This window comes from Vombatus ursinus, unplaced genomic scaffold (assembly GCF_900497805.2).
Source record: "Vombatus ursinus unplaced genomic scaffold, bare-nosed wombat genome assembly UNPS02014786.1, whole genome shotgun sequence".
In the NCBI taxonomy this organism is placed as follows: Eukaryota; Metazoa; Chordata; class Mammalia; order Diprotodontia; family Vombatidae; genus Vombatus; species Vombatus ursinus.
The window spans coordinates 34,226,507-34,297,403 of NW_020954564.1; the positions used below are offsets into that span (position 1 = coordinate 34,226,507).

The window sequence follows — 70,897 nt, forward strand, 5'->3', positions numbered from 1 at the left end:
GGTGCTGTCAAACTCAAGTCGAAGCAGAACCCTTCAGTATGTCTATTGACTTAGGAAACCACAAGTGACATTATCTGTGTTGTGTTGTACTTTGTTTTGTTAAACATTTCCCAATTACATTTTAAGATGGTAATTGGCAAAAAGGGAGTTTTGCTGGCACTTGTGGCCTGTGGGCCTGGAGTTTGACACCTCCCTAAATGACCTCCCTTCCAGTTCTTATCCCTCTTCTTTCTCCTTAGGCCAGATGGATTCCTTTCCCTTTCTTTTCAAAAGTCACAGATTTCCCCACTGCCAATTTTAGCTAACAAGACTCTCCTCTACTTTACCCCTCCACCCCAAGCTTTCTTCCCTGTTTTCCTTATTCCCCAAGCAGATAAGCATTCTCCATTTTCAGTATCCTTTCCTTTAAAGGGCTCTTCACCCCCTGAAAGGCTGGGGTGGGCCTAGCTTTTTATTGAAGCACTATGCTCAGAGAAGAGACTAGTGGCATGTGACAAGAGGCAGGAGGATTATGGGAAATAGGGTGGGAAGAGACTCCTGTCGCCATTACTGCCACCAAGGAAAGTAGGGCTGAGCAAGAGGAGGCCCTGAAGAATCAGGGTGTGGATCAGAGTTCTGATCCTGCCTTTGCTGCCTGGGAGGCCTGGGAAGGGTTGGGGAGTATTAGGTCAGTCCAGGAAGGAAACTTGTAGAGATGTCTGTGATATGTGGTCCTGTTCCATGTTTGCGTCCCTTCTTTTGGGATGAGTGGTCTCTGGCTACTGTCCTCCTGGGATTCTATACCTCAATACATCCTTCTGTCCTGTCCCGTCTTTTAACCAAAGTCCCAACCTGGCTTGCCCATGGCCCTGGCACTGTTGGCACGGCATGGTTACATGTATCTGCATGTGTGTCTGCATTTGTGTTCTTACATGCATGTCCACAACAATACATACATAATATCAATACCAAATGCCATGTGTTCCCATTGATACCTACATGTATGTTCATGTCATGTGTTTATCTGTAGAAACTGTCATATTGTATGCCTATCCAAGCCATGAGTTCACCTCCATGATGTTTTGTGTCCATATATATATCTACATTTGTGTGTTAGTATTGTTGGTCTGTCTTGTTTCCCCTTTAGACGGAAAGCACAGTGCCTTGTGCCACCGGGCTCTCAGTGGATATGGCTGATGTGACGGTTGGTGAGATTAGCCTCTTGTAAATGGGGGCAGGGAGCCCAATCTTGGTGCTAGCTCCTGCTTCAGTGAATCCTTCCTTAAGGAAGCAGAAGCTGGGACAGCTAGGGGAGCATCCAGGGTGTGGCGCAAGGGGCTGCTGGAGCTGTCAGGGCTCAGGGACTTAGTCTGAGCAAAACCAAGGGAGGCAGCCTTGGGGGAGGACTGGAAAGAGTTCTGGTGTGGGAATCAGGAGTCCCCGTTCTACTCACATATCTGGCACTAACTCAATGTGTGCGTGATGTATCTGACAAATTACTTCTCACTGGGCTTCAGTTTTCTTATCTGTAAAATGTCTCTGTGTGTGTGTGTGTGTGTGTGTGTGTGTGTGTGTGTGTGTATGTGCATTGGTGCGGGGGAAGGAATTGGACAAAGTGATCTCTAAGATGCCTTCTGATTTGAAAATTTTTCCTTAGGAGTCAAAAGTCCTGGGCTCTAGTCCTTGTTCTACTATTGACTCATTGTATTGTATCATTTAATCTAAGCCTTAGTTTCCCCCATCTATAAAATCGGGAGAGTTGGATTAGATCGGGGGAAAGGGAACAGTCCCAAAGGAGGATTGTCTTTAAATACGTTTCCCAGGCTGAGGCAGCAGGGGCCTCCTCCGCCCAGGGCACACTCAGCCCGAGGGTAAGCCAGGGGCCCTGTCCAAGGCCTGAAGGGGTGAGAGGAGGTGAGGCAGCCATGCCAGGCGGTGGCCCCAGCGAGAGGATGACCTGGCCAGGGCCGGCCCTGCCCCCGGCCGTCCCAACCCGCCCTTTCTCCTCAGCCGCGGCACCCATCCCGCCCCTCACCAGGACCCGCAGCCTCATGGCCATGTCCCTGCCTGGGAGCAGAAGGCCCTCCACTGGATCTCGCAGGTAAGTTACCCCTTCCTCCCTATGCCCTGCAGACTTGGGAGCTGAGAGGGAGGGCCTTGTATGAATCTTTACTAGTGCTGGCCTCTGGTCCCCATCCCCACCCCCAGGCTGAATGGGGCCGTTCTACTATGGACTTGTTACGTGACCTTGGTGATGTCCCCATCTGTCAGATTAAGGGATTACATTAGGTGATCTTCATGGCCCCTTCCGGTTCTAAAATATTAGGGTCTCATTTCAGCTGACTCCAGTCCTAGCTCTGTCTCTTTTGTCTTTTTCTGTCTCTGTCTCTTTTGTCCCCTGTTTCTAACTCTCCAACCTCTCTCTGTATCTCCCCATCTCTGTCTCTCTACCGTTTCTGCCTTCTGTCTCCTTCCTTCATTCTCCGCCCCTCTGTTTCCCTTCCTCCCTTTCCCTCCTCTGTCTCTCCTGTTTGTTTTCTACCTCTTGGTCTCTCCTTCCTCATCTCTCCCTCACTGACTCTGTTTGTTTCTCTCTCTGTCTCTCTCCTTCTATCTCCCCCCCATTTCTCCCTCTCTACCTCCCCTCCCTCCCTTTCTCTTCCCTGCCCCACTCTCTCTGTATTTGTTCTCTTCTCTCTGTCTCCTGCTTCCATCTTTTTCTATATCTCTTTCTTCTCTGTCTCCTTCCCCTCCTTCTCTCCTACTGCTCCCCCTCTTTGTCTTTCTCCCTTTCTGTTTCTCTCCCTCTCTTTTTCTCTTTCTGTTCCACCCTCCCCAACTAAAGCTAGAGTGAATGTTGGCCTGGTGATCACGTGTAAATTCACATCTGGTTCCTCTGGATTACAAAACATAGAGCACCTAGAAGGGGCCTTAGAGATCCCCAGGCTGAAAGAAAGCAGGCCTGACTAAATAAGGTGACCTGAGTTTGAGTCCTAGCTCTGCACTGGATTCACTGTGTGACCTTGGATGGCACATCCTCTCTCTGGGTCTTAATTTTCCCCATCTGTGAAATGGAGGAGTTGGATTAAATGTTGATGATAATAATAGTAATAACTGCTATTTATATGACACTGAAGGGTTGACAGAATGCCTTACATACATTATTTCAATCGATCCTCACAATTCTGTTGGGTTGATAGTATGAGTATCATTAATATTCCCATCTTACAGATGGGGAACCAGAGGCCCCGAAAGAAGCAGACCCTTAACTAATGTCATGTGGCTAAATGAAATATTGGATGTGAAAATGCTTTGAAATGACTAAAGTAGCACATAGCTGTGAGGGCTGCATTGTCACTGGAGGGTAGTCCTGTCTTTGGCTTATAATAACTAGGTCTCCATAGACATATTATCTTCTTGTCTCCTTTCCCACACCACACACACACAGACACACACACACACACACACACACACAGCCTTGTTTATGTTTTCTTCTTCCTCTTTTTCTGCTTCCCTTATCATAGGAATCTCTTACTGGGCTCTTGGCCTTGTTAGGGAGCTCTTTTCTCACCTCTGAGGGGACATTGGATGTTGGGAACCATTCTTATCAGTGACTTCGAGCAGAATACCACTCAATTACTCTGGAGACATGTTTTCTTGCTCTGCCATTTATTGGCTGTGTGACCTTGGGCATGTCACTTCTCTCCGAGCCACAGTTTCCCCATTGGAAAAATGAGAGGGTTGGATTAGATGATCCCTAAAGCTCTTCTAAGTGCTGACATACCACAGCCTCTCTATGTTTCTGTGATGGGAACAAGATAGGGCTGGCTTTGCGTAAGGAGGAATAGTCTTGGGGGAACTATGAGGCCTGCCCTCTGCTTTGTCTTCCACCTTGACTTCGATTTCCACTGTCTGTTCTGTTGCCCCTGTCTATATATCCTCCATGATCGCCCCACAGCCGGGGGCTATATGGACGAAATGGGCTGGCCGTGTTCTCTCAATGTTCACCATCCTCTGACACCCAGCTTGGGCCTCCACCTCTTCTTCCTGCCTCCAGGCGTACCTCACCCCCTGTCAGCATGCGGGATACCTATGGTACCTCCTCACTCAGCAGCAGCAGCAACTCTGGCTCCTATAAGGGCAGTGACAGCAGCCCCACGCCAAGGTAACTGCCCCCTCCTCATTGTCCCTTCCTCATCCTGGGCCTTGACACCCTGGGTGTGGGTAGCCTAGCCTTCTCTTCATTCATCTACCACTATGCAGCTATGTGACCCTGGGCACGTCCTTTCCTCTCTCTGAGCCTTTATTTCTCTTTCTGTAAAATGGGGATAATAGTGCCCTCTCTAGAGGGCTATGGAAGCTCAAATTAAATAATTGTTACACAGTAGAGAAGATTGGTTTCTTAAGAAAAGCAGAGCCAAGAAAACTTAGAGCCAGGTGACATGAGGTCCTGGGTTGAGGGGATCATTTGGGGGTGAGTATTGGGTAACTTGGAGAGGCTCATTCTCTTGTGCATCATACACATGGGCCCCTGCCCCTTCCCCTGGTGGGGTTGGAACCCTGAGCCAGGCATGAGAACATGTTATCCATGGACTGTTGGGCACAAGCTTATTGGCATCCACATACCTACCCTCCCCCATCACCTTGATTGGCATTGAGGTGTTGGGGCCAGGTGTCCAGAGCCAGCTGATTCATGTGTACATGTACCTGTAAACTGTGTGTATATGTGCATCTCAGTATACATGCATACATGTGTGTGAATGGGTAGGTGTGTGTGAGCTATGTGTACATCTCTTTATACGTGTTTATTTGTGCATGTTTGTGCATGTGTCTGTATGCATGTGAATAGGTATGTGTATGTGGAGGTATAATCAGGTGAGTTTGTGCACATGCGTATGTTATGAGAGGGGCATAGGCAAAGAATTATGACGAAGGTGGCAATGAAGTGGAAGGAGTCTGATACCATACACACTCAGTTCCCTCTTCGGGTTCCACCTCCCCTGAGGTGCTTACACGGTAGCCAAGTATCACTGTCCCCATTTACACAAGAGGAAACTAAAGCTCTGAGAGAAATTATTTTCCCAAGGTCACACAGTTCGTAGGTAGTGAGTTATGTCCTCTATAGTGGTGATGGAGGAAGAGGTAATTACGATGGAGAACTGTGCTTGGCCCCTGGGCATAATGGCAGACCTTCCAGGACATCCATCAGCTCTGGAGATAGGGTTGACAAAATGGAGAAGCAGCCAGTGACCAACCACCCCATCTTCCAGGCGTTCGATGAAGTACACCCTGTGTAGCGATAATCATGGCATCAAGCCTCCCACTCCAGAGCAGTACCTGACGCCCCTGCAGCAAAAGGAGGTCTGCATCCGTCACCTGAGGGCTCGGCTCAAAGACACACAGGATCGACTTCAGGACAGGTAAGCGGGTGCCATGAGGCGGCACCTTTGCCCACTCTCTTCTGGGTGCTAGAAGCAGTAGTGGCCCTTGGGACCAATAGAAGTATGTACGGACCCTCTAGGCTTTCACCTCCATTCTTCCATTCATTCATTCATTACTACAAGTAAGCGCCTACTCTATGGAGGGCCAGGGCAGAGGAGAGATTAAAAAGATTATTAAAACAAGGTCCCTGCCCTTATGGAGATGGACGCAGTGTATTAGGGGAGAGAAAACATGGACATAGGTGAGTGTAATGCAGATTAGATTTGATAACACACATTATATGCAGGGTGACGAAGGGGATGTTTAGTCCAGGAACATGATAGCAGCTGCTTCAGCTCTCTGGTGGGCTATCACGGGATAAAGACTGAATCTGCTTGTCCTCAGAGGACAGAATAGGAGCAATGAGTGGATTTAGAAAGAGAAAGCTTTTTTCTTTGCTCAATATGAGAAAAACCATTCTAATCATTAGAGCCATCCAAAGCAATTGCCTTGGGAGGTTAGGGATTCTCCAGCATTGGAGGTCTTCAAAATTGGGGGAGGGAAGAATTTGAGGCAGGGGAGGGGGGATATTTTAGACTTTAACTCCAGGGATCAGGAAGGACTTCTTTAGGGAGAAGAAGGGAAATGATTCTGAACATGGGAATCATTGTGAGCAAAATCAGGAAGCTGAGAAAGTGCTTTCGAAGGAGGATGTAAGTCTGGTTTGAATGAAGCTTCCATTCTTCCTCTTCTCTCCAATACTAGGAAGGAGGTCAAGAGCCAAGTTACCCGGGCTAGGCAGTGGCCAGAGCCTCGTTCCCTCCCCTACAATCCTCTAGTCCCTTTCACTCAGCTCCTCTGGGCACCTAAGCCCCAGTCCCATTTCCCCCTTTTTAAGCTGGACACTGTTATTCTCCTTCCCTTGTGTGATGCCTCTGACTGCCTCTTTTGTCCCCAACCCTCTCTCCACCCCTCTATCATTTCTTCAAATCACCAAGCATTTCTCTCTGTGTAGGGGCCTGTGAGTGGAACCAGAGAGTCAGGTGTAGGATTGGGCAGACATAACGATGGTCAGGATATGGTGCTGGGGTTTCCTCCCTGGGCGCCTCTGCTTCAGTGGGGAACTTGGGAGGTTTCCACTAACTACCCTTGGATCTTATTCTGTGTCTGTGCTGTCTCCTCAGTCCTCACAAGAGCCAGCTTATCTTTACCCCTTATTTCTTTAAAACTCAGTTATGTGATCAGGTTCCAGAGCCATCTTTGACTGAAGGGAACTCCCTAATTATTTTAAGTTTTCTTCTCTGAAGCTTCATGGCTCCATCTGGGGAGTTTGGTGACTTATTTCTGGGTCCCCTAATGGGGCACTGGAAAGAGCATAACCTCCTGAGTCAAAAGACGTGGGTTCAAATCCCAGTTCTGTTCCATACTACCCACATAACATTGAGCAAGGCACTTAACCTTTGAGCTTTGGTTTCCTCATCTGTAAAAATGAGACAACTGGATTAAATAATAATAATAATGATGTCACATTTCTATAGCACCCACTATGTGCCAGGAACTTTACAAATATTACCTAATTTATCCTCCCAACAATCCTAGGAGGTAGCTTCTGTTATTATTACCATTTTATAGTTGAAGAAACTGAGGCAAACAGAGGTAAAGTGACTTGCTTAGGGTCACCCCGCTAATAAGTGTCTGTGGCTGGATTTGAACTCAGGTCTTCCTGACTACAAACCTAGCACTCTGTACCACCTAGCTACCACATGATTAGGTGACCTTAGAGGTTCCTTTCAAGTCTAAATCTGTATTTCTGCAATTCTTCTATTAGTACCAGCAGCTCATATGGCAATGGTACTTTATAGTTTATAATCCTCATTGTCATCATAGCCAACATTTATATAATATGTAGTATGTGCCAGACACTTTCCTAAGTGCTTTATAATTATTATTTCATTTGATCCTCACAACAACCCTGGGGAGTAGATGCTATTATTATCCCCATTTTACATTTGAATAAACTGAGGCAAATAGAGGTTGAATGACTTGTCTGGGATCACACAGCTAATAAATGCCTGTGATTGGATTTGAACTCAAGTCTTCCTGACTCCTGGCACCACCTAGCTACCATCTGACTAGGTGACCTTGGAGGTCCTCTTGGGTCTAAATCTGTATTCCTATGGTTCTTCCAATAGCAGCAGCAGCAGCGGCTCATTTGGAAATGGTACTTTATAGCTTATTATAGGAGTTAAAGCTGGGAAGAACTTTAGAAAATATCTAGTTCAATCCCCTTATTTTACAAATGAGAAAACTGAGGCCCAGAGCAGGGAAATGACTCATCCAAGGTCACACAGCTAATAAGGGGCAGGGTTACCAATTGACCTCAGGCTTTCCGACTCCCAAGTCCAATGGTCCTTCCATTGCCAAACAATAAATATCGACCTATAGGCATCTGGTGCCATGCCCCCAAAATGATGGCATCCCAGAGTTTGAATAAACTCAGAGATAGGTAGTGCACAGGTTATTATCCCCATTTGCAGATAAGGTAACTGAGGCTTATGGTGGGGAAGCAGCTTGTATCAAGCCAAGGCAGCCTTCACCTCAGGTCCAAGGTTCCTTCCATTCTTTTTATGGATGTATCCTGTTCCCTCTTAAACTCTTCTAGTCTCTTCCCTTCTCAAGTACTATTTTTAAAAAAAAGAAGGAAAAAAAAGAACTGCCATGGCTAAAGAGGAAAACATAGACTTTGCCTGTCACTTTCTTCTTTATTCTTTTCTCTTATCATGAAGAAATATGCCTAGGCTTTTAGGAAGTAATACCAATACCTGATATTTACATAAAGCTTTGCAAAGTGCCATACATATCTCATTTAAGCCTCACAGCAACCCTGTGATGCAGGAGTTACAAACATTATTATCCCCATTTTACTGATGAGGAAACTGAGGCTCAGAAGTGAAGTGATTTGCCCAAGATCACACAGCTAGTAAGTGTTGGAGGCAAGATCTGAACCCAGGTCTCCCTGACTCCAAGTCCAGTACTCTATCCACTATGCCACGCTAATTCGAAGCAAATAACTTCCACTCTATCTTTAAGAATTCAATTCAGCAGGCATTATTAAGTGCTTACCATATACAGGGAACCAACTAATTACTGGGAATGCTGAAACAAAAACAAAAGTCTTTACCCCCAGGGAGCTTGAACCTACTGGAGGAATGCAACGTGGGCATGCTACGAAGTAAGTTAAGAAATAATTTCAGGATAGGGAGAGCCGTCAGTGGTGGGGGCACTCAGCAGAGGCCTTGTGTGGAAGACAGCACCTGAGCTGAGCCTTAAGAGATGCTAAGTATTCTAAGGAGTAACTTTGATGATGGAATAGGGATAGCCTGGGGAAAAACCATGGCAATAGGGGATGGATGGCTCTGTTAGGGGAGCCACGAATATGCCAGAGAAGAGAGAGACCTTCCCCCTGCCAACAGGTAGGGGTATTGTCCTCTGCCAGTCATGAATTTAAGCATGACTCTCCCTTAGTTGTTCTTTGTACCTCTGCCTATATGCATCGAGGTGACAATAAGGGCTTGAAGGGTGTGCCCATGGAACTCAAACTCTCGGAAGGTCCTCCTGCCTGGAAAAGTTTTGAGTCCAGGCGTGGTAATGACAGGATGTCAGTCATATAAGGCCTAGCCTTGCTAAGTTCAGAGACTCTCACTCCTACAACTAGCCACTAAGGGCTGACCGCTGTGACCACAGCAGCTCATGACACTGGCCCGTGGGGCATGGAGGGATTGTGATCTGTGTATCAGGCACCATGGGAGTGGAAATTATAAACCTTTGGAAGTATGTTCCTATGAAAAGAATTCTTTTAAAGTCTGCCTCAGTTAAAAGGCCCATATCCCTTTCCTCCAAACATAGCTTTTTAAAAATCATTTTTAAACAGAAACATGTTAAGGTTTTAACCCAGACATGTAAAAGTACCTTGAACACAGTGGGAGTTTACAAAGTGTTTGTTCAATTGAGAAACAATTGTATGATGTCATTTCTAAAGGGACTGGAGGGGGAGCATGTTCTTTATGTCCTCAGTTCCCTTGGTCATCTATGGCAGAAACTGGGTCTCTTAGGAGATTATCTTCACCTTTCCATTTAGACAAGTGCCCATTTACCCTGACTTTTTGTTTCCTGTCTCTAAGACAGATTCCTGGGTATGATAACAAAGTACCTGTTCCCAATCCCATGAGAATGTTGCGCTTTTTTTTTTTAAATGGCTTTTGTTACTGTTGAGTTTTTGATGACCTGAGTGGTTGCTTGGATCATGGGATCCCAGAAAAAAAAGTGTAGATATGGGGTAGGAACACAGCAAATATAAATGTATTGTTAACCCTTCTCCTCAATCCTATTGTTTAATTTGGCACATGTAATATGCCCTGTGTTCCTATTGCCTATATCCAGACTCATCTATCACATCATCTCCATGTTCTAGTCTGAGAACTTCCCTGATGGATGTAGGTCAGTCTGCTAGATCAACATTTCCCAAACCATTTCCCATAGAGCCCTCATGGTGGTGTGTGCCATTTGAATAAGGATTCTCTAAGATACTTTTGATGACAGCAAAGGCTGGTGGGAGTTAGGAATAGGACCCACTCAGGCATGAAAAGTTAGCAGCATCAACCACAGGGCAGCATATCTGGTTTCAGGCTTCCCTTGTTTGACCCAATGAGCAAGAGATGCCTTTCAGTGTACCTCAGTTACATCTCCCCCAACCTTGTACCTCAGCCCCATCCTTTCCCTCTTGACACTGGCTCCTAGTCTCCATGCCCATTACACATAACTTCCAGTGTCCTCTTCACCCTCCATTTCTGACACACATCATGGACTCCAACATCCTATGTCTGGCAAACAAGTATCACCAACTTCTTCTAAACAGTGCCCTCTACTCTTTCTCTTATACTCCCTATTTTTCCCAATCCCTCTTTACTCCAGGAGCATTCCGATCCTCAGGCTGCCCAGCCCAGCATTTTTCAATCTCTCAATATATTAGACTCCAAAATATCCTTTGGACCAATAAGGTTGGGAAATACTAGAATAGGGAATTTCTGAGCAAATTCATGAACAAAGGCGTGGGGGTAGTAAGATGCAGGCCATGTTCAAGTAGCAAAGAGTGAGTAATACAGTTTGAAAGGAATATAGAGTGTGTGGAGCAGAATGATGTGAAATTAGGCTAGACAAGTAGGTTGAAGTCAGATTATAGGGGGTCACTGAACATCAGGCAAAGAAATCCAAAGTTTACTCAGTTGGCAGTAATGAGCCATTGATGATTTTTGAGCAGAGGAGTGATGTGACTAGATCAGTATAGAAGACTATTCTGACAGTGCTGTGAAGGATAGATTGAAGGGGGTCGAGAGAGTGGAAGCAGGAAGATCTGCCTCCTTAGGAAATAGGTGTCAGTGAGGAGCCACACCAGGTTGGTAACTATGGTAATAGTCATGGAGACTTGGCTCCAAGACTTGAGGATGGCTTGGAGAAGTCTTCTGGAAGTAGAATTGATAGGAAGAGAAGGGTAGTAGAGCAGGCGATGGGAATGGGTTAGATAAGAGACAGAAAGAGAAGGGAAAAGTCAAAAGATAAAAGGGAAAGTTAAGAACATGAGAGTTTAAGTAAACGATGGGGCCATAGACAGAAGTTGATCCAGAAGGTCAAACGTTTTTCAGGGGAAAGATAATAAATAAAAGTTCTGTCTTTAAGTAGGGAGGATTTCTGCAGCCTGAACACTGTTCTTGGCCTGGAAAAGATAAGTAGGAACTAGAAAGATTTCCTCGATTCTGTCCAAGTCATTAGCAACCAAAAAAGCTACTGTACCCCTACCCCCAACCTTTAATCAGTCAAGAGCCCTGCTTGGACCTTTATTACTTTTTCTGGATCTAGATCCTGGGGACCCATGGCCAAGTTCAGGTGGGGTGAGTATGTCACCCTTCTCCTTCCCCCACCCCCCAATCTGCCTACAGGGATTCAGAGATCGATGACCTGAAGACTCAGCTGTCTCGTATGCAAGAGGATTGGATTGAGGAAGAATGCCACCGGGTGGAGGCCCAGCTGGCTCTCAAGGAGGCCCGCAAGGAGATCCGGCAGCTCAAGCAGGTGATTGACACAGTCAAGAACAACCTCATAGACAAAGACAAGGGGCTGCAGAAATACTTTGTTGACATTAACATCCAGAACAAGAAGTTGGAAACCTTGTTGCATAGCATGGAGGTGGCCCAGAATGGGACCGTCAAAGAGGACGGAGCTGGGGGCTCCTCAGGGGGCTCTCCTGCCCGATCCCTAACCCGAAGCTCCACCTACACCAAGCTGAGTGATCAGGCCCCTGGAGATCGCAATGCTGACCTTCAGAGTGCATCCACAGAAGAGGTGGGGGACAGTGGCTTTGCAGCTGCCGATGACACTTTGAGCCGGACGGAACTGTTGGAGGCGAGCAGCCTGCTCTCTTCTGGGGTGGACTGTGGCCCGGATGAAGGCTCCCTGCAGAGTTCCTTCACCTTGGGCTCCCGACTTCCAAACAGCTCCACCTATGAGAAGCTGCTGGGAGGCAGCGGCGGGGGTGTGGAGGCTGGTGTACAGGCCAGCTGCATGCAAGAACGGGCCATCCAGACAGACTTTGTGCATTACCAGCCTGACCTAGACACTATCCTGGAGAAAGTGATGAAGTCACAGGCCTGTGGGCTGGCCAGCCCTGGCCCTAGCCCAGCCTGGACCCCAGCCCCAGATGTGGAGGACGGAGGGGTTGGCATAGAAATGCCCTCAGGCTTCCCAGGGCCAATGGACCTGATACCAGCTGACCCTAATTCAGCAGTGGTGGTGACAGTAGGAGAGGAGCCCGCAATGGCTCCAGTGACCCAAGGCCCTTCCCCACACGTGCCCAACCTCAACCCGTCGGTGAGCATCTCCTGCCCCGTGGATGAAGAGGCTGGCGAGGTAGCGCCCGAGCCTAAAAGCTACTGGAGCCGCCACTTCATTGTGGATCTCCTGGCAGTGGTGGTGCCCGCGGTGCCAACAGTGGCCTGGCTGTGCCGGTCCCAGCGGCGCCAAGGCCAGCCCATATACAATATCAGCTCCCTGCTTCGGGGATGCTGCACAGTGGCCTTGCACTCCATCCGCAAGATTAGTTGCCGTTCCGTGAGCACTTCGGGGCCTGTGGGCACCGGAGGCAGCTCCCAGCTGTGACTGGCCACCCACCCCTGGGAACCAGGCACAGCCTGGTCTGACCACTGATTGTAGGTCTTTCTCTTTCCCTCTCTCTCTCTCGCACACACACACTCACACTCACATGTGCACGGAGTGTCATCATCTTAATTTATTTAGCTTTTCCAAAATAGGGAGGCCATAGTCTGGGTAGGCCAGGATAGCCTGGGGATGTCTGAAGTTCTGCAGGTGGCTGCTCCTCTGGCCTCTTGGGGCAGGAAGGGAGGGTTCTATGGCATAGAATGAGAGGGGGACGGGATAGATCTGATTGAAGCTGGGATACTGCCAACTTCTATCATTGGAAAGAAGATTCCCATTGAAGGAAGACAGCAAAGGACTTCAGCTTCCATTTTCCTCTCCACAATGCCTGTCTCCCTCTGCTACCCCAACTCCTCCTATCCAGTTGACATTCTCCCTAGGCAGTTCTGTATTTGTTTTTTGAGTAAGCTGGCTGGTCCTCAGTGTTCGTGGGACTACCTTCTTAGTCCTTTCTCCCTTGACTGTTAGGTCAGTATTATTGCTTCCAGTGGAGGAAATGACTCGCCCAAGGTCACATGGCATAGGGATTGGAATTGCTGGGAAATGGGAACACATGGCTTTCTTCTCTTTGCCTTCATAGGCAACCCAGGTTGGTTCTGGAAATGAATGGTGGGGGAAAAGGGAAGTAATGACTGAAACTGCCCTGACATTTCTGGTCACTGGGCGGGGGGGGGGGGGGGGGGGAAGAGCCAGGAAGGGAGGAAGGAAAAAAATGAATGGGGGAGGGTCAGCAGAAGGCGATATGGGGCCTGGCTGGCTTTCCCTGCCGCGCCCCCCCCTCGGCCCTGCGCTGATTGGTAGGATGGCTTACTGAGCCCATTCTCAGCCTTGAGGATGGGAGGTGGCTCCCCCAGGGCCCAGGTCACCATGGGAACAAATTACCACACCATCTAACTAATGTCCTGAACCCCTTTCTACCTTACCCTAATGCTTCTGTAAATTAGAACAGGCAACGTTGAGATTGTCCTTCTGAGTATGCAGCTGCTCTTGGGAGATCTAGGGGACGCTCTCCATCTCACCAGCTGTATTGAAAGGTGCTGAGGGGTCCCCATAGGAATTGAGAAGAAGCCAGTGGCACCCCCAAGCCATTTTGAAATCATTTTGCACTATGTCCCCTTTGTAATAACAATATTTTCTCAGGGGAGGTGGGTGGATAAAGCTCCACCAGGATGCCAGGGTCATGGAGAGAGGGAGAGAGGAACTTGCCATTAGCTGGCACTCCTCCTTCTGGAGGTTGGGGGTGGGTGGGGGCGAGGTGAAAGCTTGTATCTTTGGATGGCCAAACCCCAGTGTGTCTGGCTATAAGGGAGAGGAGAGGTGGAAGAGAAGGGCCCCAACCCATGCCTTTATGCCTCTGGCTGAAAATTCCTCAGTGCAATAAGCCAGGGGTTAGGATAAAGAAGCCATGTTTTACCAGCCAGCCCTGCACGGAGCATGTGGATGGAGAACGTGCCGAGGGGCAGGGTGGAGTGAGGGCAGACCTGCTCACTAGCCAAGATCCTGCTGCATCTCCCTCACACTCATACATGTGTACACACATACACATGCATATGTGCACATACACATGCTCCAGGCAGGGCAGAGTCACCAACACCTCCCTGTTTCTGAGCACCAGCTCCTTCAGTGAAGTAGCTGACACTGTTTTTCTTTTAAAAACAACCCACTCGTGTTAAGTCTCATAATTGATTTTGTCTCCCAGCCCAGAATGCTTGGAACACCTCTAGGGTGTTAGAAGGGTCCCCTTGATGCTCCGTTCTATAGGCCTGTAATTTTCTTTTTTAAGATCTGAAGCCTAGTCTTTGAGGACAAGGTCCCCGCACACAGCTTGGGCTGTTTGGCAGCTTGGATCTGTTCACCGCCTTTGCTTGAGCTGGCTCCTCTCGTGCCCGTCTGTGCTCTGTCTCCTCAGACTGGGGAGCTTCCTTCCGCATGTGCAGGGGGATCGGTCCCATTCTCCCCCAGCTTAGCTGTGTGTCTCCCCAATCCACAGAGGTAGGCAGGCATTTCTACTCATCGATCCTTTCTAGTGGACCCCCTCTGCAGAGGCCCAAACCCGAGGGTTAGCAATCTGGAAAGATTACCTGGGAAGTGGGGGGAGGGAGACCTCCCTTTGGACACTGGAATGGGATATGTCTGCAATCTGGTGATGAGGGGACTGTTGAAACCTGATCTAAAGTGAAAAGGCCACTTGTTCTAGGATCTAAGCCTCATGTGCAATGTATTTGTGGATCTGTGTAAGCATCTCATTAGATTATCCAAAGCTTTGCTGAGAAAATAAATGTATGATTATATTTGAAAAGAGAAAATCGATATATTTTTCAAAACCAGAACTTCACTGAGCTATAAGGGCTCAGCTGCTGTCTCTTGCTTTCCTATAAGTCCCTGATCCCATCCACAGGCTGTAGTAAATGATAGGGATCCAACCAGATCTTTTGCTGCCAAATCAACCCCATTCCTTCCTCGCTATAGGACTCCGACCTAGGAAGGCCCCAGCCTCTGGTGTTACCTTTGCATGGATGTGCCCTGGGCCTGGGAATGTACTTGCTCTTAGCCACCAGAGAGAGAGCCCTATGGATGTAACTCAGCCCAGCTTAGGCAAATTCAGGTTTGTGGGAACTATATGAAAGCCCATGGAGATTCCCATCACCTGAGGTGTGTCTTTTCAGTGGAGATTCCACAGGAAAGCTTCAATGGTCTTGGTCTAAGAAGTTTTTTTAGGGGAATCTCCCTGATCCTGAGGGATCTATGTGCCATGTGCTGGTGACCAAGGCTGGTGTCACCATGTGCATTGCAGGCAGGTTGCAAGGTGATAAAGAAGGTGGGTAGCTCCTTTACAATCAGCATTTGTGTTGGGCATCAGAATGGGACTGAATTTTATGCCTATAAAACCAGAAGCTGCCGACTCAATCTCCCTGTCCCCAGTCTGGGATCATCTCAGCTCTCCAGAGAGGTAACTGGGGGACCCATGCACTTCCCACAGAACTAAGGGATGATAATTGACTGAATCTGTCAGTGTCGGTGGGACCCTTTGGTAGCTCAGCAGGAGGTAGGGACCCCCCATCCACCAAAACGCACACACTTGCTTGTTTGCTATGTGCCTATGTGTTTGTGAAGTGTAACCTAAGACTATGCAATGAGTTCAGTGCTGTCTGCCCTGGGGTGGGAATAGGGCAAAGAGAGCTTCCTCATCCATGCAGTCCCTGCTCAGGGCTCAAGGCAGGTGGATCAGTGATTGTTGCAGGCCCCAGACATCATCTGGAGCCTTCTGTTTTTACTATGCAAGGGGCACTGAGGGGCCTGGAAGGTGGTGCTCCACTTTTCAGGGGGATGGGAAGATTGGGGCTCAAATGGCTCCATGCCCTGCCCCCACCCCAGAAACTGTTGGTTTGTATTAAGCTCCCTTCCTACCCTTTTATTTCCCATGCCATAAACTTTTAAATGTCGTTCCATGTTGAGCCCTGGAAGTTTGAGAGGCTCCAGGCCTGCTGAGAGACTTAAAAGAAGGCTCACCCCAGCTTAGACAGAGAGCAGAGTAATACCCCTCACCCTTACCCTACTCCATAACTCAGGATCTTCTCTCCCACCCCTAGCCCCCAAACCTCTTCTAGGGGCCCTTGGCTTCTCAGTTAATTGCCTACAGTGGGCAATCTGTCTCAGGAGCTGAGCTTGGCTGTAGCAGGAGCAACCACAGCTCCCCCATGATCATAATCCAGCTCTAGGCTGCTGTCCTGGGTCTCATCTTTGCCATTACCCAAACCCCGTAAGTTAGAGCCTCCTGCCATCTTGATCTGCATCTGTGGTTAGTTGTTTTGCTTGCAAAAATCTTGGGGCCTCAAGAATGAAATTTAAGACAATGTCTCCTAAGGGGATAACTTAGCTCTTCACTAGAATGCTCTTGCCTCCTACTGCATACCCTGGCATCTCATCATATTGGTCAGAGAGTGTGGATTGGCTTTCTCAGCAACAACTCCCTGGCTCCCTTTTCATCTGCCTGCCCAGGGAAGGAAATCAGAACTGTGGGAGACAAGAATTCCTGGAAGGTAAGCCAAGGACACATCTAAGTACAAGGGCTATACTAGTTTCCAGGGAAAAAAAGTGGGAAATTTTTTTTGGAGGGGAAGATGGTCAGTGATAGGAAGCAAGGTGGTCAGTATGAGGCCTCTCCTGTCTCATCTCCTTTCACTCTGGTCTTTCGTTCACATGGTTGGAACTGCAGCTGAACCAAGCAGTTCTGTATTAAAGCATGAAAGCCACACCCCCAGTGTCCTGCTCTCTATATTGCGCCTCTGAAGGTGGGAGGGAGGGAGGGAGCAAGGAAGGGAGATGCTAGACCTACTTTAGTGTACTAAAAGAGGGGATCAATGATGGGTGGACTAGAAGGAGCACTGAATTTGGAGTCAGAAGGACTGAGGCCAGAATCTGAATGATGCTGCTTGTGACCTGTGTAATTTTGAACAAATTAGTTCCTTTCATATAGGCCTCAGTTTCCTCATCTGAAATACAAGGGGCTTGGTACCTTGGTATAAAGTATATTCCATGTCTAAGCCCTGTGAAGATTAAATACCTTTTTAAAAAATCTGATCCAGAGACACAGGATGGAAGCCTTCCCCGTGGAGAGCACAGTTTTCTGCAAACTCTAGCACCATTCAAACACAAACACGTGGCCATGGCTACTCTCTGACAAAGTTAACGGCAGTGGAGAGGATGCATTGGAGAAAAAAATATTAGTTTAAAAAAGTGGCTATTTTCATGAATTAATGCATGAATAATCATTTATTCAACACTTACTATGCACCAGATATTATGCCAAGAAATGAGGGCTCAAATTAAAAAAGCATGGCAGTCCCTTATATTCTAATGGGGAAAGAAGACATATTTGGGGAAGTTGTGGCTAGGGAGGGCTCTTGGTCTGGGAAGTTATAGGGATGAAGAATGGAGCCATAGAGAAAGACTGACTTGTCCTTTCTGGTATTGTTCCCAGAGCTGGAGATGGAAAGCTAAGGGAATGGAGTATGAGAAAGAGCAGGATAGTGGATCTAGGCTGATATTGGAAAACCCTCACCCACCAGGAGCCCCTCAGAACAGCTGTTTCATCATCTGTTCTCTGGGAGCAAGATTCATCATGGAAGTTATAAATTTGACTGCTTTTTTTTAGTGTTGTTTTTATCAACCATGTTGGAATCTGCTTAGTATTCTCCTTGCTCATCATAATGGGGTGCACTTGATTTCCAAATCATTTTCAATCGATCAATAAACCTAGCAGGTAGTAGGTGCTTAATAAACGCTTATTGATTGATTGATTGATTGTTCATCATGGAGCTCACTTTATTTAAAATTTTTTTTAAGTTCTTTTGCAAAGATGGCAAAGAGCTAAGAGAGAAACCTGAGCTCTGTCCGATTCATTCCCTTTTGAGGGTCAACTCTTCAAACTGACCTAGGAGCTATTTCAATAATGACAACCAACTATTTATCCCTAGGTCCTCTGCCCAGCATTGAGGCCTACCCCCTGCATCAACCTCTTTGAATATATTAAAATCAACTGCCACAAAATCCTGAAATGATGAGTGAAGGGGGGTGGGGGTTGGGCAGCAGAATTGAGTGCCCTGTGGCATTAACTTCCTTAAGCTCTAATTTGCTTGATTGTATCACAGTATTTATAAATTTGGTGCTAAATAATGAGGGCTTGGAGTAGAGGGCCTCTGAGACCCCTTTTAGCTCTCCCTCTGCTTTGATCTTAAGCCCTCCTGTAATGCTACTTCACCAAGCTTTTTGCGAAGAAATGTGAAATGGGTTATGTCCATACCCATTTCTTCTCTGCTTGATGCCTGAAGCCCCAGGAAACTATATGAGTGTTAGTATTTGCCAGAATTCATTCTTCCAGGCATATAGACATGAAGACTTTACTATGGGCTTGTTCCAGGTTCTGTTTTCTTCCCTAACCCCTTGGCATGCATAGGTCCTTCCAGGATCCTGTCTGCAGCAGGATTAAAGAGCTCCTCTCAGCCAGCTAGAAGAAAAAGAAATCATAACATGGAATGCTGCTCATTCCCACGCCCTCCCCTGAAGTGACAGAAATGGTCCCCTGAAAGGATTGAGAGGGCCCCTAGAGGCATGTGAACTGTGCTCCCATCCCATCCTTTGAAATGTTAGAGGGTCCCCCTGTGGAAGGACAGGAAGGAGGGCCTGGAGCTGCAGGCTGTCCAGGTCCTTGGCTTCAGATATCAGGAATAGAACGATCCATGGAATTATGCAGCAGGGTCGAAGAAAGCCTGGGAACAATGAAAGACAGCTGGGATTGGCAAAAAGCTTTTCTCAGAGAACCTCTCATGACATGAATACGACTCTGCATTTGCTTTACATACTTCTGAAGCTTTCGTATCTCCTGGCATTTCCTCCCAGCCCCTTCTGGGGGTTGTACAGGCAAGGGATAGAATCACCCCCACCCCTTGGGCTTACAGATTAGACACAGGTGTTCCCCAACTATGAGTCCTTACAGGAGTCCTACGTTTTCTTTTTCTGATAACAAACAGCCATGGAATGTCTAAGTTGGAAGGGACCTTAGAGATCATTGACTTTAACCTCTTTATCTTACAGATGTGAAAACCGAGGCTAAAATAAACAACTAGTAAGTGGCACATCTGGAACTTAACCCCACGTCTCCTCCCTCCCAAACCAGGGAACTCTTCCTACTCTATCAGGTTGCCTCTCATCTTTACCTAGCCCTTCTTCATCATCAATAAAGACAGCCTGCACTCTGTTACCTTACCACCTTGCTTTAACCTAAGAGGCAATTTGTTGAGTAAAAACAAGCCCTGTCATAGGAATTAGGAGACTTGGGTTCATGTCCTGTCTCTGCCTCCAACATTGTGGATGGTCTTCAAGAAGTTACTCCCTAAAGTTCTATATTCTGAAGATTCCTCCCAACACTGACATTTGATTGGATGCTGAAGGATTCTCCATAGCTGTTAGGCAAGGTGAAGAAAGGGGTGGAGGGAAGAAAAGGTCTCCTTACTTTTTAATCATGTGCTCATAAATCACTGTGGGGATGATGGTGAGAGTGATTACATTTCCAGCTGTGGCCAGGATATCCATAATCTCCTTGTTCTAGAGCCAAGGGGGAGGGAAGAAGAAAATGAAAAGTGAAAAATGATGACATTAGGATACTGGTAGGGGCAGCTAGGTGGTACAGTGGATAGAGTGCTGGGCTTGGAATCTGGAAGACTCACCTTCATGAGTTCAAATGTGACCTCAGGCACTTACTGCCTGTGTGACCCTGGGCAAGTCATTTAACCCTGGTTGCTTTAATTTCCTCATCTGTTAAAATGAGCTGGAGAAGTAAATGGCAAACCACTCCAGCATCTCTGCCAAGAAAACTCCAAAGGGGTCACAGAGTCAGATACAACTGAAATGACTGAACAACAATAGATGCTTCTAACCATGCTGCCAATTCCACTGCTAGAGTAATACAAAGATACACAAGATACTGGAGGGGCATACAAAACAGGACGGCATTGGTTGTAACTGACCTCAGATCATACAGTACATTAGAAATCAGTGGTGGGGGCAGCTAGATGGCACGGTGGATAGAGCTCCAGCCCATGATTCAGGAAGATCTGAGTTCAAATCTGGCCTCAGACACTTGACACTTACTAGATATGACCCTAGGCAAGTTACTTCACCCCATTGCCTCACCAAAAAAAAAAGAAATCAGTGGCCACTACTTCCAGAATGCTAGCCTCAGGGTCTCATCCCCAAATCCCAGGCCTCCTACAGGGCCTGAGAAGTTTTGCAAGGACAATATTTCCTTGTCTTTCTGTCTCTCTCCACCATTCTAACCCCCAAATGTAGAGAATAAACTGAAGTAAATGAAGACTTTACACTGTCTGGATCTCATACACAACCAACCAGAGTAACTAGGGCTCATGCAAGCTTATCTCAACTCTATCCAACTGACTAGGACCAAGTCAAGGTGGAGAGTGGGGACAGTGTGGACAGAGAAGAAGGCACACTAAGAAAATGAGTGCATCTTAGCTCCTGCAATTCAATGAGCAATTATGACATTGCTGTGTGGGAAACACTGGGGTAAAGGCTAGGGGAGGTACAAAGTTTAGAATACACATAGTCCTGAAACTCATCATTTGTTGGCTGGACAGGTAAAGGAGACAAGAACCACAAATAAAAATCAGATCTGTCCCAAGGATCTTGGCCTACCCTAAACAAATCCACCCAACCTTGCTTGCTAAATCTCATGGGTTTTATTCACAGGAAAGTCCCCCCAGGCCCTGACTCAGAACTTACTAATTTTTGTTTTATACACAATTTTAACAAACTTGGGTATCTGGTTTCCCAGACTACAATACATAACGTACAGCCAATAAAAAATTATAACAGGGGGTGGAAAAAATGTTGTTTGCTATAGGCAAACACATACTGTCTGCAAGAAGTGACAGCCTGATAGTGAAGGAGACAGAGAAAAATATGAAAATACGGTCTCAAGAAGTCTGGTAGCTGGAGGCAAGTGAGTGCAGAGGCAAAGAAGTCCCCGTATCTCAGTAATCCCCTAGGACTCCTGAATCACCTTAAGAGGCTAGATAAAAGTGAGATAAAAACAATCATAATAATCATAAAACAGAGGAGTTAAACCAACGTGACTTGACAAACCTCCCTAGCCCTGGTTCTAATATGTCAAGATTCTAAGATGTTTTGAGTTCCAACCATACACTCAGCCTCACACCTAGCTCTGTGTCATTTACAATCCAGTCTGAGCCTGGATTTCTAGGCCAGCAGCCTCACATGGACATTCTGTTACCCTGCTGAAGGTCCTGGAAGGGGTGAAGGGATGTTTTCCCAAAAGTTGGGCGGGATCAAGATGATGACACTCCTGGTTACAAGCAGCCCTGGTCAGTCATTGGGCTAGGCCTACCAGGAACAAAGAGCCTATTTCAGAGCCCCTGGAATTTGAATCTGATTTTACTTTTCACTATTGTCTGTGGAACTATTTTTTTAAAGAAATATTAACAGGAAGGAAGGAAAAGGGGAAGGAAGGAAGGAAGGAGGGAGGGAGGGTAGAAGAAAAGAAGAATAGAGAGGGAAAGAAGGAAGGAAAGAAGGCAGAGAAAGGAGAGGAGGAGGAAGAAGAGGAAGAGGAGAAAGAAGAAGAGGAAGAAGAAGAAGAGGAAGAAGAAGCAGCAGAAGAAGAAATTTGCTGTATTCCAAAGTGATTCAGGAACACCATTCTCTCCGATTATAACAGTGACAGCAAAATAGAATCTCTCACATTCCAAAAGCACTTTCTGGTTAGAGAGGGCTTTCACATCCATTCTCTCATCTGAACCTCACCACAGCCCTGGGGAGGAGGTGGGGGAAGAGTTACTAACATTCCCACCTCCCCTCCACCCTTCACTTTATTTATGTGGTTTGTTTTTACATGACATACATATATAGATTACTCCTATTGCCTCTTGTTACAAGGTATCTCTTGTGACAAAGTAAACTAGTAGCCTCATTTGAAAGGGCAAGAAACATCTGACATCTGTAGAACTGCCCCTCCATATGTTTTTAATGAACAGAAATCTGTTTTCTCTCCTTCCCATCTCTCACCCTATCAGAAAAAAAGAAAAGAAAAAAAGCAAATTTCTTGTAGAAAAAAAACAAATTTCTTTTAACAAATATGCAGTTAAGCAAAACAAATTTTCTTACTTTCTGCACACACACACACATACACACTTCATCATTTCTCTCTAATGGATAAACATGTTTCATCACGGATCCTCTGGAATCGTGGATGGTCATTGTATTGATTGATCATAGTTCCTAAAGCTTTCAAAGTTGTTTTGAGAGTGCTTTGTCACCATATAATGGCTGTCCTGGTCCTGCCCAATTCATTCTTCATTAGTTTATAAAAGTCCTCAAAACTGTTCATATCTATAATATTGATGTTACACAGTATAAACTGTTCCTCTGGTTCTACTCACTTCATCTTTTATCACCCCATTCATACAAGTCTTTCCATTTCTTTTGGAAATTTCCTCATCTATTTCCTCATTTCTCATAGCACAATAGTATTCTGTCACATTCACAGGCCACAACTTTTTCAGCCATTTCTGATTTATTGGACATCCTCTTAGTTTCCAGGTTTTTTATTCTTTTGCTAGTACAAAAACTGCTCCTATAAATACCCAGAAGAAAGCAAAGAGCTTTATGTACATTCTCATTTTACAAATGAGGAAACTGAGGTTTAGAAAAAGAAATGACTTGATCAAGTTCACACAACCTATCAATGGCAGATATAGACCTCGAATCCAGGTCTCGTGAGTACCTAGCCAGAGGTATTTTTTCTTGATACCTCAAGGGAGAAGCTCCCTGACTTACCTTCAGTCCAATGACATTCTGCCCATTCACTTCACAGATACAGTGATTGGTGAGGAGCCCATTTTGAGCTGCAGAACTGCCTTGGACAATAGAAATAATTTTCCCCTTCTTCAACATAAAGCCCACAAAGCCGTTGCTGTCTTTGTGCAGGGTGACAGTCCGCTGGAAAGGCCTAGAATGGAGACAGCAGTGAGACAGGGGATGTCTGGCACCAGAGAGAGCACCTATTGTGTAGTCTGTGGCTCTGGCCGGCTTACCTGTCCCTCACGATCATGACAATCTTCTCAGCTGAGGCTTTCTTCACCACTTTGTGGGCCTTGACCGCACTCCACCCCACACAGTCTTTCCCATTAATTTGCAAGATCTGGTCCCCGAAGCGAAGGCCTACGAGGGAGGCTGGAGTATTGGCCTGAACCAATTGGACAAACAGGCCCTACGGGAAGAAGACCCACTTGACAGTCAGGACTGGCGTTCCATCCAGCCCAAAACATCTCTTGAAACTGGCTCAAGGGTCAGGGCTTGTAGGCTCATAGATTGAGAGATGGAAGGGACCTTGGATCACCTAGTCCAACCTCCTTCTCATTTTATGGATGAGAAAACTAAGGCCCAGCACATGTGAAGGCTTGCCCCAAGGTCACAAAGTTTCTGAGTACAGAGAAGGAATTTGAACCTAAATTGTTTGATTCTGTATCCATCATTCTTTCTATTTCAAGATGAGGCAAAAGGCAGAATACCTGGGATGTCTTTTGGGTCAGATGGGATAGAGAGCTGGCAGGAAGTGGCAGGGCCTTATCACCTCCACATATGCCCTAGCCCCTCCCTCACCACACACCCATATTGCCCCCTTTGGGTCTTTCTCTGCTTTGATCACATGGTCAAGATGTCTACAGCTGCAAATGTAATGCTGTCCTAGGATGGTCAATTATGGAGTGGGAGAAATGTCAGCATGGCCCGGGACATAGAAGACTTCAGTTCAAAGCACCGCCACTTAACTGATTCCAGGACAACCAGCCAGTCACTTTCCTTTCTTTGAGGCCTCAATTTTTCCATATGTAAAATGGGAGTAAAAAATCTCCATCCTGTCTTCCACACAGAAGTATTACAAACCTTTGTAGCCACAAAATAATGTGTGTGTGTGTGTGTGTGTGTGTGTGTGTGTGTGTGTATTGGCTAACATTTATCTAGCACCTACTATGTGCTAGGCACTGTGCCTTTAAGCACTTTACAAATATTATCTTATTTGATCCTCACAACCACCCTGGGAGTTAGGTGCTATTATTATTCTCATTTTACAGATGAGGAAAGTGAGGCAGACAAAGGTTAAGTGACTTGCCCAGAGTCACACAGCTGGTAAGTGTCTGAGGCTGAATTTGGACCCAGGTCGTCCTGACTGTAGGCCTAGCCCTCTATGCACTACACCATCTAGCTTCCCCAAACATCTGTACATGTCACCCCCACACACATCAAATTAAACTCCAAAAATTAGAACTCACATATGTGTGTATGTATTACAATCTTGAACATGAGCCGATTATAATTTTGAACAAGAATCAAAGTTCCTGAATTCCTATGACCAGCAGCAAAGTAATACCCAGAAATTTCCAGTTCTGGCCCTATTCATTAAGAGTGGGACACAAATGATGCTAGAGTCTGATATTTGGAGTCAAAAGGAACTAGTTTTGAATCCCATTGCTACTTATTGCCTGTATTGAGCAAAATATTCCACCACATCTTTAAAGTGTGTGTGTGCACATGTGCATGTGTGCATGTGTGTGTGTGTTTGTATTTGTGTGTGTGTGTGTACTAGATGACCTCTGAGGACCTTCCAAATTGATTTCTCTGATCCTAGGAAAATGAAGAAAGCTCAGTGATAACCTAGGGAGAAGGGGCAGAAATCTCTGGGGACTCCTATACCCACCTTAGCAGGAGACCCTGTCATCCTTTCCCCTTTCTCAAAATCTCCCACAGTGATGGCCCAAGCTGGCAGGGAGATACATGAGCCCCCCTTCCCAATACCTTGTCAATGGCTTGCAGACGCAGCCCAGTCTTCCCCTTCTCATCCTTGCACAGGTGGATCTCTCGTACGCCTGGCTTGATCTCAGCTCTTCGGATGCCCAAGTTATTTCCAGTCACTGGGGCTACCATCCGACCTTGTGCAGTGGGAGTGGCCACTTGCTGTAAGGATTGGTCAAATAATCAGTGTCAGTGTGGGTACCTAGAAGAGACTATTTTCTTCTATTTGCTAACTGTGATGTGGCAGAGATGGGGAGTGGAGAGTGAAGTGATTGCCTTTCTGGGTAAGATAGGGAAATGAAGCCTCTGGGGTCCATCACACTTGGTGGCCCCACTCAAAAGCAAAACATGGGAGATGGCAGCAGAAAGTGTAAATTTCTCTGAATGGCCACTAGAGGGCAAAACAGCCCCACATTCCGGAGAAGCTGCATGCAGGGGTGTGTGTGTGCTACATAGCAGGATGGAAGGATGTGACAGAATTATGGGTTTGGAGCTGGAAAGGGCCTTAAAGGCCATAATTTTGTAGGTGAGGAAACCAAGGCATCGAGAGGGTAGGTGGTCTGCCCAAGGTCCCATGGTTAGTGTCTAAGATGGATCAAGTTCAGCCCTAGGGGCTGACGAACTTAATAGAGAAATTTGCAGAGGAAACATCTCCCCCTGCACCACACACTAGCCTATGTATGGAGTGCACTGAAGTCTGGCCCAACGTCTCCATAGTCTAGTGGTGACTCCCTTGGAGGTAAGGTCAATTCCAGGCCTTTCTCAAGGCTAAACCGAAACCTCAAGGTCCCAAGAACCAATGAACCTTTGAGTCTGGCTAGCATCCAGGACCATAAAGGATGCTATTCTTTGAGTCTTCGTCCAGTCTAGGGCCCCGAATCTTAGAAGGAACAAGTCAAAGTGTATTCGTAAGATGGAGACCAAGGAGCGAAGGGATTCAAAGTCATGTCAAGTGAGGAAATGTCAAAGGAACTAGAAATGTTTTAATTCTAAAGAAGAAAAGACCTAGGAGGACCAATGACAATTATCTTTAACTCTCTGAAGGGCCATCTTGGGGAAAAAGAATGAGGACTTGTTCAGAGTGGCCCCAAAATCTAGAACTAGGATCAACTGGGAAATATTACAGGGAAACAGATTTCGACTCAATATGACATGAGAAATTGCCTATTGACAGAGCTATCCTAAAATGGAATGGGCTACTACAGGAGACAGTGAACTCCTTCCCCATCACTAGAGGTTTTCCAACAGAAGCTGGACAACCACCCCTTCTCGAGGTTGTTGCAGAAGAGATCCCTGCTCTCAGGTCCAGGTTTAACTACATTCTGAGGTCTCTCCCGATTCTGAGATTCTTGGATTCTGTGGATTAATGCTGGGCTGGGACTTCAGAGATTGCTTTATACCAGGATCTTCCTTTGACCCATCCTAATCTCATCTGGATTTTCTCCTGGTGCTGAGCTAGAGCCAGCCCAGGTTCCAGAGGTCAGAAGGGACCTTTACTCCCTGAATGAAGCACTGCCAAAGGGACAGCAGGAGCTAAATAAGAAATACCAGCACCAGAAATGATAAAAACAAAAAGGAAGGAAAGAAGTTCACAGCCAAGAAATGCAGAAGCCCCTCTAGGCCAGGAGCAGGAACTGATGCAGCAGGGAGGGAGGGAGGGAGCACCTCCATCCTCTGTGCTTAGCTGAAATAATCCAAACAGACAAAGATACCCACATTGTCGCTTCCTGGAGTCAGGGACAGGTTCTCTTGAACTTCTTGACTTGAGAGAGAGAGACCCATGTAACTTTCTAATTCAGCCAAATTTGGGTACAGAACTAAGAGGGGAATAGAAGAGAACAGAAAAACATGATTTACACACACATAGCTGTCTCTAGTGCCAATAGCCTTTAAAGTCAACAGGCATATTAATATATTAAGGAATACACACACACACACACACACATATGTAATTAAATTTATATTAAGGAATAATGATATATATATACCATACATGTATAATCACATTTGTATTAAGGAATAGTGATATATTTCTATATATTGTTTATCTATTATGTAATATTAAATAATTTTAATTTATTCTATAATTTATTTATGATATATGTTTTATATTTAAATTATACAGATAGCTATTTATCTATCTATATCTATTGATCTATCTGACTAGATCTATAGATAGACAGATATAAAATAAGCCCACGGCTGAAAGTCAGGAATCCTAGGTTCCAAGCTGGCCTCTGTCAGTTGACTTCTTAAGCGACTTGGGAAAATTATTTTTCTCTAAGACTCAGTTTCCTCATCTGTGAAATGAGTATGCTGGACTCAAGGGATTTTTAACCTGAAGTCTGTGAACTTTTTATTTTAAATATTTTGATAATTGTGTTTCATTACAATTGGCTTCCTTTGTAATCCAATTTTTTTAAAATAATTATGCATTTCAGAACATTATTCTGAGAAGGGATCCATAAACTTCCAAACTACCAAAAGGAGTCCATGACAGAAAAAAGGTTTTAAGAACTCCTGGTATCTCTAAGACCCTTCCTAGCTCTGACATTCCATATTCCAAGGTCCCTCCCAGCCCTGACATTCTATGTTACAAGGTCCCTCCCAGCCCTGACATTCTATGTTATAAGGTCCCTCTCAGCTCTGACATTCCATATTCCAAGATCCCTTTCAGCTCTGACATTCCATATTCTAAGGTCTCTCTTTGTTCTGACATTCCATGTTCCAAAGTCTCTCCCAGCTCTGACACTCCATATTCCAAGGTCTCTCCCAGCTCTGACATTTCATGTTCTGTCAGTTCTCTAGAAGAATTCAATGGGACATACAGCAAGGGAATGGATCCAGTTACAAGATCTCAGTTGAGCATACAGGACTATGAATAGACCTTGGACAATATCCCTGGGCTCCCAACAAATTGAAAAGTAGAAGGACTAAAGCCAAAGAGAGCTATGACCCCAGGAATGAATAAATGAATGAAAAAACACTTATTAAGTGCTTCCATAAGCATTATGTCTCTGTGAACTGACTCTGGTACCAATTTGTCACCTAAAGGGGCTGAAGCTGGCAGAGGTATATGTGGTTATGGCTTGGAATCCAAGTCTACCGTATACCTTACACCACTCCCCAGCTGGGTCATGAATTTACTCTCTCCTAACCATAGACTTATCTTTCCAGAAGCCAGCCAGGTATGTTAACAATCTAAGGCACCTCCTCCCTCCCTCCCTAGAATGAGCCAGCATCCTGGTTCAGTGCTTCTTAAACTGTGGGTCATGACCCTTTGGGTCTGAAGTGGTCACAAGTGAAAAAAGTTGAAGAAGCCTTGGACTATAACTTACTGGGTTGTGAAGATGAGGTTTTCTGGGCTGGGAGGGCCAGCATCTTGGGAATCACAGAAGCCTGAGCCTGCAAGAGACCAGAAACATCAATAAGAAACTCAGTTCTCATGTTCCTGGGTTCCTTCATGTGAAAGGGTCAAAGTGAGCTCCAAGTTGGGGTTCCTTGAATTCCCAAAAAATTCATATCTAGCCTAGAACCAATGGGGAATGATGGAGTAAGGAAGACCCTAGGAGGCAGCCCTAAAACTGATCTAAGGCCCTTTGAAGGTATGACTAGGTGGCATATGTCTTATCCCAAATCATAAAAGGTCACAAACGAGAAAGGTGATCAGAACAGGGAAGGAAATAAAAACCCTATCATCTGAGGATCAGCTAACAGAGTTGAGTGGGATGCATAACTTAGAGACACTTAATAGGGGGCTTGGGGAGCTGTCCTGAAAGATTTGAAGGATTGTTAATGAGAAAGAGAGATGAGACTTTTTCTCCTTGGCCTTGGAGGACAAAACTAAGACCAGTGGGAGAAGGGAAGAAGTTGGAGTGAGGCAGGTTTCAGCTCAATGTACAGAACTTCCTAACAATACGAACTATCCAACAATGGAATGAATGAGTTGTCTCAAAAAGAAGTCTTTGAGAAGAACATTAGCTAGTATTTATATACAGTAGCACTTTGAGGTTTCAAAAATATTTTACATGTGTTATCTCATCTGATCTTCATGACGATCCATCCAAGAAGGTGCTGTTGATACCCCATTTTGCAGATGAGAGAAATGAGGCTGAGAAAGGTAAAGTGACTTGCCCAGCGTCCTACAAATAGTGTAAGTTGGCTGAGGCAGGATTTGAGCTTAGGGCTTTCTGGCTCCTAGTACAACAGCGCTAGTGCCACCTTGCTCCCTCAGAAGCTGAATGACTCCTTGTTTGAGGATGTTGTAAAGGGGATTCCTGTGTCAAATACCCATTGAAGGTCTCTTCCAGTTCTAATATTCTCTGACTCCTTGATCTACTTAGACGGCATAAAGAAGCAATGATATAATAAAAAGTACTGGCCTCAGAGCCATGAGACCTGCATTTCCATTCCAACTCTGCTACTTATTTCCTATGTGAATGTAGGAAAATTGCTTCCTTTCTTTAGACCTCAGTTTCCTCAGTCTGTAAAATTAAAACCAGAGATAATCTCTATGGTCCTTCCTAGCTCAAACTCCTATGAATCCAAGAGTTTTTAAATGTCCCCTAAAAATGGGATCTTGGGATCTACTCTTCACCAGTGACAGATGAGGGTAGAAGAAGAGATTTAATAACCAAGAAGTATGCCAGACATGGTGATACATGATTGTAATCCCTGGTAATGGGGAAGCTAAACTTGGCAGGTTAGGAGCTGGGAGTTCTAAGGGGAGAGTGCTACATAAGGAGAGGCAAACCTGTCCAGGTCAACCAATTGATAAGCATTTATTAAGTACCTACGATATGCTAGACATTATGCTAAGCACTGGACAGAAGCAGCAGGTCAAAGCTTCCATTCAATACTTGCATGATGCTTTGTAAACCTTAAAGCGCTATGTAAATGCTAACCATTAGCTATTAGTGAGATTGGGCCCATAAATGGCCACTGCACTTCCATCCTGGGCGAGATAGGAGAGAGACCCAGTCTCAAAATAATAAAAATAACTAAGAAGGTCAACCTCACTAAAAACTGCCCATGCCCCATCTCTTTCCTCATTTCCTAATATCACCCCTTTGACTGGAGTTTGACCTTTCTGCATCCCCTTGACCCAGTACTGGCACCTGGGATTCTCATGTGCTCCACCCATGTGCTCCCCAGACTTCTTCAGCTTCCTCCCCACACCTCACCCTTTCTTTATTCTTTTTGGGCTCTGCCCGAGGCAGTTGACTGGTTTTGTTGCTACTAAAGTGTCCAATAACCCCACTAGGAGCTAGGCCCATTCCAAGGCTGGTTGTCACAGGAAGTCCAGGGCTAAGGAAACATTACCTGATAGAATTTGTCTACCTTCAGGTCTTCTAGCGATGGGTATAAGACAGACATGGCGGTGTCCAATGAGTTACCTATGGAACAATAGTAAATACAACATGCTATGAGATAAAGCCAGAGAGAAAAGACAAGATCATAGAGCATTGACTGATAGTAAATATTGCCCAAGGCTCTGCTGGATAGAGGTTAGATCTGGAATAAGGAAGACCCATGAGTTCAAATCCAGCCTCAGACACTTACAAACTGCATGACACTGGACAGATCATTTAACCTCTGTTTGCCTCACTTTCCTCATCTGTAAAATGAGGATAATAATGACACCTACCTCCCAGGGTTGTTTTGAGCATAAAATGAGTTACTGTTTTGTTAAGTACTTTGCAAATCTTGAAATGCTATGTAAATAAATGTTAACTATTATTAGAGTAAAGAATACTGGGGAAAGGGTGTGGGACTAGACTGCTATCTTAAGGACTATCATTGAAAAGAGACATTTGACTTCATAGGGTTATAGATTTAGAGCTGGAAGTGAATTTAGAATATAATCTAGTCCTACACTCTGATGTTACAGATAAGGAAATTGAGACCCAGAGAGGTTTAGTGATTTGCCCAGGGTCACTTAGGTGGTTACATGTACAAGTAATAAATACCAGCTCCAGAATTTGAATCTAAGTTGTCTGACTACAAATCTGGAGCTCTTTACCCTGTTCCAAGCTCTTGCACCAACTTTATGAGCAGAACAAGGAGCGGTAGGCAGACACGAGAGAGAACTTACTCATCTTTAGGGGATGAAACATTTTTTGAACAGCTGTTGAACTTTGTAGAGGAACTTCATATTGGGGTCATAGGGTAGATTGGATGGACCTCAGAACCAATAGTTTCTGCACCTGTCCATCCAAATCTCTTGAGATGTACTATTTTCTTATTTATTTGTTTATTTTTAGAATTTTGAATTCCAAATTGAGATGTACTGTTTTCAATAGTTACACCTCACAATAATATTTCTTCTATAATACATTAGGCTTTGTAAAGCACTTTACATTCATATCTTATTTGACCTTCACAATAACCCTGGAATGACCCAATTGCATTATCATCCCCATTTTAGAAATGAGAGAAGTTATGTGACTTGCCAGGGGTCACATAATTAATATGTATCAGAGACTAAATCTGAACCCAGACCTTCTTGAATTCAGCATTCATTGTTATCTATTACCTAGAGTCCTAGATAAGTATGCTGCAACTTCAAAGAAAAAATTCTTCATTCCTAATCTCTCATCTAAACAACAAACCCAAAACATAGCCCAGGATATTGTAGGATATGGCTACATGCCAAAGATAATGATCTCAGAAGACATCACCTCCACTGGGGTTTTGAGTAAGGGGATGAGCTGTCATCTTAAAAGGTTACATTTTTTTGGAAGTTCCTAATAAATCCTAAATGTACCGCTAGGCAAAATGCCATGGCTGTGTGACCCTGAGCAACACACTTAACCCCTATTTCCTTATCTGTAAAATGGGGACCCACCGGAGAAGGAAGCGGCAAACCACTCCAGCATCTTTGCCAAGAGAACCCTATGGACAAAGTCCACAGGTTCACGTAGAGTTAGACACAACTGAGTGCCTGAACAATCACAAACAAGACAGAATACCAAGATAGCGGCACTCAGTGATCGATGGGGACAAAGTTTATTTGCATACTAAAACTAAATGTGGGAAAGGAGCTTTGAAGTCTCAGACAAAACTGAAAATCTGTTCCTGGCTGTCTGACCCTGGGCAAGTCACTTAAACTGCCTCTCCTCCCCCAAAAAAGACTGAAAATCTGCATGCGCATCTTCGGTCTCTTCTCCAGGCTGCCTGTGGAATTTAAGCTCTGTTCTGGATTGGTTTCTTTCAGTTGTTCAACAAACACTGAATAGGTAAAATCATAGAAAAATGTCTGGATTTGGAGTTGGAGGACTTGAGTTTGAATCTTCCACCTGCTCCTCATTTCCCGTATGACTTTAAGCAAGATGCTTCAGCTCTCTGGGCCTCAGTTTCCTCATCTGTAAAACTGGGGGGAGGGGGAGAAGTCGGACTATGGCTTCTAAGGTCCCTTCTAGCACTAACCCTGCGATCTCGTGATGGTGGAGAATCACAGCAGATCCAAGACACGCTAGAACATGGAATAGCAGACCCGGCCTTAGAAACCATCTGTAGAAGAGGAAATGAGCCCAGAGGGAGGAAGTTCACTAGCAGGCAATGAGAATCTGGCTTGGCCGGGTCTCCTGTCCGATGCTCCTTCCATCACACTGCCTTCCTTATTCTTCCCGTAAAACTAGAAGGACTGAGCGGGTCAAGGAACACAAAAATGTTATTATAATTTTATTCTGAAATAAAAATGTTCATCCTATCTCTAGGTGGCACCTAGAAACAGGTGACACAGTGGATTAAGCACCCAGCCTGCAGTAAAGAAAACCCAAGTTTAAATATGTCTTCAGACACTGGTTAACTGTATGACCAAGTCACTTATCCTCACTTTCCTCATCTGTAAAATGGGGATAATAATCACTATTGATTAGAGAAATGCAAACCAAAACAACTCTGAGGTACCGCATCACACCTATCAGATTGGCTAACATGACAAAACAAGAAAATGATAAATGTTGGAGAAGATGTGGGAAAATTGGAACACTAATGCATTGTTGGTGGGGTTGTGAACTGATCCAACGATTCTGGAGAGCAATTTGGAACTATGCCCTAAGGGCTATAAAAATGTGCATACCCTTTGACCCAGCAATACCACTTCTAAGGCTGTATCCCAAAGAGATCATAAAAACAGGAAAAGGAGCCACAGGTACAAAAATATTTATAGCAGCTCTTTTTGTGGTGGCCAAGAATTGGAAATTGAGGGGATGCCCATTAATTGAGGAATGGCTGAACAAGCTGTGGTATATAAATGTGATGAAATACTATTGTGCTGTAAGAAATGATGAGCAGGTAGACTTCAGAAAAACCTGGAAAAACTTATATGGACTGATGCTGAGTGAAATGAGTAGAATCAGGAGAACGTTGTACACAGTAACAGCCACGTTGTGCCACGACCGACTTTGATAGACTTGGCTCTTCACAACAATGCAAGGACCTAAGACATCTCCAAAGGTCTCACAGTGGAAAACGCTATCCACTTCCGGAGAAAGAACTATGGAGTCTAAATGCAGATGGAAGCATACGATTTGTTCTCCTTTTCTTTTGTTGTTTTGTTTTGTCTCTTCTTTCTCGTGGTTGCACCCATTAGTTGTAATTCTTCTTTATATCATGACTAATGTGAAAATGTATTTAATAGGAATGTATATGTAGAGCCTATATCGGATTGCACGTCATCTTGGGGAGGGAGGTGAGGAGGGAGGGGGAGAAAATTTAAAACTCAAAATCTTATGGAAGTGAATGTGGAAAATTAAAAATAAATAAATTAATTTTTCTTTAAAAATGGGGATAATAAAAGCACCTACCTCACAGAGTTGATGTGAGGATCAAATTGTAATTTGTAAATAGATAATTGTAAAGCATTTAGTACAGAGTAAGAGCAATGTAAATGTTAGCTATTATTATTATTAAATGAGATAATAATGGTAAAGTGTTTAGAATGGTACCTGGCACATAGCAAGCACTGTATGTTAGTTATCATTATTATTAAAATTAGACTTTTGCAAAGTGCTTAGCACAGTGCTTAATAAATGCATATTTCCTTTCTTCCTTTGTTTGCCTTATGGATAAAAAAAAAATGCACTGCACTAATTGACCCAGCTTGATCCTTTAAGGTATTCTTAAATTCCAGTCTTTCTATTAATTTTATTGAATATGAGACATTGGTCAGATCTTTCTTTAAGCAGCAATAATTGTCACTGTCACATGAGTTACGTGGAACATGCCCCAGAGTACTCAGAGTTTGGAGCTGTGACCACTAAGCAAGACTTTTGCTTTCCCTTGGCTCACCTACAGGATCAAAGGGGAAAACAAAACCCAAAGATAAAAGACCTGGGGAGGGGGGGAAAGGAGGGGGGAGGCTGCCTTTGATTTTCTAAAGGGAAAACAGGTGATGGTTATACTTTAAACTGGTTGCCCCTCTCTGAGAGTCAAAGGTGAGAAGACATGGGTGGGACCAGAAATTCTGCTTCTTTTTAAACTCTCTGAAAGTCCTAGAATAATAGATTGGGAAGAGATCATAGAGTTCCTCTAGTCTCCAGCCCAAAACACTGTTCTACCTGGCTAAGGATATGATGCCCAAGTCAGTTCTCCTATACCATGGTTTCCCCCCCCTATAATCAATCAATATGACACAAATCAGACACCTACCATATTCTCGGCACTATGAACTCTGGTTCTACAGAACTGAATAACATAGAACTGGTTATATAGAACTGAGTACAAATTTCACAGAACAAATCCCCTTAATAAAAGGATTTGTTCTGTAAAACTTGGACTCAGTCAAAAGACTGAACCCAAGGACCTAGAAAGCCACATGTGACTTTGAAACCGAAGGGGTGGGCCAGATGTCCTTGAAGTACCAAGCACTCTGGACCCTGTGTGTGTAGTAGGGTGGAAGAGAGGGACTGGAACTATGTAAATAGGGAATTCTCAGATAAGCAAGCTTTCCACTAATGTAGGTCAGTACCTACTCTGCAATATATGCTCATCAAGAGTTGTCTAGACACCGACCTAGAGGTCAAGTGACTTGACCGGAAACATTGACTCGTATTCCTATGTTGTTCAGTCATGTCCAACTCTTTGTGACCCCCACCCCAGGACTGCACAAGAATCCCTTCTATAACTTAGACCAGTCATCTAGCCATTCAGAGGCAGATGGGAGTCAGGAAGACTTGAGTTCAAATCCAGCCTCAGACACTTACTAGCTAAGTCAATTCATAACCTTACCCCCTATTCCTAAGTCTTCTTATACCTTACACTTCTTCCCTGCCATATATTCTCTGATCCAGTGATACTAACTGTTTTCTGAACAAGATACTCTGTCTCTTAGCTCCAGGAATTTTCTCTGGAAATTCCCCATTCCTGAAATATTCTCCCTCCCCATCTCTGCCTACTGCCGTCCCTGACTTTAAGTTTCACCTAAAATCCCATCTTTTCCAGGAAGCCTTTCCCAATCTTTAATTCTAATGCCTTCCCTCTCTTAATTGTTCCCCAAATAGCCTGTATAAAGCTTGTTTGGACATAATTGTTTCCTTGTTGTCTTCCCCATTAGACTATGAGCTCCTTGAGGGCAGAGACTGTCTTTGGCCTCTTTTTCTTTTTTTAATCCCCAGAGTTTATTTAGCACAGTAACTAGCAGATAGTGGCACTTGATAAATGTTTATTAACTGACTTAACCTCTGTTTGCCTCACTTTCCTCACCTGTGGGATAATGGGGATAATAATGGCACCTAACTCTAATGGTTGTTGTAAGGCTCTAATGTTGTTGTTGTTGTTTGTCCTTCATTCTCGAAGAGGACCATGACATCAGGAAGATGATGCCATGATTTGCAAGTGAACTGGATTTAAGTGAGGGAGGGCTGTGCAAGGTCACCAGACTCATTTAATCCTTAGGAGTCATCTGGGTCCAGGGGCAAGATATAGGTCAGGACCACTAGAGATGGCCCCCAAGAATCAAATGAGATAACACTTATAAAGAGCTTAGAACAGAGCCTGGTACATAGCAGGTACTTCATAAACACTTGTTTCCATCCTTCCTTCCTAGCCTCTGCCTAAAGATCTCCAGTGAGGGGAAACCCCCCTCCTCCCCCTTAGGTAGCCCTTTGCCTTTTAAGATAGCTTGAATGTTAAGAAGTTCTAAGTTCAAAGCAAGCCTAAGCTTGTGTCTTTGCGCCTTCTGCCCATTCCTTCTGATTCTTCCTTCTCATTTATTCCCTCTTCCTCGGGATGCCTTTTCAAATACTAGAAGCCAGAGTTATCACTCAATTTACTTTAATCTAACTAATTAGTATTAAGAATCTATTTTGTGCAAGACAATATGCTAGGTGATGGGGATACAAAGACATATAAATGAAGTTACTCTCTGCCCTCAAGGAGATTATATTCTAATAGAATAAATGGGGGGGGCATAGGATGAAGGGAAATATACTTAGTTTTTTCACAATATGACCACTATGGAAGTGTTTTGCATGACTTCACATATATAACCTGTATCGAGCTGCTTACCTTTTCAATGAGGGTGGGTGGGGAGGAAGGAAGGGAGAAAACTTGGAACCCAAAGTTTTAAAAACACATGTTAAAAAAATACTCAGCTGTCAAAGTGATCTTCCCAAAGTACAGGTCTAGCCAGGTCACCAGGTCACCCTCCTACTCAATAGGAGGGTGCTTTCACATGTGACTAGGAAATAAGATATATAGGAAATGGGGTATAGAACTCTATCATGCCCCACAGGAAAATTGAAGGGGAAGGGGTTAAGAGAAGGGGGAGGAGACAGAAGGGAGGGCAGATTAGGGGAAGGGATATTTAGAATGCATTCCATCTTGGGGTGGGGGGAGGGATGAGATGGGGAGAAAATTTGGAACTCAAAATCTTGTGGAAGTGAATGTTGAAAACTAAAAATAAATAAATTAATTTTTAAAAAACACCTCTAGGACTTAGAAAACTGTAAGGAGTTTATAAAACTCTTCCTGTCTTAGCTGTTATAGCCAAAGACCCAATGTCTTGCTAACGTTGAGGCCATGAGGCCATGCAGAAATGTAGTGAGAGCTTTGTTTGTCTCAATCTCAACTGTCTCATCTGCTGATTTGTAGGTTTTTTGTTTCCGTCAAATTTAATACAGTCGAAAGCATGGGGAAGAATGTGGTTTTCAAAAATGAGAGCAACAACAAAGAAATTTTTAAAAAGGGGAAAAAAAATTTAAAAAAAAGAAGCTTACATTCTACTGAGATGGAGGTGGGGAGAGGAATACAGCATCTATATGGATACAAAAATATAAAGTATAAACAAAATAATATACAATTACTTAAAGTGGGAGAAAATGTAGGAGGTGGTACTTAAATTGTGCTCTGAATGAATCTAGGCGGGGGATATACAGGGAACAGCTAGCAGGCCATTTTGACTAGAACAGAGAATGAAGGAAGGAAAGATAGAAGAAAGAAAAGAAGGAAGGAAAGAAGGAAAGAATCCTCTGGGTTCAATACTACCTGTGTGACCTTGAGCAAGACACTTAACCTCTTTGTGCCTCAGTTTCCTCATTTGCAAAATGAGGTTCAGACTGGATAGCCCTTAATGCCCTTTCCAAAGCTCTCAGTGTAAGCTCCTGTGACTAGGGCAGAGTAAAGTTCGACTCTCTTCCCTAGTCTTGGACAGTAGCCCTTTTTTGTTGCCTACTAAAAGTAAGTTCGATTTTTTTGGCTGCCTGATGGTATAATGTTGACAGATTGGTTGGTACTTTCCCAGCAAAGTCTTCCTTGACACACCCAGGCTTTACTGTTCTCTTCCTCCTATTTTCCTACAGTGCAGTCTGAGCCTCCTCTTTACCCTCCACAGTCCACAGCTGTATAAATTGAATCCCAATCCATTCCTTATCTGTGTAAATCATATTGCCCATTGAAAAGCTAAGTAAGCTCCTTGAGAATAGGGAGGGGATCATTTCTGGTTTGGTTCCTAAGTGCCCTCCCCCATTAAGGGGTCTCGAAAGGTACATGACTTGCCCTAGGTCTCGATATGCCTCTTGCCCTTGTAATTTCCTAGAGAGAGAGAGAGAGAGAGAGAGAGAGAGAGAGAGAGAGAGAGAGCCGGGCCTCCGAGCCACCCTGGCAGCAAGGGGCATGGGGACTATAGGAGTGGTGGGGGCTAAGAGAGAGTCCTCATTTGCAAGGCAGGTCACCATACAAAGTGGGGCTTCGAAGACCTAGGACAGCCTTTCGGCCTATGCTGAGTGTATGAAGGTCTTAAAAGCTGAGATCATGGGGCCATGAGGTCAGGAAGGATGACTAGTCTACACTAGGAAGGAGAGATCCCCAAAGAGATTCTCCTTCTCTGTGGAAAGTAAGGACCAGGATCACATGATCAGAGTCCAGTAGAGACTGACCATTCCAGGTACCACCTACTCCATCCCCCGGCCCAGCCCAGCCCAGTTTAGGTAGGGTTCAGGCAAGCTGAGATGGCTGAGTGAGATGCAAGGCGAGCCTATTACTCTCTCCTCTTCAGAATTCCCTCTGTCACAGAAACCTGCACGCAGACTCTGACCTCTCCTCTGGGTCCTCCAAGCCTCCAAACTGAAGGAAGGTGTATAAAAGGGCAACAGTAAGAGAAGGAAAGGTTAAGGTCCTTCCCCAAGGCATCCAGGGACATAGCCAGTCTTAAAGAGGCTGGAATCAAATTTCCAATACCACCATTCTCTAAGGCACACTCATCAGTGTGAGAGGTACTTTAAGTTCCATTTCTAGTCCTAACCTCCTTGGTAGCCTTCCACCCCTAGCCACACCTAGTAAGACAACCAAGCCTCAGGAGTCCTATTCCCACTGCCTAAGGAGACAGGCAGAGGGGGCTCGGGAATCTCCTCTCTACACTGGGCCCCCCATTTCTGCACTCACTGAATAGAACGTATGTATGTGGAGAAAACGCTCTAACCACTCGCTGTACAATCTTGGGCTCGGCATTCCCCATCTTTGGGCCTGAGTTTCCTCTTCCAGGAAAAAGAAGGAATTAGACTAGATGGTCCCTTCAGACTCTGACAGTCCAAGTGAATAAGGCCTCTTCGGCCTCTGACATTTGTCTCTGAGGTCTAATATTCTAAGGGCCCCTTGTGGCTTTGGCTTTCTATGAGTCAATGGAATTCAAGAATTCATTCTTCAGAGTTCCAAGTCCTAGGAGCTGAGGACACTTACAGCATGCCTGCTCCTTGCAGATTCAGCTGGGATAGGAGGAGGAAAGAAATCGCTTTCCTGGCTGCAGTTTGTCAGAGATGGGAGGGGCCTTAGAGTGCATCTAGTTCATCCCCGCCATTTTAGCAAGAAAGAAACTGAGGCCTAGAGAGAAATAATTTGCCCAAAGTCAGCCCACAAGTTGGTGACGGAGCTGTGTTCTCCTGACTGCCAGGCCAGGGCTCTTTTTACCACACCCTCTATGAGCACCTGCTAATGCAAGGCACTTCTCGGAGATACCAAGCTATTGGGTCCTTTGAGGTTAAATAAAACCAAGGAATTCAGCATACACTAGCTGCTCTGAATAGAGGTGGGAACATTCAGGGAGGTTGGAGCAGGGAGGAAATGTTCGTATGACTGAAAAAAAAAATCCTTTAAAGAGTCTCCACAGTACACTCCTGAACTAGAAGGACCCTCAGGTCATCTATTCAAAAGTCTAAAACAGAAAGGATCTTGCTCATAGTAAAATTCACAGCAGAGATTCTAATATCCTTGGAAATCAGAATTTCCAAATCCTTTGGATATAAAGGCCACTTGCAAATTGGGTCCTCTAAACCACTTCTAACTCACTTCTAACCCTCTTCTAACTCTCTCATTCACCTCCTTCCCCCCCCACCCCCGACTCCATATCCAATCTGTTGCCACTGCCTATCTATCTTATCTTCTTGACATTTCTCTCTTCTCCTCTGACATTGCAACCAGCCTGGTGCAGGCCTCTTCACCTCACACCTGGACTAGTGAAGACTTATGGTTGGTCTTCCTTCTACAAGTCTCTCCCTACTCAGCTGTCAAAGTGATCTTCCCAAAGTACAGGTCTAGCCAGGTCACCAGGTCACCCTCCTACTCAATAGCCTCCTATGTCTCCCTATCACCTCCAAGATCAACTGTAAAATTCTGTTTGGTGTTCAAAGCTTTCATAACTTCTCCCCTCTTCCCCAGCCTTTCCAGTCTTCTTACACCTTATCCCGCACCTTCCCACCTACTCTGAGATCCAGCAACACTGGCTTCCTTGTTGCTCTCCTAACCAGAAGCTTCATTTCCCTGTTGACTCAGTATAAATTGTTTTTGTTTCAGTCATGTCTGACTCTTCGTGACCCCATTTGGGGTTTTCTTGGCAAAGTGCTTGGCCATTTCCTTCTCCAGCTCACTTTATAGATAAGAAAACTGAGACAAACAGAGTTAAGTGAGTTGCCCAAGGTCACACAGCTAGTAAATGTCTGAGGCCAGATTTGAATGCAGGTCTTCCTGACTCCAGGCCCAGTGTTCTATCCACTGAGCAACCTTGCTGCCTTTCATCTCCCAACTCTGGTCATTTTTACTGGCTAAGGTGTGGGATGTAGAAGGCGGATGGAGGATGTCAAAAGGAGTCTAATTAATTGGAGAGATATAGGAGAAGTTGTGACTAGGTCATCTGTGTATTCATCATCATCCCTGAAACCACATGAAATTTTCAACGGGAAAAAGATAGATTCAGCAAGACATGGGTAGAGAGAAACACAAATAGAGACACAGAGGGAGACAGAGACAGAGATATTCTTAGGTAAGAAAACTGGTTTCTCAAAACGAAATGAGATTTGAAAAGAAAAGGAAAAAAAAGCTCACCATGGTCTGTTTATCATCATCCTGACTAAAATGTTAACTAAAAAAAACCCCAAACCATTATCCAGAAAAACCCATAGTTGAAGATTGTATGGAAGTGTGGAAAGATCTCTGGCCAGAGAGTCAGGAGCCCTAGATGCTGATCTTTACTGTGTCACTAATTCTGGATGATCTTCCTTTTTCTGGACCTCACTATTGTCATCTGTAAAATGGGGACCTGGGCTACATGAATGTCCAGCTTTGTCTTTCGGGGAATTCATTTTTTCGTTTTTCTTTTTTTTTTAAATGAAGTACGGCCTTCTCACACAGAGGAGAGAAATATCACAGGCAAAGGTGAGCAGCAAGAATCAGCCTGCTTTGGGGCTTTGTTGGGGGGGCGGGGGGGACGGGTGGCTGGGAAGCTGTTGATCACAAGCAGCTCTGGCAGAGGGAACAACCTATTAGAGGAAATCCGAGTCCCGGCAGCGCAGCGCTGGCCATTTGGGGCTAATGCAAAGAAAGGTTTGGCTCCACCCAGCCCTTTGCTTCAAATGGGCCTCTTGGCCCCGAGCCCTTCAATTCAAAGTACCCTTTTCTGGAGCCGGGGAAGCAGAACACAGCCTGAGAAAAAAGACGCTATCAGTGCCCGCTCTCACCGCGTTATCAATATTTAATCCACATGATTCACATTTCATCCAGACGCTGGGGGCTGGTTAGATGGAGTTCAAAGCCCCTTTACTGACATTACCTCCGGAATCCTCACCGCTCCTTCTCCTCATCCCGTGGGAGAGGAGGGGAGAAGCAGGATTGAGTTTAGTGTGCGGTGGGAGGCGGGGAAGGGAAGAAAAAGAACCAATGAGTGAGAGGAGAATCCGCAGAGAGGCCCAGAGCGCAGCTCTATCCCTGGGGAGTGTGGGCACCCTACGGACACCTGATCAAATAATGCTGGGGGGTGGGGGGTGGGGGGTGGGGGACAGCAGCAAATAGGAGTGAGAGAGGGAGAAAGAGCAAAAAGTAAGGGGGAAGGGGGAAGGAGAGTATGAGGAAATGGGGAGAGGAGAGACAGCAAGAGGAAAGAGGGGAGAGGGGGAGGGGAGGGGGACGGGAGGGAGAGCAGAAGGAAATGGGGAGAGGTGAAAGGAAAAGAGGGAAGAGGAGAGAGAGCAGAAGGAAATGAGGGGGAAGGAGAGACAGCAAGAGGAAAGAGGAGAGAGGTAGGAAAAGGGGGAGGGGAGGGAGAGCAGAAGGAAATGGGGGAGAAGAGAGAGGAGGGGGTAGGGGAAGGAGAGCAGGAGGTAAAAAGGAGAAAAGGATGGGAAGCTGAATGAAAAGAGGAAGCAGGAGGAGGGAGAACAGGAGGAAAAGAGGGGAGGCAGGAAGAGGGAAGAAAGGGGAGGGAGATCAGGAAGAAAAGAAGAAAGGAAAGGAGAATGGGTGAAGGAAGAAGGGGAAGATGAAAGGGAAGAAGGGAAAAGAAGAAGCAAGGGAAGTCAGATAAGAGGAAAAAAGGGGGAGGAGAGAGAAAAGAGAAAAGAATTGAGACCAAGAAGGATTGTGAGAGGAGGGGAAAAGGGGGAAGGTTCTTCAGTCATCAAGTCCCACTTCTAGCCAAAGTTAAGAACCTTGCTGTTCGAGGGTCTTTAAATGACCACAGCTTTTCATAAGGGAGCTTACCTGAAGAGTTGGGGCTGGGACTGGTCTACTCTCCTTTCCTCTCCTCTCCTGCTCCCAGAAAGGTCTGTCCTCCTCTCAGGAAGTATCTATGCTTTATTTTTCCAGCTGAAGTTCCTCCTGGATGCTTGTCCTACGTTGGGAGGGGCTGACTTGGCTCTACCCACAGCTGATTTATGACTTGCTCTGGGGAGGGGCCCTGGGATGCCACAGGTAAAGGCTAGTTGTCAAATCACTTTCTGAATGATGTTCCAATTTTAACTTTCAAGGGCGTAATGAGATTAGATGTACTCTTTGGAGTATAGGATAGGCAAGGAGAGATAGGATTGCTTTGAGTTGTGTAGTCTTGGGCAAGACACAGACTCTTTCTCAGTTTCCTTCTCTTTAAAATGAATAAAATACTAGCTATGTGACCCTGGGCAAGTCACTTAACCCCATTGCCTAGCCAAAAAAAAAAAAAAAAACAAACCCAAAAAGTCAAATGAATAAAATAGAATAAAAAATCTCTCCAAATTCTTCCCAGTTCTAAGTATGTGTTCTGCACTTGATTTTGATATCTCCTCTTTTCAAAGAGCTTAGAATTTAGGATGGATCAAATTGGAATTTGGTCAATAAAGATCCCTTCTTTCTTTCCTTCCCTCTTCTTGATGCTGACTTCTGTCTCTCTCACTCAGACAGCGGTATGGTATAGGACTTGATTGGGATTGTCAAAGTTCAGGGACCTGGGCTCACCCTTTGAGAGATGACTAGCTGGCTGACGTACGGAAGGGACAAGCCCATGTTAGATATGAATAGCTGAGCTACCTGTCACATAGGTCATTAGCCAATTCAAACTCTAAGTCACCTTTCTGGTGACAGAGTTCATATCTCAGGAACCATGAAAGTCATACTGAGTGCTGACATCAGTAACTTTAATTCAACAAGTGTTTGATAAAGTGCTCCTTGGGGGCCCAACACTGTGGAACAGACAAGAGAAGGAGAAACTTAAACTGGGCTTAGTGGGCATCCTGTAATCTCGTTGAGGAGTCAACTTAGACACAAAATAATTACAGAAAAATACAAGCCAGTACATAAGCTAGGGCTAACACCCTCTGCAAAATGAGGAAATTGGACTAGAAGAAGGTCTCTAAGATCCTTTCCAACTTTGATACTCTGTGGTTTAGGTTCTAAAGGCCCCTTTAGCCCTGACGTTCTAGGCTCTTTGTCTCCTCACTCCCCTTCTGAGAATTCCTAGTTTCCTTCAAAGCTTATGTGAGACCTTTCATGATCCCCTTGGCTGTTAGTGCCTTTGCTCCCTCCGCAAATTATGTTGTATCTATGAGCTATAAAGACATAAACACATCTCTTGTGTATATTTTACATATGTGTATAGGCTTATATACATATGTTTATATATACATATATGAGAATATGTAGTATATGTGTATGTGTTAGTATGTATATAGTTTATATATGTGTGTGTGTGTAGACAGATAAATAGAGAGATAGATAGATAGACAGACAGATAGATAGATAGATAGATAATCTCCCCTGATAGAATGAAAGGTTTTAGAAGGTAGGGACTGTTTATTTTTATTATTTCATCTCCAGGGCTATAACAGCTCCTGGCAGTAGTAGGCACTATTAAAAAATACTTGCTGTTTGATTAATGATTCATTTCTAAATTGTATATCATGGAGTCCTGGCCATGAGCTTAACAAATCCCTTAGGAGAGGTCTCTTCTGATAAGCAAGAGCAGAAAATTAAGACAACTGTCTGTATTATTTGAACACGCAGGGTGTGATGCAATAGAAAGAACACAGAGATGGAAGCCAGGAGACCAGGTTTCCAGTTCTGATTCTACTCTTAACTTTCTGTGTGAATTTGGCCAAAGCAGCTTCCTCTCTCTAGGCTTCTGTTTCCTTCTGGTTCTGACATTCTGCGAACCTAGTAAATAAACCCCTTCATCCCCAGCTATCTCAGGTCAATGTAATCCCCATTGTCCTATGTTTCATGTCCCAGACAGTGAACTCTGTGAGAGGAAGGACTTGTCTCATCTGAATTTTGTATCTCCCAATTTCCTAGCACAGTATTCTGAGCCCAAGTGCTAAATAAATGTTTGTTGAGTGAGTTTTGCTGTGTTGGTGGGAAGACCAAGGCAGACACAAGATGTTAGTAGCAGTTATCCAAATCTTAGCTCTTTGCTTTGTGATGACTATGGGGATGTGACCATGAGTAGCTGAATATGGATGATGCCAGTTATTGGATTTTGGCTTGAACCTGGCCTTATACTACCCACTGAAGTAATGATGGTATATCTTTATTGAGTACCAAGTGTGTGCACAGTACTATATTGGGTTCTATAGGGGACACAAGAAAAGGAGAAAACATATTCCCTCTCCTACATATCCTCAAGTTGAAGAGAGCTTATAGTCTTAGTAAGGAGATGTGGCATACTATACAGAGTCATGAAACCTTAGTCTAACCCCCTCATTTTTTTGGAGGAGACAATGGACAGAGAGGAAGTAAGTGACTTACCCAGAATGAGTTAGTGACGGAGGTGGACATAGAAACCAAGTGTCCTGCTGCTAGACCAGGACTTTTCCATTGAAACAGGTTATAATAATTCAAGGCAGTCCCTGCTCCAGTAAACAGTGAGGGACACAGGCAGTCAGGGCTGTGGACACTTGGAGGAGAGGGAAATCCTCAAGGTCTGGAGAAATTGAGGAGGCCACTCACCTTGGGGAGTGGGAGAGAACCTGAGAGTAGATATGATAAAGCACGAGCTTTCAATGAACATTTCAATGGCTATTCATTGCCAAGTAAAATGTTTTGGCCTGGCATTCAATCTGATTTCATAGTTTGGTTCTAATTTTTATTTTGAGTCTGTATGTCCCACTGTCCCCCCTCAGATAGTCTATACCCTCAACAAATTCTACTCCTTGCCATACCCCAAATATGCCCTGTTTCTGGAACATACCTTCTCTTTTCAACTCTGTTGTTAATTGACTGATCAAGGCCCAGCTTAAATGCCACCTCCTCAAGGAAGCCTCTCCCTACACTGTCCCATGATCAATGTGCAGGTAGTATGTTCACCACCCTCTGTGCTTAGTCACAAGGATTTTATTTGGGCGAGTGAGTCAGAGTCAAAGCCAGAAATAGAACCCAGGAGATCTGATTTCCCACAGTCCCTTGCATCCTACTCAACCTCCAACCAGAGCAAACTTCCAATGAATAAGTCTAACCTCATCACTAATAGAAACAATTGAGCTGTATCTGATCATATAACACCTACTGACCATGACCCAATTTCAGTCAAATTCATCCCCAGGGGAGCAAGGTATGATGGAAAGAACGTGGAACCTGGAGTCAAGAAACCTCTAATGCTGCTGCTAACTCACTGTGTCACCTTGGGCAAGTCATTTGGCTTCTCAAAATAAGATAGTTAAAGTATGAAAGAATGTTCCAAATACTAATAGTAGGAGAAATTCAGACAAGCGTACCTTATGCCCAGCAAGTTGACAAAAGGGACTAGAGCAGCTAGGTGGTGAATGGATAGAATACTGGGCCTGGAGTCAGGAAGATTCATCTTCCTGAGTTCAAATGAGATCTCAGACACTTACCAGCTGCCTGACCCCCGGGCAAATCACTTAACCTTATTTGCCTCAGTTTCCTCATCTGTCAAGTGAGCTAGAGAAGGAAATGGCAAACCACTCCAGTACCTTTGCCAGGAAAACCCCAAATGAGGCCACAACTGAATTGACAGAACAACAATGGAATAGTCAATATTGTAGGGGTTGTAGAAACACAGACACATTAATGCATTATTGGTGGAACTGTGAAATAGTACAACCAATTTGCAAAGCAATTTGGAATTAGACAAATAAAGTGACTAAAATGCCCATACCCTTTGACCAAGAGATTCTACTGCTAGGCATATACATGGAGGTCAATGACAAAAAAAATAGACTCTATATACACCAAAATATCATCTTTTGTGGAAGCAAATAAGTGAAAACAAAGTAGAAGCTCATCATTGGAGTATACATTCCTGAACCAATATGGTGGCTCATGAATGTAATGGGATGCTACTGTGATATAAAGAAATGATGCATATGATAAATGCAAAGAAGCATAGACCACAAAACTATTAAAAAGTGAATGTGGCAAAATTACAAAAAACATGCACGGCCACAGAGGAAAGACATGAGAAGACATCTTTCTCCACTCCTTTGCAAAGGTCCATGGGTGTGGACGGTTAAACATAATGTTAGTCTTCTTTTGATGTATTGACCGGTTTTGTTGAATTTGTTTTTCTCTCTTTCCCTTTTTTCTGTTAATAAGTTATTTGTCCGCAGTGGATAGAGCTCCAGCCCTGGAGTCAGGAAGACCTGAGTTCAAATCTGGCCTCTGACACTTACTAGCTGTGTGACTCCGAGCAAGTAACTTAGTCCCAATTGCCTCAGCAAAAAAAAAAAAAAAAAGTTATTTGTCACAGGGCATGGCTCTCTGAGAGGAGGTGGGATACAGGGGAAATCTGGCTGATGTAAAAACAGAAGATACCAATAAAAATCTAGATGAGAGAGTGGAATTGAGGTCTCTTCCAGCTTGGAATAGAGTACCTTTCCTCTCTCTCCCATATCCCATTCTTGAAATACTCCTCCCTCACCTCTGTCCATTGAAGCAATATATCCTTTCTTCAAGGCCCAGTTCACACACCACCTCCTCCTCCATGAACCTTTCTCTGATCCTCTCTCCCCAGCTCCCCTCCCTTCTTCCTCAAATATCTTCTAGCATTTCTTCTAGCTCTCCTTTGCCCCATCACAATCTGCCTTGTTTCATATGTAGAGAATCACAGATTTTAGATCATAGATTTAGAGCTGGAAGAAGACCCTTAGATTTCATTGAAATGCATTTTACAAAAAAACTAACTTGCACAGAAGATAAATAGCTTGCCCAGAGTTACATTTTGGGGTTTTATTTTTAATGCACGTCAGGTCATATCCAATCACCATTCATCTGTAAGCTCCTTGAGAGCAAGGATAATGTCATTTTTCATCATCTCTCTCTCTCCAGGGCCTGGCAGAGCCTCACCTATGGAAAGTACTTGTTTAAAGTCCCTTCAAGCTCTAAATTCTATGTTCTGAAGTTCCTTTCAGCTCTAATATTCTATGTTCTGTGACTTAATTTCCCAGGAATTTGAAGGCAGAAAGGGAGGGATTTCATCCTCTCTCCTTGATTTGCCTTTAGTCTGGAACAAGGGTGGGGTCGTGTTCCCCAGGAGGCCGGTTCCTTCCAACTCTAAGTTGATTCTCCATTTCCAGGATTCCAGGGGGCTTTGAGAAACAAATGAGTGTATTAGGAGCACCACGGCCATCTGCTCTTATTAGCAATTTTTAAAAAATGTCAGGCTGTCCCTTCTGGCCTGGAGAGGCAGCTCTGAGCTGGAGGCTGGGGGGCCTAGCAGAAAGGATTGGGAGTGGGGAGAGGGGAATGGCAGCCAGGTGGAATGAGGAGAACACTTAGATGAGAAACCGGGAAGCCTGAATTACAATCCTGGGCCTGCTACTCACTAATTCCCTTCTCATACAACCCTGAGCAAATCACCTCCTCTTTCTGTGCCTCAATTTTCCTATCTTTAAGATGAGAAGGTTGACCTCAAAGCTCTCCAACGTCCTTTGTCAGGAAGACCTGAGTTCAAATTCAGCCTCACTTACTAGCTGTGGGACCCTAGACAAATCACTTAACCTGTTTGCCTCAGTTTCCTCAACTGTAAAATTGGGATTGTAATAGCTTCTACCTCCCAGGGTTGATGTGAGGATAAAATGAGATAATAATGAGATAATATTTATTTTTAAAAGAGGGGTATGGAGGGGTATCCCACAGAGTTTTAATTATTGGTTAACAGTTTAGCACAATGCCTGGCACATAGTAGGTGCGATATATAAATACTTATTCCTTCTTTCCCTTTCAACTCTAGTATCATTCTGATTCCTAAATAATCAGTTTTGATTCTCATTCAGAGTTTCATAGGATCAAAAATTAGAGTTGGAAAAGATCTTAAATGTCAATGTGTCTAATCCTTTCATTTTATAGATGGTTAAAACCAAAGCCCCAGGAGAGGAGAAGTGGGTGGACCTGTTCCCCCAAAGTTGCACAGACTATAGTTAAATAGCAGAGCTGGTTTTGAATGCAGGCTTCCTGATTCCAAGGGCAGCAGTCTTTCTATTGCACCATTCTGTTGTCCCATCTCCTGGCTCCAGATCCACTCTTCTTTTCTTACCTCACCAGGAGCTCTGTGAACTCCCTTGATGCTTTTTAAGCATTTGACAGCATTATGAGGTAGATAAGCAACTGATATTATTGCCATTTTTTTTGTTGTTTCAATCATGTCCAACTCTTCATGATCCCAATGTGGGGTTGGTTTTCTTGGCAAAGATACTAGAGCAGTTTGCCATTTCCTTCTCCAGCTCATTTTACACATGAGTCAACTGAGGCAACCAGGTTAAGTGACTTGCCCAGGGTCACACAGTTATTAAGTGTCTGAGGCTGAGTTTGAACTCATAAAGATGAGTCTTCCTGACTCCAGGCTCAGTGCTCTATCCACTGCACCACCTAACTGCCCCACCTAACTGCCCCTTTGCCATTTTATAGAGTAGGTAATCAAGTAGGGAGTGACTCCCCTAGGGTCCTGCAGCAAGTTAGAAGCAGAGCCTGAACTAGGAGGGCTTCAGATTCACAGGCTGGTGCTGCTGAATCATCCAGTTCTTGGGTCCACTCTCTTCTCCCCCCACCCCCTGCCTGCCCAGTCTGTGGAGGCCCAGCACAGCTTGGCTGGTTTGCAAGCTCGAGGTGCCCTCCAGTGAGTTTCATTTTCTGACAAGCCGGGCCCTCATGAAGCACAGGTGGCTGCCTCAGCTGCTTCCTTGGAATGCAGCCAGTGAGGGCCTGGCCTCGGCTGGCTCTGGTTCTGGAGCTGGGCAGGGACAGGAAGGGTCAGGGCACACTCGACTATTCTTAGCTCACAGACTAGAGTAAGGAGGAGGTCTCAGGGAGTGTCTGGGCAAAGGTCCTCCCGGAGTAAACCTAGAAGAAAAAAAAAATGCTTTAATGAAACTCAGAATGTGAGAAATGGAAGGGATCTCACTGACCATCTTGTCCATCCCAATCCCTGCATGACTGACAAGTGGTCATTCAGCTTTCTCCTTGAAGGGCTCCAAAGAGGTGGAGCCCACCATCCTAGGGAGCTCGTTCTACTATTGGACATCTCTAAATGTTAGGAAATTCAGGGCAGCTAGGTGGCGCAGTGGATAGAGCACCGGCCCTGCAGTCAGGGGGACCTGAGTTCAAATGCGGCCTCAGACACATAACACTTACTAGCTGTGTGACCCTGGGCAAGTCACTTAACCCCCATTGCCCAACCAAAAGACAAAAAAAAAAATGTTAGGAGATTCCAGACAGCTCTAATTGTTCTGAAGGGTGTTCCCTCCTAGCGTCAGGACTAGGGGAGCATCAGCAGCTTCACCCATTCCCCTCTTCTGCCCTCAGGGGCCAAACAGAGGTTGTCTTTGACAGGCTCGTTGAAGGGTTCTTCCCTGCCCTGGTGTTTCTTTGAGTGGTCAGAAACAAAATGGAATAACAGAGCTGGAAAAGACCTTAGAAATCATCTAGTCCATGGGTCCTTAACCTTCTTTGTGTCATGGCCCCCTTTAGGGGTCTGCTGAAGCCCATGGACTACTCAGAATCATGTTTTTATTTTTCAATTTAATATGTTTAATATTTTATTTATTTATTTTTAATATTTCATCTTCCCCAATTACATGTAAAAATTCTTTTTTCAGATTTTGAGTTCCAATTCCTCTCCCTCCCTCTCTGCCCCCCTCATTGAGAAGGCGAACAATTTGACATTCATTATACATGTGTAGTCATGCAAAACACATTTCCATGTAAGTCATGCTGTGAAAGAAAACACAGACAAAAAAAAAACAAACAAGAAAAATAAAGAAAGTAAAGAAAAAGTATCTTTGATCTGCATTCAGACTCCACCAGTTCTTTCTCTAGAGATGGACAGCACCTTTCATCATAAGTCCTTGGATCATTATATTGCTGAGAATAGCTAAGTTACAGAATCATATTTTTAAATACATAAAATAAAATATATAGGATTACAAAAAAATAAAAAATGCAATTATCCAAAATTTTTTTAAGATAAGTTCATGGACCCCAGGTTAACAAACAGCCCCTGATGTAGCCCAATTCTTTTATTTTACAGATAGGCAAAATGAAGACCCAGAGGGTAAGTTACAGGCAGAGCCAGGATTTAGCAGTTAGGTGGCACAATGGACAGAGGCTTAAACCTGGAGTCAGAGAGACCTGAGTTCAAAATCTACCTCAGACACTTAGCAGTTATGTGACTCCAGCAAGTCAGGTAAGTACTCTTTGCCTCACCTTCCTCATCTATAAAATGAGGATAATAGCACCTACTTTCCAAGGTTGTTGCAAGGATTAATGAGATATTTGTAAAATGCTTTGCAAACCTCAAAGTGCTATATAAAATTCTACCCACTATTGTTATTAGCACTCAGGTGTCCTGTTGCTTTCTCTAGGGTGCTTTTCAATGCTGGCTCCATTGGCTTTCGTCACAGTGCCTAGTTCATATTAAGGACTCAGTAAATGCTTCTTGACTGACTCACTGACTGACTAATTTGGTCAAAGTCCAAGATAAATTTACATCAAATTCTTCTCCACATAATGGATCCCAGATTGAGCCAAGGCACAGAAGCCCCATGGGTCTCCTGAAGGAGTTTGCCCACTCACCTCCTCTCTTCAGCAGAGGAGTCTTGGCTGCTTCTAAGAAGAGCCCCCAGGAGGTAAGGAGAGAGGTGAGCATGCCCCCACCTCCCATTGCCTTGGGCTCAGCAGTAGAACAGCATGCGCCGCGCCCCAGCAGGAAGGAAGGACTGGCAGCCTCCTGAGCCTGTTACTCTGTTTCTCTCATGCCAACAATAGATGAAGCTCCATCCCCAGCTGCCTCTGCTTCCTTATGGCCCCTACCCAGCCCAGGGAATATTGTCAGTGTGGGGAGCAAGTCAGTCCTTCATGGAGGGCCGGCAGGCACGTGCCTAAGACCCCTGTGGCGAGACTAAGACAACCAGAGCTGCAGTGAAACTCCATGGGACTCAGCAAGGAGCCCTGTGCTCTAGTCCGTTTCTAACTTGTGTTCAACCTTGGCAAATCCTAACCCCTCTCTGGACCACAGTTTTCTTCTCCCTGAAATGAGGAGGTTGAGATAGAGCAAGGGGTTTTTAGCCTGAGGTCTGTTAACTTGTTTTTTTAAAAAATATTTTCAGGGGCAGCTAGGTGGCGCAGTGGATAGCACACGGACCCTGGATTCAAGAGGACCTGAGTTCAAATTCGGCCTGAGACACATAACATTTACTAGCTGTGTGACCCTGGGCAAGTCACTTAACCCCATTGCCTAACGCCACCCCCCCAAAATTTTATGTCTGTATTTCAATATCATCAGTTTTCTTTATACTGCTATGTATTTTATTTCATGCATTTAAAAACATCATTTTAAGGAGTCCATAGGTTTCACCAGATGCCAAAGGAGTCCATTCCACAAAACAAAACAAAACAAAAAAGGTTAACCTCTGGACTAAATAATCCATAAGATACCTCTTAGCATTAACAGTCTATTTTCTAAAGCCTCTTCCAGCTTTAACATTTTATGTTCTAAGGTCCATTCTATCTTCCCAGGTCTGATCTTGATTCTATCATTCTAAAAATAGAGAATCAGTCTAAAGCCAATGTTTAGCAACCAAGGCCACTGGCAGTTACCCGGTTTTTTTCCTCCTTGCTTCTAAGAAAAAATAAGACATCAGAAGGGCCTCATTACTTGCCAGTCACAAGGGCCAAAGGGAAGCAACTGTGGGATGGTTGTATTCCACTCAAGCCTCAGGATTTCCTGTTGCTGTCTTTCCTAATAATCCATCACCTGCTGGGATTTCCTGAGGTCTTCATCACCTCTACTGCAATATCCCACTAATTAGTCTCCCGTCTCAAGTCTCTCCCCACTCCAATCCCTCCTCTGCACTGTTGCCAAAGTGATTTTCCTTGAGAACAGGTCTGACCACGTCACTCTCCTACTCAATAAATTCCAGGGTTTCCCTATTGCCTCTAGTATTGAATAAACTCTTTAGGTTTTTAAAATTTTTGCTAACTGGACACCAATCTATCATTCTAGCGTTATAAAAATTATTCCTGCTTCCCCCACTTTAAAATCCAGTCATCTCAGCCTGCTTGTTTGAACACACAGCACGTCATTTCCCCTGCCTTTGCACTAGCTGTTCCCCGTGACTAGAATGTACTCTTTGCTCGCCTCTACCTCACAGAATCCTTTACATCTTTCAAGGTTCAGTTAAGCTCCAGCTTTACCTTCTACTCAAAGTCTTTTCCCTGATCCCCATCTGCTAGTGCCCTATCTCCCAAAACTACTTTGAAGTTATTATATTTATTCAAAATTTACTTAAATACATATATGTAGGTGGATAGAATATGGGCCTGGAGTTAGGAAAATGTATCTTCAGTTCAAATCTGGCCTCAGATACTTACTGGCTGTGTGACCCTGGACAAGTCACTTAACCCTGTTTGCTTCAGTTTCCTCATCTGTAAAATGAGCTGGAGAAGGAAATGGCAAACAACTGCAGTATCTTTTCCAAGAAAATCCCAAATTGGGTCACAAAGAGTGAGACATGACTGAAAAATGACTGAACAACAAAACAAAAATCTATATGTAGCCCACCCAAAAAGATGTAAGTTTCTTAAGTGTAGGGACTTCCTTTTTTGTCTTTGTACCTTCAATGCCTGCCACATTATTGGTGCACAATAAATGCTTTTTGATTGCTTGATTAAATGTTTTTCTTCTGAAGAAGCCTGTGGGTGGGGAGGCAGAGGTACTGATGGGGCTTTCTGTGTATAGGGTGAAGGGGCTCAGCAATCCATGGCCCCAGACTGAGTCATAGATCTCAGTAGACCTCAGAGATGCCCCATACATTCCCTGAAGGAAAGTTTGCCCAATCACCTCTGCTCTTCAGCAGGGGAGCCTTGGCTGCTTCTAAGGAGAAGGAAGCGAGCTTCCCTCCACCTCACATTCATTGGGGCAGAGCGGCACAATCTGATGCATCATAGCATGCCTTGTGGCCCAGCCAGGGTTGCTTGGGAAGGAAGAACTTAGCTCCCCTCACTGGTTTGGAAATACAGAGCCACTTCTCTGGAACGAAGAAGACAGGAGAGAAGAGGGGGAGAGGATAATGGAAAGGAGAGAGGGAAAGGGAAAAAGAAAGAAGAGAGGGAAGGGAAGAGGAGAGGCGGAAGAACAGAGAAGGGAGAGGAGGGAGACAGCCAAGGAAGCTAAGTGGGAACATTCTACCTAGGTAAAGGGAGGGGGGAGGGAACAATTATTATCTCTGTTCCTTTGAGTAAGTCACTTAAACTGAGTTGGTTGGGGTTTTTTTTTATTTGTTTGTTTTTACTCTAAAATAAGGAGATTAGATTAAATGGTCTATGAGGTCCCTTTCTAGCTCTAAATTCAGATAGGGTACCAACCCAGCTGGAAAACTCCAGTTTGGGGTAAGGGAGGTGGCTCACACAGTGAAAGGAGAAAGAACTCAGTAGCTTGCTGAGTCCTAATGCGTGATGGATGGGCTCATCTCTCCCTAGATGCTGGCCTTGTTTTCTTTCTGGGCAGGGACTTTTCTCCCTGCACCATAAGGCTGTCTGTCTGGTGCAGGGAGACGGACCTGTTGTCCATGGTTCTAAGAGTTAATGTTGCGGGAGAAACTATTATTAGCCCCATGAATGTTTAATCTCTTCTTCCACTAAGCTCAGCTGTTTTTTACCCTCCTGGGAAGTCACTTGGTAGTTGAACCACAGCCCCCAAGAAGAGACACCAGGCACCTAGCAGGCCATGCATTGGCAAGGTTTCATAGGCAGCTGAGCCATCAGTCCTTAGGGGAAGGAGGAGGAGGGAATGGGAGAAAAGAGGCCAGACAGAACTGACTACCAGGCTGCCCTCATTCCTCTGGTCAACAGCAGCAGGATGGCAGTGGAATGAGTCCTAAGTCTTAGAGACAAGAAGCCTGGGGTCCGCTTTGCTGGGACAGTCCTAGATTTGAAAACCTGTGCCTGCCCCCTCTTTCATAGGATTGGGGCCTTTAGGATACAAAGAAACCTTAGCTGTCATCTTGCTAACCCCCTCATATTACTGAGGAGGAAACCAGGGCAAACCCAAAGAAACTTGGTGATTTGCCAAAGGTCACCTGAGTAGTCAGTGGCAGACTTGGGACTCGAAGAGGTCCCTCTTTATACTATTCTCTCTGACCTCTGTTTTATGGGCATCTCTCACTTTCTATTTACCCTCAGAAGCTCCTGTCCTGCCTTCCCCCAGACTCCTCAGGAGAAATCTCTGCTAAAACAGGACAGCAGCTTTTGACTAAACCCAGCAAAGCCACAGAGGATGCTCCTGTCCTCACCTGGCCCAGCTACTCCTCAGGAACATCTGGGATGATAACTGCCCAGATGAATCGATAGCTTCCAAGAACATAACATGATGTAGTAGAAAGAACGCTAAGGTCAGGAAACTGAGGTTCAAATACTGGGCTGTAGAATTTACTAGCTATGTGATCCTAGCAAACCTCTCTAGGCTATTTCATTATCTGTAAAATGGGGTTAATAATAGATGATAAGGGGGGCAGCTAGGTGGCGCAATGGATAGAGCACTGGCCCTGAAGTCAGGAGGACCTGAGTTCAAATCCAGCCTCAGACCAAACACTTGACACTTACTGGCTGTGTGACCCTGGGCAAGTCACTTAACCCCAATTGCCAAAAACACAAAAACAAAAAAAAAAATAGATGATAAGGAGAGGGATAATGGAAAGAGAGCATGAAGTGCTTGGTAGAGTTGGCTTCAAAGTCAGAAAGACCTTGGTTCACTTCTCACCTCTGATACATCCTGGTTGTATAACCCAGGGCTAGAGGTAGTTTCCTTATTGGTATGACTTACGCCCATGAAATCACAGGTCTAATAAAAAAATCAATAATACTGACACCTCACAAAATTATTACGAGGAAAGTACGCTATAAATTTTAAAGGACACTATTCTTACCAGGCACAAAAGATTGACAGCTAAAAGGGACCTTTGAAAGTATCTGGTCTAACCTCATTTTCAGGAATGAGGCCTGGAGACAGCAAGTGATTTGCTTAAGGCCACATATTGAGTTAGAAGCTGAGTTAAGGCTTGAACCCAACTGACCCCTAGCCCAATACTCTTTCCCTTACACCGGTTTTCTTTGCACCACACAGGGTGCTAGGATAAATTTGTCAGCTAACAGTGAGTGAGACTTTCTTTGTTATTATCTAGCTCAACAAACATTTTTTTTTAAATAAATTTATTTATTTTTAGTTTTCAACATTTATTTCCACAAGATTTTGAGTTCTAAATTTTCACCCCATCTTGCTCCTCCCCCCACCCCAAGATGGCATGCATTCTGAATACCCCTTCCCCTAGTCTGCCTTCCCTTCTATCTCTCCCCACCCTTCTCTTATCCCCTTCCCCTTCTATTTTCCTGTCGGGCAGAATAGATTTCTGCACTCCATTTCCTGTATTTCTTATTTCCCATCAACAAACATTTAATAAGCACCTACTATGCTCAGGGCCCAATGCTAGGGGGCTGGGCAATGAGGAGTAGGATATAGAAGGGGAGGAAGGGAATGAGCGTTTATATAGTGCCTGCCCCAATTCCTACTATGTGCCAGGCATTACACTAAGCACTTTACAAATAGTATCTTGTTTGATCTCACAACAACTCTACAAGATGGGTGTTGTTATTATCCTTATTTTACAATTGAAGAAACTGAGGCAGACAGAGGTTAAGTGATTGGTCCAGGGTCATACAACTGGTAAGTGTCTGAGGTCAGATTTGAACTCAGATCTCCCTGACTCCAGATTCAGTGCTCTAATCATTCTGCCACCTGGCTACCTTCTGTAGAGAAAATACAAAGATGAATAATCAATCAACAAACATTTATTAAATAGTGCTATGTGCCAGGCTGTATGCTAAGCACTGGGGAGTCAAAAAAAATATGAAATGGTTCCACCTCTCAAGAAGCTTACATTCTACCAGGGAAGATAATGTGTATAGAGAAAGAGAAAAAACAAAACAAAACCACCACACACACACTAAATTCAAGGTAAATTTTCAGGGGCACGCCCGGGCATCTGGGGCGCTCAGGAACACTTGCATTGCAGAAGAGTCCCTGGAGTAAAGTTTTGAAGGAAATGAGGAATTCTCAAAGTTGGACGTGAGGGAGAGTGCATTACAGGCAGGGGAAACTGCTTATGCAAAAGACTCAGCAATGGGAGATGAGAGACAAGAACTGGAGATACGGTCCTTGTCTTCCTGGAGCTTACAGTCTAGAAAGAAATATAAGGAGAGGGCGGAGGTTGGGGGGGAAGACTGCAGAAGTGTAGTGAGAGAGGAGGAGGATAACTGGAAGTTGGGTGGACACTGAGGCTTTCATTGGCATATTTATTGTATGAGCTTCTCTTAAGAGTCAGAACCATGAGGTCTTTAGGGAAAGGTGATTCCAAGATTGTAATGGGTATAAAACCCTCCTGACTGTTAGTTGACTGTACCACTTCAACCTTTCAAGTCCCTCTATCTCAGATGTCTTATAAGCCAGGAACGAAGGAACAATTCCAACTCCAAGGCTTGGGTCTTGCCCTCCTCCAGAGATGAACCAGGCAAAGAAAGACTGTAGAGGAGAAATCACAGAATATTAGGGCCAGGAGAGATAGAATTACAGAGTCAGATCATTGAAATAAACCTCAGAAGTCATCAAATCCAAATGCCTGAATAGGTGGGGAGGGAGGGGGAAGATAGAAAAAAAGCATTTATTAAGTGCCTACTCTAGGGCAGCTAGGTGGCATAGTGAATAGAGCAGCAGACATGTAGTCAGGAAGATCTGAGTTCTAATCCGGATTCAGACACTTAGTAGCTGTGAGACCCTGGGCAAGTGACTTAACCCTGTTTGCCTCAGTTTCCTCATCTATAAAATGAGCTGTTGAAACCCTGAGGGTCTTCCCCTCCCAGATGGATTTTTTTTAACTAGGTAAAGAGGCCATTCTTTGCCACATTTCTTATCTAACCTTAATCACTGAATGGGCATTGCTTTAGTCAAACTGAGATCAGGGAAAGACCTTAACTTAAAAAGGCCAAGGTGCCCCAATGCATCCAGAGCCATCTCCAGTTGTCCTGATCCATATCTGGCCACTGGACCCAGATGGCTCCAGAGGAGAAAGTGAGGCTGGTGACCTTGCACAGCCCTCCCTCACTTAAATCCAACTTCACTTGCAAGTCATGGCATCACCTGGCCTGATGTCCTGGTCCTCTTGGAGAATGAAGGATGAACAACGACAACAAAATGAGCTGGAGAAGGAATTGCAAATCACTCCGGTGTCCTTGCCAAGAAAACCCCAAATGGGATCATGAAGAGTCAGACATGACAGTAACTACTCAATGACAAGGAGTGCCTATTCTGTGCCAGGGACCGTACTTTACAAATATTATCTTATCTCATCCCCTCTACCACACCCCTGACCAGGGATCATTGACAGTGAAGGGGCATCCACTAACCGCCTCCCCTCCATCTCTATGCAACCCACTGCATTTTGGGACAGTTCTAATTATTAGGAAGCTTCCCCTTACCTGGACGCTAAATCAGCCCTTCAAATACTTGAAGCTATTTTTATATCCCAGCTACCAAAGTCCTCTCTGTCTCTCTCTCTTTTTTTTTTTCCAGGCCCAATAAACATAATCATTTCCTTCCACCAGTCTTCATGTGAACCTGGAGAGTCTAACTTTTTTTTTCCGTTTACCCCGGGGGGCCCAAACCTTTCCCCACCCCCCCCCCCCCCCCAAATGATAATCTTTTTATTTCAGGAAGAAAAGAAACAGAGACAGATAAATACCCTTCTTTCCTCCCTCCCCCTAAATTAGAGCATTTGGGGCTCCACTGAGTTCTTCACAGGCCCAAGCCTTCCTGTATCCTTTCCTTCAAAGTCATAAGATTTGAAAACTTAGCTATGTTCTCTACAGTTCAAACCCAACCTGAGAGCAGGGCAGGGGTGACAGATGTAAGGAAAGAGATACCCCTCCTTAATATACTAGAGATCCCTTTCCCCAAGAAAGGATGAAGGCCTGGATGATTGGAGTAGAGAGGGGGAGAAAACGGAGGTATGTTAATTTTGGGGGGGCAAATGGAGTGCTGAAAACACTTTCCCTTTAACCTGACATATTTACATTTACTGTGTATATGAGAATGGAGTAAGGTCTGGGTGAAGTCAGTTCTCAAGATGGGGAAAGAGAGAGAGGAGAGAGGAGAGAGGGAGAGAGAGACAGAGAGAGATACAGAGAAAGAGACAGAGACAGAGAGGGAGGGAAGGAGGGAGGGAGGGAGAGAGAGAGAGACATTGTTACACCTCTCTTCTTGGTCATAGTCTTTCTCTACCCATCCAATTTCTCAAACAGCAACTGGAAAAAGTGAAGGAACAGGAAATGATAGAAGTCAGAGAAAAAAGGAATGTTTCAAGGATTTCAGCCCACAGGAAATTGAGAGAGCAAGGGAAGGGCATTCCACAGAGAAAAGGGGTCTGAACGTGAGTGGACTTTGAAGCAACCAGCCACGCCTGCCAAGGCATGGAGACCCTGCAATGTACCTCCCATCGGGGTGGGAAGCTATGCTAAACTCATCTTCCTCCTGTAGTAAGATCTGCTTGTTCCATGGCCTTTAGCATACTTTTCTCGGAGGTATCCTGGATATCACCACCCATCAGAAATTTATCCAAGATGAAGTTGGAGATGATGTCAAGTTCAGATACCCTGCCAAAATATCTGTCCAGGAGCTGCACATATTAGTGGATCAGGTCCAGCGTGATGAGGTCATTATCTTGGCCCTCAATGGCACAGCAGAAGTAGAGGCTGGCACGTCTCTTCTAGACAACTTTGAGGTCTCTCCACTCCAAGAAGCTGCACATCGTGGGCTTTCTGGCCAGGATGACCTGCATAAGCTTTCGAACCGTCTTTTGCCTCTCCTTGTCTGACACAGCCAGGTACCATTTCTGCACCCGCAGCTTTCCTTGCCGAACTGAAAAGCAGCATGAGCCGTATCATCTTCCTCTGCCCCGTGCCGGTCCCCACAGATGGCACCCGCAGCTCAGGCTGAGTCCCTTATGTGTCTCCTGTCAGAGCCCCCAGGCCCACACGTGACCCAATGCTAAGGCTCTCCAGGCCCTCCTTCCCCCTGCTGATCTGAGGACCGTGCAGCTTGAGCCACCCCCTCCCTGCAGTCCCTATTGACAGGGGCCGGAGGAGGGGGAGGCCGGGGTTCCACCAAGGGCTGCTCTTTTTCCTCAACCTCCTCTCTTTACCCCTCTTTCCCCTTGTAGGCCCGCCCAACCTGGGGAGGGCACTGGGGTTGGGGCCCAACTCTTTGTCGTTGAAACTCCCTGTCCTGGAGTGCTGAGGTCCTATTACTGATTGTTACACATGTCCCCCTACATCTAAGCAGACTCTAGCCGTGTTTCATTCTATTCCTGGACACCTCAGCTAAAGCCTTGCTACCATTGGAGTACCCTCTTTTCACCCCTCCCCTCTCCCTTTCTGGAACCATAATCAAATAAAATAGCCATTCCTACTAGAAAGGTGTGTCAATCTATGCCATGAGGGTTCCACCGCTGCAGATCTCCCACTACCAGTAACTTTCTGAACCACAATACTTTGGCCTGGAGCCAGTGCCCAAGTAAGCTGTTTTTCCTCACTAGAACGTAAGCTACATGAGGGCAAGAACCATCTTGGATTTTGTCATGGTATCCTTAGCTTAGTTTACCATGTGTTTGAAACAGTGAATATTTAACAAATGCTCTTTCATTCATGTATGGTCTCCAGCTCTCCAGACATCCTGAGTTGCTCTCCTCCTTAGAACAAAGAATGTTTAAGAGTGGACTGTGCCTTCAAATTATGTTGTTTCAGAGGTGGGAGAGACTGAAGAACAGAGAATGTCAGAGCTGGGGGAACCTTGCAAACAGAATATCAGAGCTAGAAGCAAACTTAGAGACTGTGTGGTCCGAACTCTTCACCTTACAGCTGAAGAAATTAAAACCCAGAGAAGGGAAAGAACCTGCCCAAAGTCACATAGCAAGTGTACAACCACTAGAAGGGGGGGCCTCCTGACTTCTGATCCAATATTCTTTGCACTTTGATATTAATGGTGTCAATTGTGATAATGGAAAACAGAAAAATTAATTGTCCCACAGAAGGACTGAATCTACCATTAGCATGTAGCATCATTATGCCTCATTCAGAGGGTCAAAGATACAGAGCTGGAAGGAAACTGAGAGGCCATTGAACACACTGCCCTCCCCCAAACTTTACATTTGAGGAAACTGAGGCTGAGCTCAAATGACTTGTCCAGGATTACACATCTACTAATTCTCTGGAACAGGATTTAAACTTGGGTATTCTTGACTTCAAGCCCACTGCACCAGGTAGCTTCCTCAGTTATTGAACTAACTAGGCTTAGACAAAGGTAAAAGAATCCACCTTGTTCTGCTCCCTGGGTACCCTGAGCTAAGATCTTGGTTACTTCTAGCTTGATAGGAGCTAAGGGAATAACGTCCGTGTTGTGAGGCAGCTAGGTGGAGCCGTGGATAGAGCAAGTTCAAATCTGTCCTCGGATTGTTGCTAGCTTTGTGACCCTGGGCAGATCATTTAACCCTGTTTACCTCAGTTTCCTCATCTGTAAAATGAGAAGGAAATGGCAAACTACTCCAGTTACCTTTGTGAAGAAGACCCCAAAAGGAGTCGTGTGGAGTGGGGATGTGACTGAGCCACAGGAAGCCCATGTTTTGGCTGCTTATTCTTTCAAGTGGGCTCTCAATGATCATATGCATTGGTCCTCTCCCCTCCCCCTCCTGACAGAGTTCTCTTTGTCATTAAACAGCCTTGGGATAGTTGTCTGCTCCTGACACAGCCCAGCCAGGAGACAGAAACAAAGCTGGAGGAATCGCAGACCATTAGTGCAGCTGCCTCCAGCCAACTTATCTGCTCCTAAGGACAACCCCCACCCCAAGGCCTTGGGACTCTTGCTTTATTCCTCCGGACCCAGGCTGGAAACCTCAGATGTAGCTGTCACCCTGAGCCTGGGATCATTAGCAGACTTTTCATGAGTGTGTCTTGTCGCTGGCCAGACTGTAACTCCCCAAGGACAGGGACCCATTTCTTACGTGTCTTTGTCTCCTCCGCAGGGCTCAGCACTGCACAGAAGGCATGTGCAATGTCTGAGGAATGGAAGACGGAAGGGATGTCTCATAGGGCAAATTACATTTGTAACAGGGAAGAAACATGTACCAGAGCACAGGGTTTGGAGTCCAGAGCAGTGGTCTAGGAGGTAAGGGACAGGGCCCATTGGAGGATCATCACTTGATCCCAAGGGATAAATGAGAAACCTGTTAGAGGATTTAGGTTGCCCCCCACCTTCCCATGGGAGCTAATTGTAGGGTTTGCCTCCAACACAATCATACTTACCCTTTCCCCCCAAAATTCCTTTATTCGATCCCCAGTCAAGCAAGCAAGCATTTATTAAGTGCCTGCTATGTGCCAGGCACTGTACTAGGTGGGGATACAAGTACTAAAAATGAAACAATGACTTTCCATCCATTGTTGTTCAGTAATTTTTCAGTAGTATCTGCCTTTTTGTGACCTCATTTGGGGTTTTCTTAGCAAAGATGCTGGAGTGGTTTATGATTTCTTTCTCCAGCTCATTTTACAGATGAGAAAACTGAGGCAAACAGGGTTAAGTGACTTGCCCAAGGTCACACAGCTAGTAAGTGTGTGAGGCCAGATTTGAACTCAAGAAGAGTAGGGCCCATCCTGACTCTAGGTTCAGCACTCTGTCCACTGCATCACCTAGTTGCCCATCAATTAATAAGCTCCTAGCTCTCCCTTCTGAGTTGGGAGTCTAGCCCTTCCAGGAAGTTATAATCTAACCACTACTCAGGTACTGTCAACAGTAGCAGGTGTTCATGTGCCATTGGGAAAATTCCCCTGCCCCCACCATGCCTACTGACTGCCCTCCATATCTGTGTTATGAGTGATTTAGTGACTGTGGAGGGCACTCATAGACACTGTCCTCTGTGTTCAAGGGTAACGGTCAGGGAGTATGAGCTCCTATCTTTTTTGTTTTGGGTGGGACACAGTGACTCTTCTAGGATGGGCAGTAATGGAAAAATTGTCATCTGTGTCTCAGATCTCATTACATTCATTAGTTTTTGCCCTAACCCACTTGTCTTCCAGACTTCTCTATCTCTGTCCAGGGCACTGCCATCTTTCAAGTCTCCAAGCTGCACATCCTTGGGGCCATCTTCCCTCTTCTTTACCCCACGTAGCCAATCAATCTCTAAACCTTGTTGATCTGACTTCCACAACATCTCTCATCTACATTCCCTTCTCTCTACTCACACAACCACCACAACTTGATTTCAGGCCCTCGTCATCTTTTACCCGACTATTCTCTTCCTCAAGCTTCTCCCCTCTTCAATCTAACCGCCACTCAACTGCCAAAGTGAAGCGTGCCCATATCTCTATACTACCCAATAAATTCTCCCATAATTTTGCTCACTTCACACAAGTCTTCTCATGTTTATCTGAAACAATCCTCTTCATTATTTGTTATAGCATAATAGTATCCCATCACATTCATATGCCTAGGGATGTGAAGTCAGCTGGTATAGGCTTGTAAGAGCTAGTAGTTAAATTTTCCATGTGAGCATCTATACCTTCAACATCTGCAAATACTATAAATCAGGGCCTGATTAATTGCTTTGCTGACTTTCTGGACTTAATGAAGTGGTGGAGAAAATTTTAATAATGCAGATTAAACTTAAAAGTGTGCCACCTATACATGTCCCCCCAAAGAGTGAGTTGTTATACATTTATCAGTATACCACTATATATGCCATAACTTGTTCAATTACCCAAATTCATGGGCACCCCCCCATCTTCCATTTTGTTGCCACCACAAAAAGAGCCTATATATATGTATATGTGCTTATGTATATTACATACACATATGCATGTGTGTATAAGTATCTAAACATATATACGTGTGTATATTTATCTATACACACACATATATATCCTTTCCCTCTTCCTTTGGTATCTTGGGGCGAGGGAGGGGGTAGAGATGGTTCTGGTATTGCTGGGTCAAATGATTATTTGACACAGTTTAATAACTTTTGGGGCATGCAAATTGCTTCCTAGAATGCTGGAACTAGTTAGCAGTTCTCCCAACAGCTCATTAATGTACCTATTTTTCCCACAGCCTCTCCGGTTCCCTATATATGATAGAAATGAGACCTTCCTTTATCAGAGAAGCTTGCAGCAATTTCCATCCCTTCCACTCCACCCTCACCCTTACCCCCACCCCTGCCATTTACCTCTTTTTTTTCTAATTTTGGCTGCATTGGTTTTGTTCATGGAAAAACATTTTAATTTTTTCCTAATCAAAATTGTTCATTTTACTTTCTGTGATTCTCTCTATCTCTTGGTTGGTCATGATCTTGTCTCTAATCCATAGATCTGACAGGTAATTTTTTTCCTTGTTCCTCTAATTTGTTTATGAAGTCACCCTTTACATCTAAGTCCTGGGTAGACACACACACGCTTATAGCTTATCTTGGTAAATGGTGTGAGATGTTTTATCTTTTCCTAGTGTCTTACAGATTGCTTTCAAGTTGTCCCAACATTTTTTGTTGACTAGTGGGTTCTTACTTTATTTCCCTTGAGATTCTTGACTTTTTCTTCCTCTAGAGATGAATCTTATTATTTTTTTCTATCTCTATAAACTAACCATTTGATAGTTTTATTGGCATGGCACTGAATAATTTAATTCAGATGGCATTGTCATTTTTATTAGATTGGCTTAGCCTATGCATGGACAACTAATATTTCTCAAATTATTTATGTTTTCATTTGTGTAAAATGTGATCTGTGGTTGTATTCATATAGACCATGTGTGTTTTGGCAATTAAACTCCCAAGTATCTTATACATCTTCATGTTATTTAAAATGGAATTTCTCTTTTTCCTGCTGGATTTTATTGGCAATATACAGAAATACTGATTTATGTGGGTTTGTTTTATATTCTGTAAATTTTCTTTAGTTGTTCATTGTTTCAATTAATTTGTTTGTTATCTCTTGAGCATTCTCTAACCATCACATTATCTGCAAAAAGTGATAATTCTGTTTCCTCTTTGACCACACTTATTCTCTAGTTTTTTTTTTTTTTTGTCTTATTGCTATAGCTAGCATTTCTAGCACTATATCAAACAGTAATGGTTGATAATGGGGCTCTTTTCTGTGCCTCTGATCTTATTTGAAAGTTTATTCCCACTACAGATAATGCTGGTTGTTACTTTTAGATACTACTTATCATTTTAAAGCTATATTTATTCCTATACTTTCTAGTAGAAAATTAGGAATTGGCATTGTCTTGTCAAAAACTCTTTCTGCATCTCTTGTTATAATCATGATTTTTTGCTGTTCTTTGTATGAATATTGTCAATTATGCCTATAGAGTTTTCCTAATATTGAACCAGCCCTGCTTTCCTGGTATAAATCCAACTTAGCCATAATGTATAATATATTGGTGTGGTCTCCTGTATTAATTATTCATTAGGGATATTGGTCTATAGTTTTCTTTCTCTGTAGTAAGACCATATTTGTGTTATAAAAGAATTTGGTGGGATTCTCTTTTCCATTTTTTTCAAACCACTTTTGTAGAATTTAAATTAATTGTTCTTTAAATATTTGATAGAATTCATTTGTAATGAATGGCTGGGGCTGGGTATTCTTTTTCCTTTGGGAGTTTATTTATGGCTTTATTAATTTATTTATCCAAAATAGGATTATTTAAGTACTCTACTTCCTGTTATGTTAATCTGGGCATTTTATATTTTTAAAATATTCATCCATTTCCTTTAGACTATAAGTTTTATAAACACATAACTGTGTGAAAGTTTCTAATACGCTCTTTTATTTCTTCTTTATTGGTCATGAATTCATCTTTTTCATTTTTTGATACTGGTAAGGTGTTTTTTTTAAAATCAAATTACTTAATGTTTTATAATTTTTTTGCTTTTTCTTTAAAAAATCATTTCCTAGTTTTATTTATTCAACTTTTTTTTGTTTTCAATTTTGTTTATTTCTTCTTTGATTGTCAGGATTTCTATTTTGGTGTTTGGGGGATTAATTTGCTGGTTTTGTGGGGGGTTTTTAAAATTGTTTGCCCAATTCATTGATCTGCCTTTTTCTCTTTTATTAATGAAAGTGTTTAAAGACAGAAAATTTCCCCTAAGAACTCCTTTAGCTGCATCTCCAAAATTTTGGTATGTTGTGTCATTTTTATTTTTAATCAAATTACTGTTTCTATGATTTGTCCTTTGACCCACTCATTTTATAGGATTGTTAGTCTCCAATTTATTGTTGTTTCTTCTGTAGCCTTTTGTTGAATATAATTTTATTGCATTGTGGTTCCTAAAAGATGTGGTTAGTCGTTCTTATTTTCCGCATTTATGAGGTTTTTATGCCTTAATACATGGTTAGTTTTTGTAAGAGATGCCATGCACAGTTGAGAAATACCTAAGTTCCTTTCTATTCCCATTTAATAATCTCCAGAGGTCTTAGCATATCTAATTTTTCTACAAATCTATTTTGATACATATCTTTCTTGTTTATTTTTGGGTTAGATTTGTCTAAGCACTGGGATGGAGTATATTTGAGTTTCCCTACTAGTACAGTTTTACTATTTCTCTCTGTAACTCAACTAACTTTTCCTTTACAAATTTAGATGTGACCAGTGAATTCTTTGTATTTTGATTTTATCTTTCCCCTGGTTCAAAGAGATCTGAGCAGTTTTATGATTGCTTGAAATGTGATGTCTCAGCTCTTTTTGTAGTATGGCTTTAGTCCAGTGATAAATTTTCCAACCATCAATCTATTTTTGAAGTCAGTTATTTTGCTATGAGACAGTTTACATTTTTCTATTCTTATTTAGTCTTTTGACTTTGTTTTAAATATCTCTTGTTGTTTCATGGAGTCATTGACTTCTATTTGGTTCAATCTAATTTCTAGGCAGTTTGTTTTTTGGGCAAGGTTTTATCTCTCTTGTGCTGAGCTAATGATTCCCTTACCAATTTTTTCCCTCTAGCACTGTCATTTCATTTTTTAAAATCACTTAAACGTTAAAAAGCCTCTTGCTTCATCTCTTTTTCTTGGTGAGGGCAATTGGGGTTAAGTGATTTGCCCCGGGTCACACAGCTAGTGAGTGTTATGTGTCTCAGGCCGGATTTGAACTCAGGTTCTCCTAACTCCAAGGCTGGTGCTCTATCCACTGCACCACCTAGCTGCCCCTCTTGCTTCATCTCTTTCAGGAATTCTGGAACTTGCCCACAGCCCAAGCTACTTTTCTTGGAGATTTTATTTTGGAGTCATACATTTCTTCTGTGTTTGTGTCTTGAATACCCTGTTACCTGGATGACTTTATGTTAGGATTCTCTTTTTGTTTGCTTATCCTTTCAGCCTTCTTCCCGACTTCAGGTTTCATGTTAGGGCCAGACTCCCGTACATCTCTAGAAGGAATGTTAGGCTGAGCTTGTGTCCTCTTGGGTCCTGTGGCTGCTTTCTTTGGCTATTGAGTATTGAATTATTCTTGGATCTCAGGCTGGGGATTTGCATGCTTTTAGTGCTCCCAGTGGCCAGGAAAAAGTCTGATAGTTACCCCCGCCCCCCCACTCAAGCTCTGAAAGTTCCTGACCAAGGTTTGGGTCTGAGCAACAAATCTATAGGTTTGCCCCTGGTTGGAATCTCATTAGATTGCTGCAGAACTCAGCCACTATCAATCAGCTGGAAAAGTTTACTGACTCAGAAAAGAAAAAGCTCTAACAGTGGAGGGGAAATGGAGGAAGGTGAGAGGGAATGAGTGAATCTTATTCTCATGGGATTTGACTTAAGGAGGGAATAACATACACACTCAATTGGGTATGGAAATCTGTCTTACCCTATAGGAAAATAGGGGGGGAAGGGGACAAGCGAGTAGGGTGATGATAGAGAGGAGGGCAGATTGGGAAAGGGGGTAATCAGAAGCAAATACTTCTGAGGAGGGACAGGGTCAAAAGAAAGAATAGAATAAATGGGGGGGGGAGGCAGGATAGGATTAAGGGAAATAGAGTTAGTTTCTCACAGCATGTCTACTATGGAAGTGTTTTGCATAACTGCACATGTATAACCTATATTGAGTTGTTTGCCTTCTCAGTGAGGTTGGGTGGGGAGGGAGGAAGGCAGAAAATTTGGAACCCAAAGTTTTAAAAACACATGTTTAAGAAAAATGTTTTCACATGCAACCAGGAAATAAGAAATACAGGAAATGGGGTACAGAAATCCATCCTGCCATACAGGAAAATAGAAGGGGAAGAGAGTAAGAGAAGGGGGGGAGAGATAGAAGGGAAGGCAGACTAGGGGAAGGGGTATTCAGAATGCATGCCATCTTGGGGTGGGGAGAGGGGCGAGATGGGGTGAAAATTTGGAACTTAAAATCTTGTGGAACTAAATGTTGAAAACTAAAAATAAATAAATGTATTAGTAAATAAATAAATTGGCAAAAAAAAAAAGCTTACCAGTTCAATGTGACAGAACAGTAGGCTCCCCTTTGATCTAAATTCTTGCCTTGGTTATCCCACTACAGGGTTCAGTCTGGTCTAGAAGCTAGAGCTTAGATTCTGCTCTTCTCCACTCCTGAAGTCAAAGCCACACAGCTGCTGCTCACTTCTGAACTTGCTCCTTGCTCAGTACACAGTCTAGGGTCCATGACTACTTCTTACCCTGGGCTTCCACCCTTGTGCAGTTCTCGTCCTCAGTCAGCCCTACATGTGTTACCAGAATTAGGTAGTGACAAACTGCTACCTGGCATCTGAACCTGCATCTTCCACAAAGTCAGAGCCCTCTCTGTAGGTCTGGAACCTCTTGCCCAAGCATACAGGGTTGACTCTCTTTCAGTCTGTTCTAGAATGTTCCATATAGTGGTTCCTAGCTAGACCCTATCCCCAGCATCTAGACTCCTTATACAAAAACTGGGATGTAAAAATGACTGATTTGGGGGAGAGTGGAATTCTAGATCAGGACTTGATCTGGTGTGTTTCCAGGGTTTTTGTGGAAGAGTTGTGGAGGAAAGTTTGGCAGTACTTCTTGCTGCTACTCTGCTATCTTGACTGGTCCTCAAGTCTTTGTCAATTTTATCTCCATTGTATCTGTCATTTATCCCCTTCTCTCCAGGGATACTTACCCAGTTCAGGCTTTTTATCACCACTTGAACAGAATATTATAATAATCTCCTGGTTTGTTTCCTAGCTTCTGGTTTCTCCTTTCTCCAATCCATCTCCACGCCCCCCCGCCATGACAATATAGTCTTCCTAAAGCATGAGTTTGACCATGCTATTCCCCAGATCAAGTCTTGGTTAAGACTCACTATTGCCTTCAGGATAAAGTACACACTTTTCAACCTGGCGTTTAAAACTTTACATAAGCTTTACATTCCAAATTTACGTCAGATTTCTCGCCTTCATGTGTAGAATTACTTCCTAGATGTTCCCCAGACTCAGCATTCCCAAATCCATCTTGAACAAGCTGACTCCTTGCCTGGGATGCCCTCTCTGCCTCTTAGAATTCCTAGATTCTTTTACACTCAGTTCAGATGCCACTTCTATTTACAAATTGAATACCTCATAGACATTTAATAGACACATTTGTTGTGATGAATAAGATAAAAAAATTATTTTATTGATTTCAACAATGGATACATTGACTAATTTTAAATACAAAAATGTGAGGTAATGAATAGAAATCTAAACTTGGGAAATCCTAGGTTTAAGTCTTGTCTATATCACATACTGGGTGAATGACCCTGGGTAAGTCACTTAACCTGTTAATAGTAGGCTACCCCCCAAGCAACTTAGACTGTGGGCTAGCCTACTTTCCCCCAGAGGTAGAGAATGCACCCAAATGCCAAAAACAGTGATTTCTAAAAACACTGACCAAAGTCCTGACTACCTAATAGTGAATTTTGTGGCTGTGATTCTTGGAGATGGGAGTAGAGTCTTCCCTGATGGCTCAAATTGTGGAAGCTTTAACATTGCTGGGGGGAGGACAGGGTAGGGAATGCAAAGTTGGGAATGTCTGTGTCAATGTCTGAGCAAAACTTGGATGGAGATGAGATTGGCTCTCCAAGGCTTTGGCCCTCCTGGCCCAGTGAAATTCAGTCCAGAAAAGTTGTGCTAGGGCAGGCTCAGATGGTACACTGCTGGCTGCTTCCATTGGAGGACTTAAAAAGGTGTAACACATTGACAAGAGGAAACATGAGTATCGCCCCAAATGCAGAGCCCAGCTGAATTGCTGCACCACACCACAGGAGGGCGCTCTGGCTCACCTTGCGCAGGTGCACCCCAGTCATCACCTTGACATAGCTCAGGATCCCACCATAAAGCACCCAAGAGATAACCTGAAGACACAAAAGGAGACATACCCTTTCCCTTCAGAAAGGATCTTCCATGGCAAAAAGAACCCTATGGACCTGACCTCCCAGTATAATTGGAGCCCCAGTAGCAAGCTGTTTTCCCTTCAGCATCAAGGAGGCTACCGGAGATGACTTCCCCACCCCAAAATCAAACAGATGGTTTGATACTCAGTTCTAGAAGGAACTCAGTTCTAGAAAGGGGAAAGAAAAGAAGGGAGGATGGAAGAGGAGAGTTGAGAGAGGGGCAGCAGTTACTTACGATGATGGCTTCTCCCCAGCGGGAGCCCTTCAGCAGAGGGCAGGGACTCAGGACAGCCATGGCCAAGTTGTAGGCTCCAAAACCGGTGCCCACCACTGTGGTAACCCCCAGCCAAAAGAGAGACCTGGGGAGGGAAGCAAAAAGTGTCCCCAGCTCAGACTTTTCACTGTCAGAAGGTACCCTTCTCTTCCCTCCCATATCCACACCTCCAAAGTAAACTTCTAAGGGGAAGACTTTATCTGATCCAAATATGATCAATCACCTGCCAGCAGCCATGGAAGAGTGTGATAGGCCTGGGGACCTGGGGGACTATCGCTGTCTCTGCTTTGTAATCTCTTGGGGAAGTCCCTTCTCCTTTCTAAGCTTCAGTTTCCTTATCTATAACATGACAGTGTTTGACTAGGGTATCTTCCAACACTAACACAGTTGATACAGAGCAGTCCTTAAACCCAGGTAAGACCGGG

General features: G+C 44.3%; 3 protein-coding genes and 1 pseudogene across 4 annotated transcripts in view; 1 reads left to right on the plus strand and 3 right to left on the minus strand.

Moving 5' to 3' along the window:
• Positions 1–1,889: 1,889 nt before the first annotated feature.
• On the plus strand, positions 1,890–13,316 carry LOC114047339 (syntaphilin-like). 2 transcript variants are annotated; one of them, XM_027868139.1, is made up of 4 exons: positions 1,890–2,080; positions 4,037–4,144; positions 5,250–5,399; positions 11,394–13,316. In XM_027868139.1, exons 1-4 carry the CDS (start codon positions 1,905–1,907, stop codon positions 12,607–12,609), a joined length of 1,650 nt encoding a protein of 549 aa, XP_027723940.1. In that variant the 5' UTR covers positions 1,890–1,904; the 3' UTR covers positions 12,610–13,316. The 2 variants fall into 2 exon arrangements, with proteins under 2 accessions (XP_027723940.1, XP_027723939.1); XM_027868138.1 differs by lacking the exon at positions 4,037–4,144 and having other exon boundaries at positions 2,018–2,080.
• Positions 13,317–17,442: 4,126 nt separating this feature from the next.
• LOC114047341 (syntenin-2-like) lies at positions 17,443–42,638 on the minus strand. Its single transcript, XM_027868140.1, has 9 exons — positions 42,517–42,638; positions 30,373–30,446; positions 28,389–28,455; positions 26,767–26,867; positions 25,054–25,212; positions 23,295–23,470; positions 23,038–23,209; positions 19,679–19,770; positions 17,443–18,935 (listed from the first exon to the last, which is right to left on the minus strand). The coding sequence occupies exons 2-9, from the start codon at positions 30,424–30,426 to the stop codon at positions 18,881–18,883; spliced, it is 876 nt and encodes a 291-aa protein (XP_027723941.1). The 5' UTR covers positions 30,427–30,446; positions 42,517–42,638; the 3' UTR covers positions 17,443–18,880.
• An 11,086-nt stretch (positions 42,639–53,724) lies between these two features.
• On the minus strand, positions 53,725–59,724 carry LOC114047231 (annotated as a pseudogene).
• Positions 59,725–69,946: 10,222 nt separating this feature from the next.
• The window catches only part of LOC114046827 (solute carrier family 52, riboflavin transporter, member 3-like), a 4,208-nt gene continuing 3,257 nt past the window's right edge, over positions 69,947–70,897 (minus strand). Inside the window, exons 2-3 of the mRNA XM_027867360.1 lie at positions 70,434–70,557; positions 69,947–70,159 (exon numbers count right to left, since the gene is read on the minus strand). Of these exons, the coding sequence (XP_027723161.1) occupies positions 69,947–70,159; positions 70,434–70,557 (337 nt within the window). The remainder of the gene's footprint in view (positions 70,160–70,433; positions 70,558–70,897) is intronic.

Coding starts and splice junctions, on each gene's coding strand:
- LOC114047339 (XM_027868139.1), top strand. CDS start 1,905: ATGCCAGGCGGTGGCCCCAGCGAGAGGATGACCTGGCCAGGGCCGGCC. Junction 4,145..5,249: donor GACAGCAGCCCCACGCCAAG/GTAACTGCCCCC, acceptor CCCATCTTCCAG/GCGTTCGATGAAGTACACCC. Junction 5,400..11,393: donor CAGGATCGACTTCAGGACAG/GTAAGCGGGTGC, acceptor ATCTGCCTACAG/GGATTCAGAGATCGATGACC.
- LOC114047341 (XM_027868140.1), bottom strand. CDS start 30,426: ATGTCTGTCTTATACCCATCGCTAGAAGACCTGAAGGTAGACAAATTC. Junction 28,456..30,372: donor AGGTAGACAAATTCTATCAG/GTAATGTTTCCT, acceptor GGTCTCTTGCAG/GCTCAGGCTTCTGTGATTCC. Junction 23,471..25,053: donor GTCTGCAAGCCATTGACAAG/GTATTGGGAAGG, acceptor TTCTTCCCGTAG/GGCCTGTTTGTCCAATTGGT.